The sequence below is a fragment of the Nicotiana tomentosiformis genome, chromosome 6 (assembly GCF_000390325.3).
Source record: "Nicotiana tomentosiformis chromosome 6, ASM39032v3, whole genome shotgun sequence".
Taxonomy (NCBI): Eukaryota; Viridiplantae; Streptophyta; class Magnoliopsida; order Solanales; family Solanaceae; genus Nicotiana; species Nicotiana tomentosiformis.
This window is the reverse complement of record NC_090817.1, coordinates 135576193-135646953: the sequence shown is the minus strand read 5'-3', so window position 1 is coordinate 135646953 and position 70761 is coordinate 135576193. Positions and strand designations below refer to the sequence as shown.

Sequence of the window (70761 nt, the reverse complement as noted above, 5' to 3'; positions counted from 1 at the left end):
ATTCAATCTATATTGCGTGCATTAATTGTTTGCTGACCGCCTAGCATACAAATTCAGAATAGAAAATTACACATTGAGTCGAGACATACATGTTTGTTAACGCCTACATAAGAATGATGTAGTGTGTCATGTGTTGTAGAGTGAAAAAGCAGAACACATTGTAGACTACATTACATCCCAAAGTAGACTACATATGAGTCCAGACATACATATCTGTTAACGCCTACCATTAAATCCCAAAGTAGACTATATTATATGAGTCTAGACATACATATGTATAAAACGCCTAGCATACAAATTCAGAATAGGAAATTTCAGTCTATATTCAAAGTGAGTCCAGAATACATATTTCAAAATGATTAATCCATAAGTGAGCAGACTACACATAAATGTTTGGCCTACATCTAACGCCTAACAGTGCTTGAATTTCTGCAGCTTCAAAGTTCAAACAAAAGCTTAATCCATAAGTAAGCAGATCCCTATAAAAAATATGCATACACCAAATTTCAGCATTAGGCAACGAAGTAGAGACTGATAAATACTACGGTCTTGAGGCAATAAGAAGAGTTGAAGACCACACAAACCATTTCAGAATAGAGAAAGGTGAACGTAAAAGTACCCTTTTTTCACAGTATCATTAGCATACGTTAGCATCTGAACAGAAGTCGAAGCACAAGCCACAAACCAAAACCAAACAAAAGAAGGTTCCAGTTTGCACCAACTCCAGTTATGCCCACAATTTCTAACTTAAACTCTCAACCATGCATTTCACGCTATATCATTAACCATACAAACAACACCGAGCAAAAGTCAATTACGTATAGAAATAGGGATGAATTATAAGCAGTAAACAATTTATAGGAAATGCAGATGCGCTCTTTCCCCATAACATAATTCAAGACACTACTATCGTCAATATTATGGGATAAAAGTTGTGGCACATCACTGTTGTTCTTCTATTAAACATAGACATTAGACATTAGTTTAAAAAAACAAAAGTAGAGGTGAACCATAGACAACAGCTTAAACAATCTTATTGTAGGGTGTGAGAATAAACTAAGCTAAGCCAAGCCTGGGATCCTCTGATGCATAGTACGTAAGAAAGTAAATACACACTTATATACAACAAATACTTGAATCCTTGATGAGTTAAATTCGAATTCTTACCAGATATATTAATACTACACGTCAATTACGGAAGGGTCTTTTCCATTGCTGGCTAAATCTGAAGAAAAAAATTAAAATAATGAGTCGTGCGATAAATATAAGCATATCAACAACACTTATATACAACAAATATAGTAACAATATTATTACCTTATTCAAGCTGCTCGATTTTATCAAGATCTTCCTCAACACTAACAGGTTGTTTTAATTTTTCATTTCGAAGCCAATCTTGAAGACACACTAGAGCTTGCACCAATTTAGGAGTTAATGAACTCCTAAATGAATCAAGAAGACGTCCTCCCGTACTAAACGCACATTCGGATGCCACACTTGAAATCAGAATAGCTAATACATCACGAACCATCTCCGCAAGAATATGAAATCTAGCTGAGTTCAATTTCCACCAAAGAAGAACATCAAATTCTTTAGTGTCATCCTCAGTTTCTTCACCTAAATATTTATCTAACTCTGTTCTAGTATCAACACCTCCACTCCCACTTTTATATTTTTTTATATATTGCATGAGTAATTCTAAAAGTCTTATATTTTGGGTGCTTGCTTGACTGCCAGAAAGCCCGGAAGTCGAAGTGTCCTATGAAGAACAATCTGAAGATGAAGCAAGCACGACACCTTTTGAGCTGGACTTTACATACTCACTAAATAATGAAGTCACGTACTTCGTCACTTCTGCTTATATAGTTACCCCCAGATCTACACCAAATATCTTTACAAGTGCATAGCCAACTGATTCGAGCTTGTAGCGTGGATCCAAAATACATGAGATAAAAATTATCTTGTTTATTTTCTCTGGATCACCCCAATACTTATCAAACTTTTCTTTCATATTCTTTGCTATTTCACTTAAAACTGTATCTTCATTTGCTATCAATTCTTCAAATAAACAGCAACTGCACAAATTTCAAGAAAATGAATATTCGATGTAACATAACGTGATCCAGATATCTTAAAAGTAAGAAGATAGAAGATTTCAAGAAACATTGTAATTCTTTTTACATTCTCCCAATCACTACTCAAAAGTTCACCTGCAGGAATTCCAACATCAATATAAGAATGCTCAAGATAATGTCTCAAGCCAATTTCACTAGAAGCATAATGTGAAAATGCACTTTCAAATTCAACAGCCCTGCGCAACATCAAGTAGGTGGAATTCCACCTAGTTGGAACATCTAAGCATAAAGTTTTTTTTTACAATTGAGTTGTTCATCATCAAAACATTCTTGAAACCTCTTCAATCTCGTAGGAGACTGCCTAACATATCTCATTGCATGGAACATCAATACATCTCATGTGAAGGTGAGTACCATTCATCAAATTAGTTTCCATTTTTGTTAATTGCTTAGACAATTCTTTTACTGTCATATCATTTGAGCTTGCATTATCAACTGTGATAGTGAAGATCTTATTTATCCCCCACTCACGTAAGCACCTACCAATACCATTTGCCTATCTTCGCCTTTATGATTAACAATAGGACAAAAATTAATTATTCTCTTATGCATATTCCATTCACTATCAATCCAATGGGCAGTGATACACATGTAATTGATTCTTTGTATATAAGTCCAGGTATCAGTGGTAATACATACTCTTTATTTTATTTCTATAAAAGACCTCTTCAACTTTTGTTTTTCTTCATTAAAAAGATCAAAATAATCCCTAGTTATAGTACTACGGGAAGGGATCAGAAAATAAGGTTGCGCCATTTTCATAAAGTCTCTAAAACCTTCTTTCTCAATAAAGTTAAAAGGAAGCTCATCAACTATTACCATACGACATAACGTCTTCCTACATTCTTCTTGATCAAATTTCTAAGTAACAACAGCTACGTCACCCTGACTACCCTCCGGAACAGATTGAAAGCCTAAATTTGATTGTTTTTATCAACAATAGCAGGGCATTTAGGACACTTATTCATATGAATAAGAAGTGTCGACGTACCGTCTTTGGTCTTAAAACAATGCTCAATAAAGCAATAGTCACATTTTGCTTTTGTACTCCCTTCAGAAGTAATAATTTCTGTAAAATTATCCCATACAACAGACCTTTTTTCTTTTCTTTTTTTGGTTATATTTGACTCCGTTGTTTGAGCTTGACTTATTGCATTTGAATTAGAATTCCCATTTTCACCCATCATCACCTTATCACTTTGTATATTTTCAGCCATGTATGAGTCACTGCAACAAGAAAAGAAAAGGAATGAGAATAACAAGTTGCTTAACAGATATTTATACAAGCCATGTATGAGTTGTTTAACAGATTAGTCATCTGTAACTATGATATGATGTAATTAAGGAAAAAGTAGTTCTAATGGATATGCCACTGTAACTCTTGCTATCTATAACATGGATCATACAAGGATATCAAATTTTATTGAGATAACTATGTGATTACCTAGGTTTAGATGTAAATGAACAATTTCAATAGTTTAGCTCATTAAATATAATGGTATCTAAGCTTTTATTAATTTATTCATAGCACAAACAAAGCAAAATTACAATAAACGTATGGTCCTTCCCTATGTTTCTTGTTCATTTCTCTTAGAAAGGTAACAATATATTAATAATCAACACAAAGGTTGTGCTAGAGCCATATTTACAATATGAGCTTGCTCTTCATACTAGGGCACTAAGATAGAGTGCTGGAAGCCTGAAAGTCGACGAGATAGAGCACTGCGGGTGGCTGCTAGTTGAGTTTCTACTGAAGCTGGTTGAATTATGGTCGAATCAAGAGAACCATAATTCTGCTGGTGGTTGTTGGTTGAAGTTTAGGCACGGGAATAAGTGGAAGGGTTTTTGATATTTAATATATATATATATATATATATATATATATATATATATATATATATATATATATATATATATATATATATTCTTAATGGGTTAACGGATTATCCGTTAAGAAAATTGAATAATCCGCCCCCAAACCGATAAGCCGTTAATAAAAAAATTTCAATTCATTCCCCGTCTGTTAAACCGTTAACCCGATACCAATAAGCCATTAAGCTTCGGTTTCGATTCGGTTTTCGGTTTCGGTTCGGTTTTGAACACCCCTAACATGAACCAGATAGAAGAACCAGTTCTATGTGACTGTCTTTTATTCTAGTTTCATTGTAGTAAGACTTTTGAGTTGTACCTTTCAACTTTATCTAGAAGCATTTGTATTAGGTACTCTGAGTGTAGTATTCAAGTTAGAGTTAACTTGAAGTTGTCGCAACAGCTTGAGGTGGTTGCCACAAAGGGTTAGAGGTAATTCTTAAATTTACAAGAGTTTTGTAAACGTTGTTTTTGGCTCAGTAATTTAGTGAAGTATTGGGAAAATCCTACTGGGTAGTAGGTCGTTATTTTTTCACCTTTTGAGCCAGGTATTTTCCACGTAAAAATATTTGTGTTCTTTACTTTCTGCATTTATTATTCCGCAACAGTAGTATAAGGAACACATAAATGAACCAAGTCCTTCTATAATCAGTGCAAGCGAAAAATTGGACACCACACAAATCACCTCTCTTGTGTGGTATTGAAGTATAAAACATCAAAATTGTAAAAAATTAATTGCACATGATATATACACTATAACACTAAATCTTATTAATATACTATATTAGATAAGTAGTAGTAAATTAACTTTTTGCTTACTAATAATAGCGTAGGTGAAGATACATGTCATGTTTTACATTTATTTGGAGTAAATTTCAGGAGTAGATTAATATTTTCCGACATCAAACACCTGCTTACCAAGGACATGGCTCCGAGGACATGGCGCGAGGTGATCATACAAGACATGGCGCGACTTCAGATCTCCGAGGATATGACTCTAGATAGGAAGGGGTGAAGGTCGAGCATTAGGGTTGTAGGTTAGGGTTGTTCCGGGGGCGGGGCTGGCCTGTTGTTGTTTCGTCGTGGGTTGTTAGTTGTTTATATAGTTTCCTCACTATTTTCTATGGTAGTATTATTGTTTATAGTTATTACTTTTACGTCTATTTTTCTATTTCTTACGATGCTGTTAATATTTTTTATCTTCTATTGCTGTCACTGACCTATTGTCTATTATTTATTTTTCTTCTTCTCGAGCCGAGGGTCTTTCAGAAACAGCCTCTAACCTCCACATACTTCACTTGTGGGATTATATTGAGTTGGTGTTGTCGTTGTAAACACCTGCTTACCAACTTCATAATGGCATGACCAGTGTAGAAATAAAGTGAGTGCAAAGTATAGTGGAAAAGTCAACAAAATAATATGTGCATTAGCCTAAATCTATCGCTCTCTAGAAGAAATGTTCTAAGGTGTTTGTTTTATGAACGACAAATTTGACAATATTATTACAAGTTAGTTTGTTCAATCGAGTGTTATGTTAAGTACAAGGAATCCAACTAATTGATTTGATTTCTTATAAAAGAACGAAAGAAAACCCATGTACTGGATGAAAAAGTCTTATTTACCAACTAAAGATAGGTGGATACAAAAAGCAAATAATGAGGAACAAAATTTACACTCACAATAATGCAAACTAGCAAGGCAAGACAATGTATATAGCAAAACAGGTAAATCTGGTAAATAAACTTAGAGAAGCTTATTTGCGACAATTTAATTGCATGTGCAAGCAAACTGAAAGTTGTATTAATGTAAGGATTGTTTATACTATTAATGTAAGTTAACGCGTGATAGCAAGTTAGTTAATTATTAATTTTACTAAATGGCCAATTAATGCTTATGATAGAAATATATTTATAATTACCTTACAAATGATGATTGGCCGTTAATTACTAATTTTACTAAATGGCCAATTAATCCTTCTTTTATTAAGTACTAGTGAACTTGCCGCGCTTCGCGCGATTATAAAAAATATTATTATATTGATCTTTTTAATAATTAATAGTTTTAAAAATTCAAAAAATAAGTTGTGAAGATCTAATTTTTAACGTTTTATATCTTGTATATCGTGTCTGGTTTCACAAAAAAGGAGAAATTCGTTTAATTCTTTCTTTTGCATGAATTATGCATAAATTACTTTATTAGATGTTCGATACTGTGCAAAGGCAATAAAAGAGACATATTTTCTCGTCTTTGTCTAATTTAAAAGTAATTTAAAAATTAAAGTCAGTATATTGAGTTTTCTCTTTTGTATTTCTCGTGTTTAGCTTCCCAAAGGAAAATGACGCTTTTCGCCAGTTTCATCCTTCTTCTTTTCCCCCTAAAAAAAGGTCTCAATTCATGTATCTATATGATATTTAAAAAAAGTTTAATTTAAAGCAAGCCTTGATCCCAATTACATCTCTTAATTTTAAGGTCTTAGCTTTTGGGATTAAATTAATGATTTATTAGCAGTTAGCAAATCAATTAATAACAATCAAGGATTTGTTGGCAAAAGAATAGCGTATGAATAAGTTTTTGTTACGTTACTTGTCCACTCAAAACAAATATTTTAATAAGGTTATACAGATATGTTAACAACATCTTCAGCTTTGCCAAGTTATATGCCTTGCTTAGTTTTTCAGAAATGGCAGAAATAACAATTCACAAAATTATTAATCTTATTCCATAAGTCACAATATTACCATTTGATGTATATAAATAATTCTTACCCACTCCAGGCGCAAAATATGACATTTCTCACACAAGCAAAGAATGAGATGATATCTGGTTTAGGACAACAATAGGGAGGCCCTCCGACTATCTTCTATTCTCTCTCTCTTTTCTTTTTTCTTCTTCCTTCCTTTTTTACTTTATTCTTTATTTTATTTTTCCATTCTTACGTGCCGATTTTCTAATAAAATCCAAAATCACCCCGTAAATCTGCACAATCCCTTTTCGTCTAAAAATCACGCTAAACATCTTAAAAATTCTCCATCATCTCAGAAATTTATCCTTACAAAATACAATCTCTTTAAATTTTCATATAAAATCCCCACTGGAGAATTGAAGAAAATGAAACGAAAAACTTAAAAATAGATTCAAACTAAAACGTTATCAGTTTTTTAACTAAAATGCCAAAACCCTACAACAGCATCTTTGTAGGCGTTCCATATTCCAAAGCTACGAGGAACTCTTGTCAAAATTTAATTCATTTGAATCATCAGCATCTGTGTTCCCTTGTTTCTCTGCAATGTGCATTAGCTTTATTCAAATTTGATACCGCTTTCAGATGGATCGGGATTTCTAAAGATGTGAATAAATAAATAATATGAAGTGCAAATAAGCAAATAATATGAAGTAAACTCAAACCCCACCTAAATTCCTGTATTATATGGAGTAAGAAAGAATCGATACCCTGCATGTGGTAAATTCCAGTGAGAAATACTTTTCTATTTTGTTGAAAGTTGCGAGTGATATGACTCTTGACGGAAGAAAACTGATGACTATTTGTTAAATGAACATTAGACCTAACTCGACTTCAAAAACTATCTCAAGATGTGAGGATTGTCAAAGTTCATATAAAGAGACCACACATCCCCTTCAATGTCGTTGTGAGACTCAACACCCCCTCTCATGAAAATAGGGATGGGTCCTTCTCTTATACCATGTTAAATGGACATTGAGCCTAACTTAACCCAAAAAACTAGCTCAAGAGGTGAGGATTGCGGAATCCATATAAGGAAACCACCCATTCCTCCAATTTTGTGGGACTCAACACTATTCGTATATATTAACACTATAATATAATAATAGGTCCAACATGAATATTTGTCCGTACGTTTTCGAACTGATGTGTCTCTGTACGTTAGAAAACGTTTGGGTTCCTTAAATTTTAAAGTAAACGGTTGATTTATTAGATAAAGTCTTTTAAAAATAGAAGGAAATTTGAAAAATGGAGAAAAAAGATATTCCAAGTCAAACAAGCATGCCACGTGACCTTGCCAAGTCCCAACTTTATATATATATATATATATATATATATATATATATATATATTCGTTCATTCCTATCGATCAACCATGTCTTGAGTTAGTATTTTAACATATTATTGTTGTTGCAAAATAGGGCATGTCCTCCTCGTGAACTTCCCGCAAACATGTCGGGGAATCATTTAAGGAAATCATATGATTTAAGACCTCCTGCAGTTTGTAGTTTGAGACGAATGTTTTAAAAGTGGTGGGAAGGACGGTGGTTTTAGATATGTCTTAGCGAGGCGTAAGTCCCATAAGTATTTAATTTTTAATATTTTATAAAATAATATAATTACAGTAAATATTTATAAATATGTAAAATTACATAAAATTTGAAAAAAATTATAAATATGTGAAAAATATATATATAGATGTGCTACATCCCCACAAAAAATTAGTCAAAACAATCTATTATATGCTACTTAGAAGCACGGGTAACTTGAGTCGAAAAGAATAAAGTTTTCTACACGGAGAAACAAAAAGGATGACTAAGCTGCAATTTGAACTTTGAACTCCCTGCTACGAAGGAGAATAGAATTCTCTTTGTATTTGTAAAAAAATAATAACTGAATATTCGTTACTTTTGAGAGATATTAACAGACTAACGGACAAGATAAAAAATTGGGAAAGACCATGAATTAGGGCTTCAATCAATAAAAAAAAGGTCTTGACTTTTAAATTTAATACATTTCAGTTCCTTTTTAAAACTTTTGAGTAATTACCAAGCTGAATTTTAAGAATTTGGGTATTATATGAAGGACTTATTCAACAAATTTTGTTTTAATTTGAAAAAGTCTCTGAAGCTTACGCCTCGTTAAAAAACGCGCCTCAAACGCCCGGCCGTACGCTCCGAATTACTGAGCGTACACCTCTTGAGACTTTCGCCCCACACCATCGCCTCGCGGCGTTTTTGGTGCGTCTCGCCCCGAAAATACCTTTTAAAACACTGTCTGAGACTACAAATTATATTTAAGATCTCTATAGGAGAATTGGGATTAATGTGTCGTGTTTGAACCGGGTGAATTTATAATTGGGATGCTGATTTTACAGCAAATTTGGCTCAATCTATTAAATGCTACTGAAACTAATCAATTCCTTCACCCCTCTATTACACTATTATCTAACTAATCATAACATCCGGGTGTTGTGCGCGTACCTTTGTTTCAATGAGGAATTTTTTTAAGTCACATAAATATTTTATTAAAAATTATGTTTGAGTTATAAAATAAGAGTTTAAGCACCAGAAATTGATGAATAAAATAATTGATTACAATAAGAAAAATATAACTAGAACAATTTGTTCGTATCAATGGTTTTCATAATAACAATAAAAACTCAAACAGTTATTTAAACAATTGAGAATGAAAGAGAATAAATTCTTTTAAAGGATATAATCCATGCATATAATAAAAATAATAATTATTTAAGATTACGGCATATGTATAATATATATTATATATGCTTGAAAACTTAATTATTTTGTTCCAACATTATATATGCCCGAAAACTATTTTATTCATTTATTCATTTTCTCAAGAAAAGATAAAGGTTGATAATTTAGAGGGTAAAATGGTGTTTGACCACCAAAATTGTGAGAAATCTAGTTGAATGACCTTCTAAGTGCTATTGAAATAGTTAAGTCAGGTCTCTATTACAAACAACAGAAACATGACTTTACTTGATAATTTTGAATAATTGAGTGTCCATGATCTCTGAAATGTTAGGAATGAGATTAATTTGTGTACTCACAAATATCAAAGAATGTATAAACCTCAAACAATGAATTAAAGAATGAAGTCAGCAAGACATAATAAAAAGCTTGGGGTTCAACAAAGGTCAAGTATTTGGGGTTCCACTCAGCACCAAGAGACTGTCCACTATGCAATGTCATCCACTAATTGAAAGAATGTTAGGCAGAGTCACTTCTTGGACAACCAAATTCCTATCCTATGCTGGCAGGGTACAAATAATAAAAGAGTGTGTTGTTCTCTATACAAACCTTCTGGTCACAAATTTTTGTGTTGCCCCAAAAAGTGATCAACTTGATTGAGGCTGTTTGTATGAGATTTTTATGGATTGGGGGTGCTGAAATTACAAAAAGAAGGCTTTATTAGCCTGGGATAGAGTATGCTGGCCACAAACAACTGGAGGAATGAATATTATTGATATAGCCATATGGAATAAAGCTGCTATTGGTAAACAATAGACAAACTGGCCAAGTGGGCATCACCAAAGATACTGTATGTTCTTTGTGTGATATTGAGAATGAAACCATAGCTCACATGTTCTTTCATTTGGGAAAGATTGTTACATTAGCAGGGGATAGATAGGAAAGCTGACAAATGGCCTGGAGAGCAAGTTTGGACTGAAAAGCATGCTACAGGGAAAGGGGCGGAAGCAGAAGTATATAGAATCATCTTGGCATGCTGCACTTACTTCATCTGGCAAGAGAGAAATAATAAGATATTTCAAAATAGCAAAAGAACTGAAGACCAACTAGTGAAGTTGGTGGCCCAGGAGATCCATGGTAGAGGTAGCTGTAAAGTAAAAGTGACAGGGTGCCTGAGAAGAATGAACTATTATCCATAGCTTGATTCCTTCTTCTTCCCGTACCCAGAAGATGAAAGTGGCAGAAATGAGGATGTTGAGATGGATGTGCGGGCATACTAGGCTGGATAAGATTAGGAATGTAGATATTCGGGAGAAGGTGGGCGTGGCTCTCATGGACGACAAGATGCGGGAAGCGAGGCTTAGATGGTTCGGGCACGTGTGGAGGAGAAGCATAGATGCCCCGGTTAGGAGGTGCGAGACGTTAGCATTGGCAGGTACGAGGAGAGGTAGATGACGACCTAAGAAGTATTGGGGTGAGGTGATCATGCAAGACATGACGCGACTTCAGATTTTGGAGGACATGGCTCTGGATAGAAAGGGGTGGAGGTCGAGCATTAGGGTTGTTCCGGGGGCGGGGCTGGCATATTGTTGTTTCGCTGTGGGTTGTTAGTGGTTTATGTTGTTTCCTCACTATTTTCTATGGTAGTATTGTTGTTTATATTTATTACTTTTACATCTATTTTTCTATTTCTTACGATGCTGTTAATTTTTTTATCTTCTATTGCTGTCACTGACCTATTGTCTATTATTTATTTTTCTTCTTCTCGAGCCGAGGGTCTTTCAGAAACAGCCTCTCTACCCCTCTGAGTAGGGGTAAGGTCTGCGTACACTCTACCCTCCCCAGACCCCACTTGTGAGATTATATTGGGTTGTTATTGTTGTAGCTTGGTTCCTTCTTCTCCAACCAGGAGTAGTTTAGGTGGCTGTAGTGATCTTTGGTTTTGTTCTTTACGAAAGGTCTGTTGTTTCGCAGACTCTTAGGGGTTATTTAATGAAAAATTTAATTACCAAAAAAAGAATGAAGTCAGCAAATTTTGTACATGAAACCCTCTAACTCTCTTTGCCCCTAAATGAACTCATGTCCTCAAATTTTTCTACTTCCACAAGAAACCCATTGTCAAGCTTAACCTCTTTCTTCTATTGCTTGAATTCACAGTCAATAGAAGGACTTGGGCGCTAATGTATTATCATTCTTTGCGCCGCAGGTGTGATCAATGCCATTGAGCTTCCAAAATCATAAAGGTTTCTATCAAACAGGATTCTGAGGTTTTTTTTTCTCTTTGCAGATTGAAGATACAGAGATTGGAAGTAAAACCATAAATAATATGTCAGTCTCTACATTCATAATATATTGGTCAGGGAGTATTTACAACAAGGAACAAAAGAAAGACTATGTACCCTTAAGTTCCTAATCTATTTACATTTTACACATGCTATCTTCATTCTTGGTTCCTGGCACCTTGAGAATTCTACTGATAGGCATCCTATCTTCATCCTTGGTTCAAGGTACAATGCCTAGTTTGTTTCTCAGTGGCGGATCAAATGACTAGTTCACCACGTTTGGCAGAACCGGTGCTAACTATATATGTATGTGTGAAAATAGAATGATATACATTTCAGAACCAACTCCCTTAACTCAGAACCCACAATGTCTAAATTCTGGATTCGCCTCTAATGCTTCTTAAGCTTGCTGACGTTTCTCCTTTTTCTTTCGTTGCTAGCTGTGAGCGATAATACTTATTCTTTTACTTTCATTGAACATTGGTGCAGCTACATGGCTAATTCCAAGTTCTTCACTGAACAATGTCTCGTTGAGCATGGAATCGGCTACAGTGCTAATTATCTGTTCATCGTCGAAGACTGGGTTTATGCTTGGTTCTTCACGTGTCAACGGATTAACTTCAGCTTCCATTCTTGTTTCATCATTGTACATTTGGTTAGCTACTTCAGTATCAATGTTTGTCATTGTTTTATCTGGCAATTCCTCGAAAGGGCATGATGTCTGAGGCTCTTCTTTGTTTCTGTTTGCAAGCTTAGAAGCAAATACATCTAAAGCTTCCTTCATCCATGGATGCCAACATACTTCCCTAGCTTCATTAAATTTCATCTGCAAATTTAATCAAACACCACATCAAAACACATTCTTTTATCGAAGCTTCCACCAGCACAGGTACATGATAGCTTTGTCCATCAATAAATAATCACGCTCTGCCTAAAGCTTAGTGAGCAGAGTTACTACGTATCAAAACATGCTACTTACAAAGGCAAATCGAGCATTAGGGCAATGCACCTCAAACTATATACATGCATCCAAAATTTATAAAAAATTGTAAAGATATACGTCAAGAGTATGTCACTACCCTCCCCAGACTCCACTCATGGGATTACACTGGGTTTTGTTGTTGTACATTTTGGATATGTCTGCATTATCTAACCTAAGAAATTGAGATCAAAAGGATAATAGCAAGATAGCGGAGATCCAAAATTTACAAACCCAGAAACGTCGACGGGCAGTTTTCTCAGGCCAATCATCTAATTCCTCAGTAACAAGCAAAGGCAACATGTGCCCCTCATGAAATGTGCCTTGGCTTTTGCTCTTGAAACTCCATGTACCTAAATAGTCCTGCATTCAACCAGCAATAGCAAAAGGCTTATATACACAAGAAAATCAATCAACTAATATCACATTTTTAATTAATCGGAATCAACTACATGAATCATTAGTATCCATTTCATCAGGTTCATTTCATTCCACTACTAAATTATCTGTCTTTTAATAAAAAAACTAAAGGTTTTCTAAATCTCGCGCTTAATCTTACACAGATAATTATAACTTTAAGATGCAGAGACAAACCTGAACCTCAACCTCGCCTAGAACCCCAGCTTCCTCAAAGGTCTCTCGTAAAGCTGCATCTTTTAATGACTCATCAATTTCCCAACCCCCCTGTAAATTCATTGCAAAACCAATAATGTCAATTGAGAAATAAGAAAAAGACAGTACGGTGCGCTAAGCTCATGCTATGTGCGGGGTCCGGGAAAGACCAGACCAAAAGGGTCTATTGCACGCAGCCTTACCCTGCATTTCTGCAATAGGCTATTTTCATGGCTCGAACCCGTAACCTCCTGATCACATGTCAGCAACTTTAGCTCAATTGAGGAACGATAAAACAATAATCCAATTAGCTAAATCAATAGAAAAATTTGATGGACTTGTTATAGATATATGTCTACCTTAGGGAACATTACTCTTGGACTCTTCTGTGAGCTGATCAATAAAAACTCTAAATCATCAATTCTGGCCCCATTATTGAAAGATGACTCGTTAGTTTCTCTGTATCTATAAGGAATGCATCTGCACCATATGTAATTTGAGAGAAAAATCATATCAATTTCTTAATATATATAAGAACAGGATAAAAAAATAACCCTTGTATCCAAAAACTTCCCCATTTACCTTTTATTCTTAAAACACCAATAAAAAAGGTAAGGAAATGAAAATAAAAATAAAAATAAAAATAACCACCCCACTTGAAATTTCTTGACTTTCAAAAATAACAAGAATCAAAAGAAATACGTACCCAACAACCTGACGACAACCTTCATTGTATCTTTGCAAGTCTCTTCCCATTCGGGAGGACATAGAAAATGTCTTAAACATTTAGAAATTCGAAGAACTAAATAAAATCAAACTATAATCTTCTTCTTGTTCTTCTTCCTTAAGAGAAAACGAGAGAATTCCTCATAAACAAAAAAAAATGGTTATGGACGAGAAGTCAACTATATGTAGGATTATAGTTAGACGGTTATGGAAAGAGAGAAAAAGCAATGATTTGTAAATTGTCAACTCCCTAAAAAAGGAAAAGAGTAGCTATTTTCTTGGGTTAGATCTCCTTCTTTAATATAAGAAGTCTAGAAGCTAAATCCTAAATATAAGGGATGCTCTGCTACGTTCATGTGCTTCCACTCTAATAAAAAGAATAAAAAAAGAGAATAAAAAAAGAGAGAAAAATGGTTAAGTCGTGGACACGTGGTCAATGATAACATATATTGTTTTGTATTTTCTCAGAAAGCCTCTTTGTATTTAATTTATACTATAACATGTTTTTTCACAAGATTTACAAGTAAGGACGATCCAACTCAACTGCAATGATTACGAAATTATTGAGGTTCGAATTCGTGCATTACAATATGAATTATACTTTCTTAATTAGTAAATTATTCCTTCAAATACAGCGTATTATATGAAAAATACAAGAGAAGGTTAACTTGAAGTATTGACGTCAATGCTTTATTTTTTTGGGGGGGCTTTTCACTTGGTAAGGTTGTTGCTTTAAACTCAAGCCAAAAAGTATAAGTTGCAAGATGCGAAAAGCTCCTTTTCTGATGACGAGTTTAGGATATGTAATATATTACTCCTAATTGGATAATATCTGAACAGTAGAGTAGGTATGTTTCATTATCGCGGTTTCAAAAAAAATTTAAATTTACTTGACCATGTGGTAATATATTTTTTTTTGATGTGTCGTTCTCAGGAGTTAGGATATCTGGATATGTCATATTGACAATCCAGCGACAAATAGATTAATTATGAAGGGCATATAAGAGGACTTTACAAACACATGTCGTATATAGCCAGATATTGTACTCCCATTATAAGTGATTATAGTTAAGATAAGATAATATAGATGTAATTGGTCTTAATAAAAGGAAAGGAAATAGAAAACAAGAAAAAAGGTGAGCAAAATTGTAAAACGTCTGCCAAAAAGAGAATAAATGGCGCCATATATAGTAGGAAATAAACTTGGGGTTATACTACCTCCGTCCCAATTTATGTGAAGGTGTTTGACTAGGCTCGGAGCATAAGAAATAAAGTAAAAAATTAGTTTAAAACAAATCATAGAAATTTGTGTGGCTAGAAATCATCTCATTATGGTAAAAAAATTTAAAGTTGATTGAAACAAATATAGAAAGATATTATTCTTTTTTGGACTGACTAATAAAATGTATACATGTCACATAAAATAGGACGAAAGGAGTATATGCTTATCAATGTAACGAAGGAGTGTATCGATGTTTAAGTCCATTAAAGCATAGAAGTTTAAATAAGAGAAACTTACACAAATGTCCCAAATAAGTCTCAACTTACCAATCTTTAGCCATTAGTCATAGATTTACCAAAATTAGCCAATCACATATAAAAATTGGAAAACTCAAATAAATAAGGTTTTTTCTCTCAAAAAAACACATACAAAAATCACCTTCCATATTTTTAAGCGTGATTAGCCACATTAGGTGCAAGACAGAAAGGAAATTTCATGGATGAGGTAGCAAATAAGGTGATGAAATACAAAAAAATAATATACAATATTCCAAAAATCTAAGCAAAAAAGGAACTTTTTCAATGGGTATAGTTGAAATTCATTGAAACATATAGATAAGTCAATATACAAAATTTGAGGAATATTGGAGGTGATTTGGACTGGTTTTATATCAAAATTCGTAATTAAATCGAGTTCAAAAAATTCTTTTGCAACACATGTATCAAACATGTATCACGCATGTATCTCACACACAGGTATACATGGATATACATGTGATACACAATTGATACAAATATGATACACAAATAATACACAATGTGATACATATATCATTTTTTTCATGTCAAACTACCTCAAAACTTCACCAAATCATCCCAAAACTGAGATTCAAGCTCCTTAAGATGTACCCAATCTATTCTAATAACACCCGCTCAAAAGAAAGCAAGAATTTCACTTTTTTTGCTACAATTAGCTAATTGGCTCATATTAGTAATATTTTATAAATTGACCAATTTTTGTAATGAGCTACTTATAAATTGACATATCTAATAGTTTCCCATTAAATTATCTTTTCAGTGAGGTAAGAAATGTAGCAATTTTAAACAATGTTAACTCTTTTACTTGAACTTTAAATACATAATTGAACTTTTAAAATTGTACTCTATGCTTATTTATTGCTACATTCGCATCCCTCACTACAAAATAATTGTGGATGGAGTGATACACTATATATCAGTCAGACTTAAAATTGTGAATTCATTTATGAATACACGGGCTGTCCATGATGAAGGGTAGGCTGATAACGGCGGACCAAGCAAGACTAAAACTTTATAAGGCATGACATAAGTTCAAATGGTACGTGCGTTTGAGCTAAACCCAAAGCAGACAATACGTGCCATAAGCTTGAGTCGTAACAGATCGACACTCCTGTATACGAATACCAAAGTGCACTTTGAACACACACCCAAAAAAAAAAAAGGGGGGGAGGGGGGGGGGGTGTTTACCGTCTGCTTGCATGCGAAGCACGAACTAGGAATACACAAGGCAGTTTCCCATATAGCAAGTTGAGCAGAGAAGACAATTTGACTGCATATTGGGAGGGAACAAAATCATGATCTTGAGCTTATCAAGACAGTAGCCACATAAAGCTTAAAATCAGTATTCTTTTCGCCTTTATATATGGGGACGTCCTCTTTAAGCAAGTTGTGTGTCCACTAGTACAAGAAGCTTATGCCAAGGCTTCCTTTACTCAGGGGTGGTTCAAAGGGAACTAGTATAGCCTTTTACTTTAGGCTCCAAAATTTATAGCCTTTATTATTTTTTCACTTAGATATTGGTGAAGTTTATAGATTAAAAATATAATGAAATAGTTATTAAAAAGGAAAGATTGTCTTGTTTTTAACGGAAGAAATATTTAGAATTTTAAATTATATTAATCAAATCTTCATATCAGTAAATAAAGTATTCTGCAACAATATCCAAGGTAATATATTGTAAATATATGGTTAATATCTATTAATTAACATGAATAATAATAATAATAATAATATCTGAAGTTAAAGGTTTAATGTCTCTTAATACTATTATCCTATAAACAAAACAAAAAAAGGCAACATTACATTTTGTATCAATTAAAAAATTTAAGGATTCTTATTAAATTGGGCTTTAGGCCACTAATTTTATTGGGCCTCCTTGAATATGGCACTCCCAAAATGATAAAATTCCGTTTTACCTATGATCAACTTGAATTCTTTAAGATCAATGGCGGCCTCAAATTTTAGATACGATGGGTTTGACATTGGAAATGTATATATTTTATCAATATGCTTAGTTTTTCGAATTTATACATAATGGTACGTAGTGGATTCTGCCGTACCCTAGATTTCATACTAAACTTTCATGCTAAACTGATCAATAATAAGGGCTCGTTTAGTGCGACAGATAACGGATAATTAATTTCAGGATTAACTTTGAGATGAATTTATTCCTTGTTTGGTTGGGATCCCGGTATAACTAATTCTCGGATTAGTTATTCCGTATTTTTATCTCTATGAGAGGATGGAACAATAATTTTGGGAAACCCGAAATAACTTATTTCCCCACCAAAGAAGATTCAATAATTAGACTATTTGGGTTAGTTCTTCTAAACAATGATGGAATTGTTTTTTAGTACTCTAGATGAGAATAAAGGAATTGTAAAGATAAGTCCTGAAAAAGGCTTTTGGGCTTTAAGTGTGACCACATTGAAATTTGGTTTTGGACCACAAAAAATGCTATTGTTTGGAATTCTCAATTGAAAACCTCCAAAGCCCTCAATCACATAGGGAAGGAGGTTTTTATTGGGCTGTTTTGAAAAATGGAATCTTTCTAATATTGAATATTTGGTTAATCAAAGTTGCGTGACAACTTTTAGACGCAAAAGCTTAGGACTCGACCAACTCTTTATTCTGAATTTGCGTAAGCATTATTGGGTGTGTTGGACCAATCAAACGGAGAAACAAAGTCATTTTTGACATGTCATGAGCTCCAAGTATCAATTCTTGCCGTCCACCAACAATGGATGCTTGAATTAATTATATATGGCAGAAAACCTTTAAAAATCATTAAATTTGACATGTTTTACTCGGTGCAAGAAAATTTTATTTAATACGTGCAAATAATACTTTTTAGAAAGATATATACATATATATACTATGTTGACACGGCTTGAAAGATTCAAAAAATATATTAATCTAGGATAGAAAGTAAAATCTCAAAATCAGTAGACTCAAATCCAAGCCACATGAATATCGAATTATGACAATAAACTAAAACCAATTGTGCAAAATCATGCGTATGTAGTGGTGATTCGTGCTTGTGATACATACTTGCTTTTAATTTTTAAATAGCATATAAGATTTGTACTCGGAAACAGAATAAAATGTGAAACTGAAGATCAGTTCACGTCTGTTGTCACACGCTATCAACAGACATTAAGTAGTCAAACAACCAAAAAAGTTTGCCCACTTTGACACGGGCTCTCCCTTACCAAACTTAACTGCCTAAACTTCCAGTCCATGTAGACACATTCATTGGCCAACTGCCCGCACCTAGAAACAGTAAAGGGGCCTCGATTTTTACCAAAGTGGCTTAGAATATTAAAAAGTAAAAGGGATTCAAACTAGTGCCACCAACGAAGTTAATTGGTCAAAACCACTACTATGTCAATAGAACTTTAACCGGCAGAGCTAGACTTCTCAAGGATCAAGTTTCATATTTGAACTGTTGCTAAAAGTTAGCCTGAAATCTGAATCGTGTTCTAGAAGTGAAGATTTTCCTTTTCTTGATTGTGAATGAAGAAAAATCTACTCTTCAAATAATATACCAAACTAGATGGTCAAATCATACGATCATAGAACATTTGATTTTGACCAAAGTCAACCAAACCTAAGACTCGAGTCAGTCCAAATGTTCACACGTTAGGTTGGGTTTACCCACACAGTATCCGTTATACGCATTAGAGCCCGTCTATATTCGAATTTGTGCTGTGTAAGGCCCGTTTACCCACACAGTATCCGGTACCCGCATTAGAGCCCGTCTATATCCGGATTTGCACTGCGTAAGGCCCATTTAAGAGGAAGCACTCTCTATACGCAAGACGTCTGGTTAAAGATGGAGGAATCCTATCCGTCCCACTACGACCCATTTTGGTACACATTAGGAAACTAGTATGAGTAGAAAACTATATGCTTAACTTGCAGTCATTAAAAGAATTATTATAATTTGACTGTTTTTTTCCTTAATCGTCATCTACTGCAACCGTCTTTCTTATCCAAATTGCAGACGAATTATACTTCGAAAACTCACACAAACCAAGATATTAAAAAGCATGTAATATTTTGAAATGGTAAAACCCTAGTACCCTCCTAATGCAGCGTTTTAATATGAAATAAACGATATCAAATTGATCATTAGCCATGAGAGAAGCTTAAAGAAAGGTACTAGAACAATGTAATTGTAACTTTGTAAGGATACGATATGGTTTAACTTTAACGCATTGATAATGGAAAAACATTTACACTATAAAATTATTTAACAAACAGTTAGAACTCATATGTACTTTTTACTATTAATAAAATTAAGTACTCTTTCCGTTCACTTTTACTTGGGGTATACTAAAAATATATTTTTATTTTTATTTGTTACTTTACGCATATCAAGAGAAGATAAAAAAAAAATCCTGTTATACACACAGTATTTATTACTCATTTCAAATTATTTTCTCAAATCCAATAAAATATGCATCAATTAATAGTAAATTATGCACTTTATTTATTATTTTTTAAGTGACATAAAAAATCAAAACGTGTCAAGTAAAAGTAAACAGAGAGAGTACTTTTTATAGTAAGTGTAAGTTAGTAATATAGAAAAAACAAATATACTGTAACTAAGTTGCTACAACTGATTAAATTATAGTGATAGATAAAAGATTTACCGCTTATGGATTTTCAAACGTGATAATGTTTTGATCACGTTTTACTACTTATCCAAAACATGATAATGATGAAGCAAATTTTGACCAGTACACGTGGGGTCTATTAGCTTAATCGTCGGTCAAATAATCCTGTACATGGTCTTAAACTGGCGTGTTCACTCTGAATTTTCCATTTAATTCGCATTAAATTAAGCACGTTCCACATTCTGATTCGCAAGACCAAGTTTCTTCCCACCTGGGGTTGGTCGTGAGTTAGGGGTTGGAGGCCAAACCCAATAAATATATATATTTATATATATATATTACTCCTAAGTCCTAATAAACAACACATCAAAGTCCTTTATCATAGAAAATAGACTCTGCTTATTTGGTCAGTTCATATGGAGGAGATGATGAAGAAGAGCAACATGGCAAAGAAAGAAGACAGATTCTTGGAACAAAACTATGAGAGTGATCATCTTGTCCACAACCAAGTGAAGAAGATTAAGCAGGAAGAGTCTAAACACCATGTCATTGACTGGTCCCTAAGACAACCAGAGATGAAAATGGTTCTAGCAAGGGAGGTTGTCATGACCAGGCAACATTCGAGATCACGCCTTGGACTGAACTCCGGCCAACCCATCTTCGTCGGCGACAACTAGAAGTAGACAGTTCATAAAAGATGGTTGCTAGTTTTTTTAAGGCTGCTAGCTTAGTAGTACAGGTCATCCAATAGGGTCTATGGTTTAGATTTTGTTTCCCATATAAATATGATTTTTGTAAATATTTCGATGGTCATGATCCTCTAATTTTATCTTTTATAGCAGTTTCTTTTCACTTCTTTGCTTCCTCGTTAATTCGGACTCTCAGTTTGCTTCGTCCAACCACTCTTCCAATGGGGAACTTCAAGCTGACAAATTAACTCTGGCTGAAAGCAGAGAAAAACTCTCTTTATTTCCTAATGATTGTTACTTTTCTTTCTTTTCTTGTGTTTTGACCTGAAAAAATAACTTCTTTTGCATCTTTAAGTAAAAAGATGGAATCATGGTAACAGCTGAAAACAGCACAGAATTGAAAATAAAATGTATCTTGTGCATCAGCTTAACTTCAGAAGCTCACAATATTCTTTAAGAATTTTATCATGAACGTGTTGTATGGTTACCGAGTTACCATTCTTGGTACACAGATACTTCAGGTGACAGCCACGATCTTACTTGTTGCCTGAAGCAAACTTTTCTTTCTTTCTGCTTTTTTTCTTCTTCTTTGGACAAGGAAGGAAATGGGAAAAGGTCCAAATTTGCTGCTGAACTATCACACATTCACGCTTAACTTTGTCCTTCATTAGAAGTTGCCAACAAACATACCTTCACTGTTTCCTTTTTGTATCATATATTCATATTTTCCCTTACTCACTAACGGTCCTTTACTTGGACCTGATAAACACTGAAACGTATGATTAATCAATATAAATTTTTGGTATTCATTTCCCGAAAACCTGTTCCTTAACATAAAAGCCATGATGGAACAATTGGAAGATTTCATTTTCACGCAGCAATTCTAGAAATACGTGGAGAGAGGAAAGAATTATATGGAGTATAAGAATAAACAACTTACGTGGCTGCATATATGGCATAAGACATCAGATTGGTGACAAGATTGGAAAAAAGCATTTCAACTATATATTGCATCAAAGAGTTCCTCACACAAACTGCAATATTACGTGTAATATTTTGAAGTAGAAACTTAAAGGCTATATGTGATGCTTTGCATTTATATCCAGCATCATGATGAACCAGCACCAAGTTCTTTAGGTTGTATCTTTATCACATGGTAAACTAAGTAAGCAGCTTTTCATCAAAGATGTTCCTTTAAGGTACTCTTATGCTCCTGCAGAACATGGAAAACGTTTTTGACTTTTTGTTACCATTTCCTGAGAACTTAGGTGCACTATGAATGCAGAAAATGTCAATTACCCAGCAAACTATGGACAACTTACCTCTTGAAAAGTTACATTCAACTACGGCATAAGCTCAGGATTCACCATGTACATTCTGAAGTAGATATTTAGCATTTAGCAACAGAGCATCAGCCTCCTCATTTGCTGTGTCAAGCAAGCGCAGTTCCTTAATCTCTTCTTGCCACTTTTCCATCTGTTCCTTGTGTATTCTGCAAACAATATGGTTCAGCAAATAGGCAATTCATGTCTAACTACTTGCTTAACTTTCACTTACTGAATCAATCGTTCTTCAAATTCATTACTCAGCTCCTTAAGCATGGACTTCCCTGATTCCAGCAGTTCAGATACCTTCTCAAATTGATAACAAAAAGGACGTCAACGATATAGACATGTGAAAATATAGCAAATCAATATATTCACAGGCATGTTTGCAAACTTAAATGCTCAACGCTGCTTTGAATACACCAAAATTCCATCATACACTGAATTGGGCACGGCTATCAACTACTTCTTCCTATATTTTGACATATTACCACTTCCAGCTATATGAGGTATAACAGATAGTACATATACATGCTGGGTAAAATGGTTCATCTTTTCAAGAATATTGGCAATCTCCGCCTCCATTTGTTCAGAAGCCATAGGGACAGGGATCAATGCATGTTCTTCTTCGGCATCCTTCGCTAGTTCGATATCATTCTCTGTTGTTTCACTATCTGCCACCTAGTAGCACATTACCATCTGTCAGGCAAAATATCATAGTATTCAAAAAACGTAAGGTGGATAGAGGGCATACAGAAGGTTTCATGCGCTTATTCGTGAGATCGGCAACTTCTATTTCCATTCGTGATCTGTAATTGCAGAAACTGGACAAATATGACGCGTATAAAAAGTTGTCAATAAACAAGGGAACAAATAAGATTAACTATGTGAAACTTAACAGTGGCGGACCCAGGATTTTGTGCAAGCGGGTTCAATCTTAGAAGTACATAACTTTAGTCGTAAAATAGTAGTTGCCAAGTGGGTTCAAATAAAATATTTATACAAAATTTATGCACCTTTAACCCGCTTTCCACCATGTCCGTCCGCCACTGAAACCTAATTTGTGATATATCTCACATGCTTGTGCATTTATATGATATAGGCTGATACTTGACTAAACAAATTAAATATTTAGTGACTAACTCCTCTCCCAAAAAGGAAAAAAATAAAAAAATTCACAAATTATAGTGGGAGGTCAGTTATATGGCCCGTTACAAGTGCTGAATAAGCTGTATGGCCATCTTCATTGGAGATCAGTAAAATATAACATAGTAGATCTTTGTTGGGTCATTTTCTTCTATTCAAATTGTAAATAGATAACGGAAATCACTTCGTCCAAATTATATAATGACATCCAACTAGCAAAAAGATATATATTTGATAAGTTATGCAAACTAGTTAATATGCCAATGAAACAAACAAACACAATTATATCAGATATTGTATAAACATTCAAAGTTTAGCTCTGAATTTAGCTGTGAAGCTAAAAATAGAAAACACCAAATTATGTATCAATCTGTCATAAAAGAATTAACACTTTGTTTACCCGAAAAATGGATAGAGTTGAATTTATACGCAGTTCCGAGGATATGTGGCGTAACTTAACACAAAATGTATGGATCAATAGAAATATAAACACAGATTGTAGAGAATGCGAAATAGATAAGGTTGTCAGGAACAATGAATCTTAGGATTGAACAAATAGAATCAATGTAAGAAATCTGAAAGAATAATTCTTTCCTGTAGAAGAATGTAGCACTTTTATTACAATGTAAGTCTCTCTGGGACTTGTCCTACAGAAATAGTACCCAAGCCCTTTTATAGTGGAGGGATTTGGCTCTAAGCATAATAAAATAAACATTCAGTGGGAGACCCATAATAAGTCAGTTTTCCCATAGTTTCTGCCAAGATTCTCTCTAGTGGGATTGTAACGGCTTTTGTCTGCGAGCTCGATCTTGCTTAGAACCCTCGATTTGGTTTGAGCTCGATTTCGGCTCGAACTCGTGATCTTGGTTCGAGCCCGATCCTGGCTCGAGCCCTCGAATTGATTCGAGGTCAATGTTGGTTGGTCTCTGGATTATCAGCATGATGGATCTACTCTGCATCATGGTTCGATTTTGATTCGAACTCGATAATGATATCGACTCGACACGGATCGGCCTCCCCAGGTTCGAGGTTAGTTTGTTCCACCTTCGGGATATTACTTCGATAAATCATCGCTCGAACTCGATCGAACGTGTTAAGGCCGAAATCTATTTCGACCGTATACAGATAGTCCCCTCGTTTCCCTGAAAGAATGTGGCGAGAAACGATATGATTTTTTAACAGCTCGATCGGATTATATCCTGTCGTTTCCATCGGGTTCGATTATGACGCTTCTGGTAGCTGTCCCGTCGGTTTAGCCTTTCAAGGCATTTAATGCATGTCAGGCGGTGGTCGGCCACTGTTGATACTGAACCGTCATCGCTTGAACCTATAAATAACCCTTTCTTTTATCTTTTACCATTTTTACACCTTCTATCTTCCAAATTTCCCAAGCTCTTCTTCGTACCGTCTAACTTACCAGTAAATCTGTGATTTCTTTCCGCAAAATCCCTCTTTAATTCTACCAAATCTTTGTCACTTTCTTCTGCTCCTCACCTTTGAATTCGAAAATGGCGAAAACATCGCAAACCATTCCTCAGAAAGAGAAGGCTTCACCTTCACAGTGTGCCGCTGATGAGACACCGGCAGAACCACGGCCTGAGGAGTGTGTTCCCGGGGCGTGTGTCCTTACTTCAGATTTTAAGGTCGATAAAGGTTCATCGGTCCCTGGCCGGTGTGAGCCGGTATCGAGGTACATGTGTTCGATAACCGAGAAGCACCTCGAACAGCTAAAGAAGGATTGCAATTGGGGTGAGAAAGAAATAATAATTCCTACGCCCGACGAAGATATCACTTCTTACGTGAAATGGTTTTTGAATGTGTATACTTACCCTTTCACTTTGGGTCCCCTCGATTCCGTTTTTATTGACTTTTGTCGACAATACCAGGTAACCCTAGGCCAGGTCAATCCTTCTTTGTGGCGGATCGTTATCCTGATCCGATATTTTGTGAGCAAGATCGAGGGGAGGTCGTTCACCCTCGATCATCTCATCTGTTTGTACCGTCCTCGACTTTTTCGAGGAGGATTAATAAAACTCCAGCGTCGGGCTACCAAGGCTCTGTTCTCGAGTATTGACGAGGACAGGGACCGGGGTTGGATGGGCAGGTTCGTTCGAGTAAGGACTTCGGACCTGATTCCAACCGAAAAGATGCCCTTTCCCGAGGAGTGGAATATGAAACGTAAGTGTGATCTTGCTGTTATTTCTATTTTCTTCTTTTATTCTCTCATTGACACTCCTCTTTTTTTTGTAGCGGTTTCCTGGATGCCCGGAGCAATTCCCGATCTCAGGAACTGGGTACGAGCCTTTGTTTCGACCTCCACATACGCCGAGCGCTCATGGCGTGATTTGTCAAAGGGTCGGTGGGAGGCCAAAAATCACGGTAAGCTCATTTCTCGGACTCTTAGATGATCCGAACGAGGTGGTTTTCAAAATATTTTATTAAGGTTTTCCATATGCAGGTTTGGGTAAAGACGCGGTTTTGAGGCCCTTGTCCAATGAGGAGGAAATTTCGGCCTCTGTCCCAAAGCCGGTGAAGAAAAATAAAAGGAAAAGAGCCTCGGTTCCCGAAGATCTAAAACCGAAGAAGAGGACGGCTCGTAAGCCGAATAAGAATGTCATTCCTTTGACCGTGAAATCCGTTCAGCGTCTAAGGGATGGAGATGAAGAAGAAGAAGAAGAAGAGAACAATGAGTCCGCGCTGGCGGTCCGAACGAAGAGAACCACCGATGCCTCATCGCTGGCTGGATCGATGATGCTCCATGAGGCTCTGCCTCGAACTGAAGATATACTGGAGAAAGATTCGGGTAGAGTCATTGAACTCTCGGATATCGAAGACGCATCTCATCGGAGTCAACCGGTAGGGGATATGACCGAAGAGGCCCTCGAACCGCGGAGAACGCTCCAGGCGATTCATCTGGGCAGCAGCAATCGAGGATTCGCCTACCTTTCACGCTTTTTCCGCAGGGGTGATTCGGGAAGCTCAAACTCTGGGAGCCCTCGATCTAGACAGGCCTCACGATGAAGGAGATCCCTTTCGCGGCCTGTTTACCGGTATTGAGGACGTTGCCGGTGCTGGTGATGAATCGGATCTTTTTCACGGGTTGCGGCAGGCTTTGAATCAGGTGAGCTTTTAAAAATATTTTGTCGGTACTATCTTTTTGTTCGTTTTTCGTTAACTCCACTTCTTGTTTCTTTGTAGGCAGCGGCAGTTCATCGAGAACAATGTTCTCGATCCCAGAATGAGCTGCATCGATACGCGGCCGACCTACAACGGGCTACTAACGAGGGGAACTCCCTCAGACTTTCCCTAGGGCAGAGAGAAGAGGAAATAAAAGACCTCCGAACTGAGCTGGCCAAGGCTTAACGAGACCAGACCGATTTGTCTGAGCAGATAATAATGCTTTTGAAAGCCTATGGGCTTGATACCGGAACGATAACTAACATTTCGGTCTCGCAGCTGCAGCAAAAAATCGAGATGATCGGGAAGCTTCGTGAGGAGGTTGACGTGATAAGAACGGAGTCTTTGCGATGGAAAGAAGGTATGGACCGCTTTGCTGCGGAAAAAGAGACTGCTCGAGCCCAGTTATCATCGTCCGAAACCCATCTTCAGAAAATGAAGGAAAAAGGCCTGGTTCAAGCAAGAAGAATTGAGGAGCTTGAGGCTCGGTTGGCCTTTGTACTTTCCAAGGCTCGTGGCCGTTTATCGGGCCGATGCTGAAGCTGCCCAAGTTCAGGCAAGAGAGTCAGCCGAGTCCGCCGATATTCGAGCGCATTGGGTCGCCGAACTTGCTAAGTGTCGATCCAGAAGGGAAACTCTCGAGGAGATCCATGCTCGCGGCTTCGATCTCGCTGAAGAGATAAAAAGGGCCAAAGAACTCGAAGCCGATGCTGAAGCTCTGGTTTCTGATGGCGATGACGATGACGATGGGAGCAAGAGAGGATCCGAAAACGGGGGTGGAGGCCGATAAAGAAGAGACCGCTCCTGACCGAGAAGTTTAGTTCTTAGTTTTTACGTTGTAATCATCCATGCAGATAAATCTGTATATAGACATATCTCCCTTTTTGCCGACTTGCTTCTGTTTTTGTTTCCTGTCTTGTGAGGACTTTATTCACGCTTTATGAATGTTTTCACAATGATTTAAACAACTTGATCAAATTTGGACTTCGTAGCCTCTGTAACCGAGCGAGCGCTTACTCGAACTTGGAACGATGTAGCCCTTAGGCTTATTAGTTGTCAATGGTTCGATCTTGAAGAAATGTAGCCCGTAGGCGTAATGGTCGAGTGAGTGTTTGCTCGAACTCGAAATAAAAATAGCCCGTAGGCGTAATGGTGGAGTGTTTGCTCGAACTCGAAATAAAAATAGCCCGTAGGCTTAGTCGAGTGAATGATTCAAACTCGAAGTAGTGTAGCCCGTAGGCGTAATGGTCGAGTGAGTGTTTGCTCGAACTCGAAATAAAAATAGCCCGTAGGCGTAATGGTCGAGTGAGTGTTTGCTCAAACTCGAAATAAAAATAGCCCGTAGGCTTAGTCGAGTGAATGATTCAAACTCGAAGTAGTATAGCCCGTAGGCGTAATGGTCGAGTGAGTGTTTGCTCGAACTCGAAATAAAAATAGCCCGTAGGCGTAATGGTCGAGTGAGTGTTTGCTCGAACTCGAAATAAAAATAGCCCGTAGGCGTAATGGTCGAGTGAGTGTTTGCTCGAACTCGAAATAAAAATAGCCCATAGGCGTAATGGTCGAGTGAGTGTTTGCTCGAACTCGAAATAAAAGTAGCCCATAGGCTTAGTGGTCGAGTGAGTGTTTGCTCGAACTCGAAATAAAAATAGCCCGTAGGCATAATGGTCGAGTGAGTGTCTGCTCGAACTCGAAATAAAAGTAGCCCGTAGGCTTAGTGGCCGAGTTTATCTTAATTCAGATTGCATAATAAATCCCAAAATAGAAGAATTTTCCTTGGATATAAGAAGCTGATAAAGAAGAGAACTTTCTTCGCACGCTATTACGCGCCTGGGTTCGGGCCTATCTATATGATCATGGTTCGCTTCGACCATTTGGCTCTTACAATTTTTCCTATTGGAACCCTGTTGTTGTGAAATAACTTTCTTGCGGCATCGGAGTTTGTTGTAAATGTTGCACGATTAATGGTTGCCTCATTAAAAACCTTGCCGAAAAACCCATTTGGGATAAAACTGGTCTAAGGGAAAAAGAGTGCAACACGTGCTTTCAAGCGAGAGAGCCATCTTAGCCTTGTTCGGACTTCTGCAGGGGTCAGTTTTGAGATATAAACGAATATGGAAAGGCTGTACCTTAGCAATAGTACCGTTTTAGACGTGATACATTCCAGCTGTTTGATAACTGTTTGCCGTTTATAATGTCGAGCCTGTACGATCCCTTTCCGATGTTCTCGAGCACCTGATATGGTCCTTCCCAATTCAGTCCTAGTTTTCCTTCGTTCGGATTTCGGGTATTGAAGGTAATTTTTCTTAACACTAAGTCCCAGGGCTTGAAATGGCGGAGCTTGGTTCTTCGGTTATAATATCTTTCGATTCGCTGCTTTTGTGCGGCCAATTGGACGAGAGCAGCTTCTCGTCTTTCGTCCGATAGTTCGAGGCTGGTATTCATGGCCTCGTTATTTGATTCTTCCATCGTGAATCGAAATCTGGACTGGGTTCACCAACTTCGACTGGTATCAATGCTTCGGACCCATATACTAAGGAGAATGGGGTTGCCCCCGTACTAGATTTCGACGGCGTCCGATATACCCAAAGGACTTCGGGCAGGATTTCTCTCAATTTCCCTTTAGCGTCGTTCAACCTCTTCTTTAAGCTTTGAATGACAGTTTTGTTCGTTGATTCGGCATGTCCATTCCCACTGGGGTGGTATGGCGTTGATAGTATCCTTTTTATCTTGTGGTTTTCGAGGAATCTTGTTACTTTGATGCCAACGAATTGTTTTCCATTGTCACACACTATTTCGGCGGGTATGCCGAATCGGCATATGATATGATCCCAAATAAAGTCTATAACTTCTTTCTCTCTTATTTTTTCGAACGCCTGCGCTTCAACCCATTTAGAAAAATAGTCAGTCATAAATAAAATGAATTTGGCATTACCTGGGGTCGATGGCAGAGGGTCGGCGATATCCATTCCCCACTTCATGAATGGCCATGGGGATAGGACTGAGTGGAGTTGCTCTCCGGGTTGGTGGATCATCGGTGCAAACCTTTGACATTTGTCACATGTACGAACAAATTCCTTCGCATCTTTGCCCATATCGATCCAATAATACCCTGCTCTGATTATTTTTTGAACTAGTGTATCGGCTCCAGAGTGATTCCCGCAAGCACCCTCGTGCACTTCCCGTAGGATGTAAACGGTATCTCCCGGACCCAAGCATACTGCCAACGGTCCATCGAACGTTCTTCGGTACAGAGTTCCGTCCGAAGGCAACGTGAATCGAGTTGCTTTAGTCCGTAAGGTTCCGGAATCTTTACGGTCCGATGGGAGTTTTTCGCTTTTCAAGTATTCAATATACTTGTTTCTCCAATCTCAGGTTAAGCTTGTAGAATTTATTTCGGCGTGACCTTCTTCGACTACCAATCTCGAAAGTTGAACAACATTCCCCGGGCCTGAATCATCTACCTCGACCGACGACCCCAAATTCGCGAGCGTGTCGGCCTCATTATTCTGCTCCCTTGGTATATGTTGTAAAGTCCACTGTTTGAAATGGTGTAAAGTGACAAGCAGTTTATCTAAATACCTTTGCATTCTACCTTCTCGAACTTCGAAGGTTTTGTTTACTTGACTCATCACCAGCAAGGAGTCGCAATTGGCTTCAATGACTTCTGCTCCCAAGTTTCTAGCTAGCTCGAGACCTGCAATCATGACTTCATACTCGGCCTCATTGTTAGTCAACCTGATAGTTTTAATAGATTGCCTAATAGTGCTACCCGTGGGTGGTCTCAAGACTATGCCCAGCCCGGACCCTTTTACGTTCGAAGCCCCGTCCGTAAAAAGGATCCATACCCCCGATGATGTACCTGATTTCAACAGTTCTTTTTCAACTTCGGGTACGAGGGTTGGCGTGAAATCGGCCAGGAAGTCTGCTAAAATTTGAGACTTGATGGCCGTGTGGGGTTGATATTCGATATCGTACCCACTGAGTTTGATGGCCCATTTGACCAGTCGGCCTGATAACTCGGGTTTGTGCAAAATATTACGAAGCGGGTAAGTGGTTAACACACATATGGGATGACATTGAAAGTACGGCCTTTACCTTCTTGAGGCGCTTATCAGTGCAAGTGCCAATTTTTCTAGGAGCGGATATCTAGTTTCCTCTTCTCCTAAGGTTCGACTCGTATAATAGACGGGGAATTGCGTACCTTGCTCTTCTCGAACTAGGACACCGCTTACGGCGACTTCCGATACTGCCAAGTACAAATAAAGTTTTCGTCTGTTTTTGGAGTGTGAAGTAGTGGTGGGCTTGATAGATATCGCTTTAGTTCCCCTAATGCTTGTTGGCACTCCGGGGTCCAAGCAAAATCGCTCTTCTTTTTTAGTAGAGAGAAAAATTTGCGACTTCGGTCAGATGATCTTGAGATGAACCGGCTTAAGGCTGCAATCCGACCCGTTAGCCTTTGTACGGCCTTCACGCTGTCCACAACGACGATGTCTTCGATGGCCTTGATTTTATCGGGGTTAATCTCTATTCGCCGATGTGACACCATGAAGCCGAGAAACTTGCCCGATCCGACCCCGAAAGCACATTTCTCGGGGTTGAGATTCATGTTGTATTTCCTCAAAATCTCGAACGTTTTCCTGCAAATGAGTCAAATGGTCCTCTGCGCGCAGGGACTTAACTAACATGTCATCAATATAAACTTCCATTGATTCTCCTATTTGTTCTTCAAACATTTTATTTACTAGGCGTTGGTAAGTAGCCCCTGCGTTTTTTAGCCCGAAAGGCATCACATTATAACAATACGTTCCATATTTGGTGATGAATGAAGTCTTTTCCTGGTCCTCCGGGTTCATCTGGATTTGATTATAACCGGAATAGGCATCGAGAAAAGTGAGGATCTCGTGGCCGGTCGTGGCATCGATCATGCGATCGATGTTGGGCAGCGGAAAGGAATCTTTGGGGACTGCTTTGTTCAAATCCTTATAGTCCACACACATTCTAAGTTTGTTCCCTTTTTTAGGGACTACAACTACGTTGGCCAGCCATTCGGGATATTTCACCTCCCGAATGGACCCTACTTTGAGAAGCTTGGTTACCTCGCCCTTTATGAATGCATGCTTTCTCCCGGACTGGGTCTTCTCTTTTGCTTCACCGGTCTGAACCTGGGGTCCAGACTTAGCTGATGCGTCGTTATGTTCGGCGGGATCCCTGTTATATCTAAATGGGACCAGGAAAAACAATCGATGTTATCGATAAGAAATTAAACGAGTTTCTTCCTGAGTTCGGGGCTCAACCCCGTTCCCAAGTATACCTTTCGCTCGGGCCAGTGCTCGATCAATATGACTTGCTCTAGCTCCTCGATTGTTGATTTGGTGGCTTCGGAGTCATCGGGAATCACGAAAGATCGAGGGACCCTTTGATCATCATCCTCTTCGATTTTCTGGTTGTCTGGCTGGGTCGAAGCCGATGTCTGTGATTGCTATTTGGTGTCACGTTCTCCTTCCGGGCCCGATCCTTTTATCGGCGAAAGTGAGGACATTGGTTTAGCTTCGTCGACGGCAAACATTTCCTTTGTGGCTGGCTGTTCTCCGTACACCGTTTTGACACCTCCCGATGTCGGAAATTTGAGGGCCTGGTGTAGGGTCGAAGGCACAGCTCTCATGTTGTGGATCCATGGCCTTCCGAAAAGGGCGTTATATCTCATATCGCCTTCGATCACGTGAAACTTCGTTTCCTGGATGGTTCCGGCCACATTTATTGGTAGGATTATCTCACCCTTGTGGTTTCGCATGCCATATTGAACCCGTTTAGGACCAGAGTTGCGGATACGATCCGTTCCTGTAGGCCGAGCTGTTCTACCACCTTCAATCGGATGATGTTGGCCGAGCTACCTGGATCGATTAACACACGCTTAATTTTACTTTTATTCATGAGCACGGATATTACCAGTGCGTCGTTATGAGGTTGGATGACCCCCTCTGCATCTTCATCATCAAAGGACAAAGTCCCCATGGGTGCGTAATCTTGAGTCCGAGATCGCTTTTCCCTCACCATCGATGTTTTACTGCGTTTAAGTACTGGTCCGTGAGGGGTATCGATGTCGCCGATGATCATGTGGATGACGTGTTGCGGTTCTTCTTGCTCGTTTTGCTTGCTGAAATCCCTGCTTTTAAAATGGTTCTTCGCCCTATCACTCAGAAACTCCTGAAGGTTTCCTTTGTTAAACAAGCGAGCTATTTCCTCTCTTAGTTGCTTGCAATCTTCCATTCTGTGGCCATGGGTACCATGATATTCGCACGTTTGGTTGGGATTTCTTCGGGCAGGATCGGTCTACATGGGTCGAGGCCATTTAGTGTCTTTGATGCGCCCAATGGCTGACACGAGAGTGGATGCGCCAACGCTGAAGTTATATTCTGATAATCGAGGTGCTTCTATAGGATTGGCGTATTTATCGAAGCCGCTCTTACTCATAAGCCCCCGAGAATTTTGTCCTCGAGCAATCCTTCGATTATTCCGAACTGCATTGTGTGCTGAACTATTGTTCACCCGATCTGCGACGTACGGTCGATATCGGTCTCTGTTCGACCTTTGTTCTCTGTCGATCTCCTTTTGGTTTTTAGTAACCGTCTTGTTCTGATGAACGGGTCCGTACGGAGCTCCCAACTGATCGTCCTCGACCCTAATTTTCGATTGGTATCGGTTGTGCACATCCGCCCAAGTCATCGCCGGATACTCGATCAAATCTTGTTTCAGCCTATGTGATGCTGTCGAACTTAGCTCGTTCAACCCTTGGGTGAAAGCTTGTACGGCCCAATCGTCTGTGACCGGGGGTAATTCCATACGTTCCATTTGAAATCGGGATACGAATTCCCTCAGCATTTCATCCTCCATTTGCTTTACTTTGAAGAGGTCAGATTTCCTTGTTGCAACCTTTATGGCACCAGCATGTGCCTTTACGAATGAATCTGCTAACATAGCAAAAGAATCGATGGAATTCGGCGGTAAATTGTGGTACCCGATCATCGCTCCCTTTGAGAGGGTCTCCCCGAACTTTTTCAACAACACAGATTCGATCTCATCGTCTTCCAAATTGTTGCCTTTTATGGCACATGTGTAAGAGGTGGCATATTCGTTAGGATCGGTCGTACCGTTATATTTGGGAATTTCGGGCATACGGAATTTTTTGGGGATTGGCTTCGGTGCCGCACTCGACGGAAAAGGCTTTTGTATTAATTTTTTCGAATCAAGCCCCTTTTATCATTGGTGGAGCCCCCGGGATTTGATCGACCCTGGCATTGTACGTTTCCACCCTCTTGTCGTTGGCTTCGACTCGTTTTGTGAGTTCCTTGAGCAATTTAGTAATTCCGGGAGTAGTCCCCGATTCTTGCTCGTTAGATTTCACTATGGCGGGCTTTGTTCTGGGGTGACTTCTCGAAGTGGATTGGTATCCAGTCTGCTTTGTGCTCGAGTCTGGCTCTGTAGCTGAGCTATCGCTACTTGTTGGGCTTGTAGCATCTCGAAGATCATACGTAAGCTGGCCCCGATTTCTCCCGCGTTTTGGGTGTCTTGGGCTACGGATCGAGTACCGCTCTGAATGCTTCTTTCCGGTTCGGAGCGCTGATTCACCTCCAAAGCTATTTGTGAATTGGCATCCAATGGTATTTCGGCTCGAATTTTGGGTACTTCGATTCGAGCCTCGGTGCCATCGTTAATTGGCCTTCCGGCCCCGGGTGCCAAGTTGTTGGTTTCATCTTGAAGGCCGACTTCGTAATCGATCGGCGAAGCCATTTGATTGGTGGTTATTCGTAGCTGATCCGAAATTCAAAATGTTTTCGAAAATAAGTGCAAAGCACAATGGAGTGTCTTTTCAGATTTGTATCAAAATAACCACTATTATCCTCGGCCCCACGGTGGGCGCCAAACTGTTTACCCGAAAAATGGATAGAGTTGAATTTATACGCAGTTCCGAGGATATGTGGCGTAACTTAACACAAAATGTATGGATCAATAGAAATATAAACATAGATTGTAGAGAATGCGAAATAGATAAGGTTGTCAGGAACAATGAATCTTAGGATTGAACAAATAGAATCAATGTAAGAAATCTGAAAGAACAATTCTTTCCTGTAGAAAAATGTAGCACTTTTATTACAATGTAAGTCTCTCTGGGACTTGTCCTACAGAAATAGTACCCAAGCCCTTTTATAGTGGAGGGATTTGGCTCTAAGCATAATAAAATAAGCATTCAGTGGGAGACTCATGATAAGTCAATTTTCCCATAGTTTCTACCAAGATTCTCTCTAGTGGGATTGTAATGGCTTTTGTCTGCGAGCTCGATCTTGCTTAGAACCATCGATTTGGTTTGAGCTTGATTTCGGCTCGAACTCGTGATCTTGGTTCGAGCTCGAGCCCTCGAATTGATTCGAGGTCAATGTTGGTTGGTCTCTGGATTATCAGCATGATGGATCTACTCTGCATCATGGTTCGATTTTGATTCGAGCTCGATAATGATATCGACTCGACGCGGATCGGCCTCCCCAGGTTCAAGGTTAGTTTGTTCCACCTTCGGGATATTACTTCGATAAATCATCGCTCGAACTCGATCGGACGTGCTAAGGCCGAAATCTATTTCAACCGTATACACACTTTCATCAGAACAAGCTATGGATCAATGTAGAGACAAAAATATGGCCAAAATCGTTAGAAAAATTACAGAAATTGCAATTCTGACCGCCTAAGAAAAAGAATAGGATTACTCTTAATCGGAACTACACAAAATGGAAACAGCAGTACATTCCAAGGCTGAAGAAAATAGAAATTCATGTACGCTCAAACTTTTAGATTCAGAAAAATAAAATCATTTCTCATACTTGTGAGTTAAAGAGAACCGAGTAAATTCGCTTCAAAATTTTCTCTACGATTCTTCATTGCAAAAAAAAAAAAAAAAAAAAAAGGTAGTTAACATCGAGAAATAAGATCGGATAATTGATGGAATTAGTAGTCATGAAATTAACAATTAACTTAAATTCCATAATTTTGCCAATTCACTTCTTCGTTAACAAGCAAAATCAAATCATTTCTAAAAATGGACTAGGGTGTTTATCTCTAGAGGAATACTGAAGAGGAAATTAGCTGAAGGAATTGAAAGAAAAAATCTAGCTGAAGGTAGAGAGAGAAAAAAAGAAGGGAACTTACGTCGACTTCGCCGGAGAAACGAGTTCGCAGCTAATTTGAAAATGGGAAGTTTAGCTGAATAAGAAGATCGCGCGTAAATTAAAGATGGGCCGTTATGGTTTTGGGCTAGTGAGTTTGAATGATAAGGCCCAATTCGTTTATCCACATTCGGCCCAAATCATTTTATTTTGAAATATTTATCACCAGATAATTATTTGAAATTGTTACACCAAAAATCCAGGTGTTTTCTTGCATATGTTTTAATTTTATTCTTTAAATAGATGTAAGTTGTTAAAATTTGTAATAAACAAATTTAAAAAATTGCATACTGGAGTGATTTTGGATTAGAATAAGTTTGAAATTAGAAGTGCGGTGGATAGTTTATTTTTTAATTTTGTTCTACTTTTCTCAGGTTATACATATTTGTTTTAAGAAAATAAGGCCGTAAATAAAGAATAAAGATTTTTTTGGGGGTTGGAAATTTAAGTCTCCATCACCATGGTGAGGTTAGAGGTGCAATTACTCCCACGCAACTCTACTAATGGTTTGTGAATAGAGATAATAGCGTATTTGGTCTCTCTATTGATAAATTTAAATTTTGATTCTTTGATACTCCCTCCGTTTCAATTTATGTGAACTCATTTGACTGGGCGCGAAATTTAAGAAAAGAGAGAAGACTTTTGAACTTGTGGTGTAAAATGAGGCACGTATGTTTTGTGTTGCTATAAATCATTGCATAAAGGTAAGTTGTTTTCAAATAAGGAAAGGGGTCATTCTTTTTGGCACGGACTAAAAAGAAAATAGATTCACATAAATTGAAACGGAGGGAGTATATGATTAAGTACATTTAATGTTTAATTAATTAAAATATGTATTTTTTCTCCGGAAAATTTTGAAGTATTTTAAGACCATTAAAAAGATTGGTGGGTGCTAATTATATTAATTCGGGTATGAAAATGACTAATAATATGAATGATATCAATTGATCATGATAATATATGTATGATGTACATTAAGACAATGTAACGTAACCTTTCACAAAGGGTTTGCAAACTTGATTGGGTATGTCACCAAGCAAGATAAGAAACCCCACGTATGGGGAGAATTTTCAAAGGAAGAAATCTTACAGATCTGAAGATTTCAACAAATGATTTAGGTTCATGAGCAGATTGAACTGAGATGGGGTAAGCTCGATCTTTTGGGAAAAAACGATCCATAAGCCTTCAACATGATAAGAAACTTGAGAGGATCGACGAAGTTGAGAGATTCAATTGCAGTAACCCTAGAGGATTCGACCTATTTTGCTTAAAGAGAGAGAGAGAGAGAGAGAGAGAGAGAGAGAGAGAGAGAGAGAGAGAATAGTGTGTTAATTGAAAGAAAGAGAGAGGAAAAACATAAATAGCGTATTTCATGCATCAATGGTAGTATATACCATAAATACATATTTTGCTATAAAATATAAAAGGTAGCTACAGAAAATAATATTTTAAAATAATTTTGGTTTATAATAAATAAGGTATATACCTTTGCTATAGGAGTTAATTCCTTATATATAATTTTGGAATGTAGGCCTAGGAAAATTAGGAGAAAAGCGAGTTGGCCCTTTAACATGGTAAAAATAGCACGGGCTAGCCAGTTTTCGGACTGGTAATTCAAAAATAGTCATCGTTTGCAAAGTCATTGAAAAATAGCCACTATTTTGCTGCAACACGGACCGGTCCAACATAATATACTGGAGATTGGTGCACCTGTGTATGAACTTCCAGCATAATATACTTGAGATTGGAGCACCTGTGTATGAACTTCCAGCATATTATGCTAGACCGGTATATTATACTGGAACTTCAGTATATTATGCTAGAATATTTCCGAATTTGGAACAGTGTTTTAGTTCAAATTTATTCTTACATGAAAGTGGCTAAATTTTGATTACTTTTGAAATTGTGGCTATTTTTCAATTACCACTTATAAAATGTGGATATTTTTTAATTTCTCTCTTTAACATGGTCAAATCAAAGCAGCAGCTAAGCAGACATTTCTCATTTGTCACAAATACTTGATGGATTGGATTAAACGACAATTAAGTTAACATATCAGCCCGCTAAGCCCCAATCTCACCCCATGGAGTTATATCCATTAATTTCGTCTTATTTAGATTCATTTCATTCCAAAATACTAATTATATTAGTCATTTACCATTCATTCAGTGAAGATATAGAGTGTTTACGTCAAATCAATAAATACAAAATATGTGTTTGTATATACATTTTTTCTTATTTAATCAAAATTAGTTAATATATATATTCCCACTTCATTAGATTATTTAATCATAATAAGTTCATGTAATTTGGTATAAAAATACCCTTGCGATAAGTTTTTACGAGAAAATAGAACAAAACAAAAGAGTACTGTAAATTGTATGAATACAAATAGAAAAGCTAATCTTGTCGACGGCGTGAGCGGCGTGGTTATAGGCGCTAAAGACTAGTTTCATTGGTCGTTTCCTATATATTTAATTGGTTAGTTAGACTTTTAATTTGTCGCACGATTAGGTGACTTATTTTCAAGGTTAGTTTAGCGAAGGTTAAAGCTAGCAGAAATAGAAAACTCAATGTCTCTTTGACTTTGTGTTAACAGCTTGTAGTAATTGAAGGTGTACTACTAAAGTTGTAAGATTGTGTGAAAGTAATTATGTTCCATTTTTTTTCAACAATGCATTGTGTTCATAACTCACATAATTTATAGTTAATGCGATTCATTAACTCTCACATCTTGCCAATCTTTTAAATACAAAATTTAAGACAGAATAAACAAGTTTAATATTCTAGTGCAACACACGAATACCAGTAACAACACATGAAGACGCAAATAGTAAGCTACCTTAACATACTTCTCCCTAGAAATTGAGTTAATGTAATGTAATTCAATGTTACGCTTTGATTCCAATCAAAAGGTCTACAAAGGTAAGTCTTGCCAATTGTTTTGGGGGGAAGAGGTAGGACATTAGGCTTTCATTGTTTTTCTTTGGGTAGTTGAGCAAGTGGGAAAAAGGAAATTTGAAAAAATGCAACTTTTGTAAAGGTTCCTTCTGTTAATTTCAGAGAAAAGGGGGGGGGGGGAGGGAAGAACCTGTTTAGAAGCTATAATGGGGTTTTTCTGAGTGCGTGAAAAGCATTGTGAAAAATCATGATGGTTTTGGATACCTCATTATTATAACACACCCTTTTCGAACAAAGTTAAAAGACTATAATTAGCCCTTCAACCTAATAAGTACATAAAGATAATGTTTAGTCTCTGATCTTTTAGATTTGGGAGTATATGGCATGATCCACCTTTTCTATTAATTTAACTAGATCATTTCTCAATTTCCAATGTTCAACTAATGCCCTGTAAAGTACAAAATATTTTTTTCACGTCTTATTTGTCGAGACATTGTTGCTTCTATTGTTAAACAGTTATAGATTTAAGATAACATATTATAATAAATTAAATTTCACTAATAGTATCATTTTTTTTACATCATTAACTTTATTGATAATATATATAGGTAGAATTCTAATTAAAAAGAAAGACTTTTCATATCCAAGCCATTAAAGAAACTCCAATACTTGTTTCAAGTGACCTGATGATTTTGTAGTATTGTGTTTTCCATATTATTATTATTATTATCGTATTATCTTAGCCTTCAATTTTTATTACTATATGTTATTTCCCTTATGTTTTCTTATTGTTTCGTTTTTTTGTTGTTGTTATTGTTCTTGCATTCATTGTTTTCATATGATTTTTTCACTACTTTTTTTTTTCAAACCTGATGTGAATTGCTTTTTTTAAACCGATGATTCATCGAAAACAACATCTCTAGCTCGAGAAGGTACAAGTAAGATCTGTATACACACAAACTCTTTTCAGACCTCGCACTGTAAGAATATATTGTGTATATTGTTATTGTTATGATTCTGTAATGGAGTATAATTTTTCCTTCAAGATGAAGTTAAAAAAGATTCTTCTGTTTCACTGGACATAACAATTATTCTGGTCATTTTCTCACATTTACTGAGACATTGATAGTAATACTGTAAAGCTACTCTGGAGAAAGAAACATACCTTTACCTAAAAAGTGACAGAGTATATACTGGTTTTTCATTTTACATGTATTCATTTATTGGGAAACTAAACTTAGAACAAGGTCTAAATTCAAAAGCAAATACCTGCGGTCTCCATTGTCCCCACCCTCTACTTTCACATTTCTTGTAGAAAACAACCCCTCTTTGCTTCGGTGAGTGCTAAATCTGCTGACAAAACCAATCTAGACAATATGGGGACCAGCTAATTATCAAGAATTTCTACAATTTATCTCTCTGGTCATTTTGGTCTCTAGTACATGTCCCTCTCTGCTCAACATTTTCATGCTTACAGACAAGAAAATATGACATTTTGATTATAATACTAGTAAATTGTATTAGGCATGCTATTTATTTAATACCCTCCACTTATTAAGTCCATGACTTTCTGTTTCTGTCCTCCACTAAGCCACAGTATATAGCTCAACTCTATTAGCTCACACCATATTCACTCAATTAGCTCCTTTTCTTGTTTCCAACATTAACTTGCAAAATTCAAAAGCAATGACATTGTCTATCTTCTTCTTTCTTCTTTGTGCTTTTGTGGGAATTGCGAATGGATTTCCTCAACCAGACAAAATCATTCTTTTGCCTGGACAACCACAAGTGGGATTTCAACAATTTTCAGGCTATGTTACTGTTGATGATAAGAAACAAAGAGCTCTCTTTTATTACTTTGTTGAAGCAGAAATAAATCCAGCTTCTAAGCCTTTGGTTTTGTGGTTGAATGGGGGTATATCAGAATTTTTGCCATTTGGTTTCTTGATAAAGTTTCAAACTTGAGTATTTGTATTTGTTTTTGTAGGACCTGGTTGTTCTTCTTTAGGTGTAGGTGCATTCTCTGAGAATGGTCCTTTTAGACCAAATGGACAAGTTCTTGTTAAGAATGAGTACAGCTGGAACAAAGGTGAATCTTGTTGTATTCAATGAATTTTGTCATTATTTTTTTTTCCTCGTTGATTTTGGTCGAGGGGAGCCTTAGCAGTAATGGTAAAGTTACTTTTACGTGACCAGGAGTTCACGGTTCGAGCTGTGAAAACAATCGCAGAAATGCATGCAGAAATGCATGTAGGGTAAGGCTGTGTAGAATACACTATCATTCCCCGGATCCCACGCATAGCGGGGCCTTAGTGCACCCTTTTTAAAATGATTTTGGTATTGAAGAGGATCTACCAGAAACAGCCTCCCATATCCCACTACCCTCCCAGCTCCCACTCGTGTGATTATTCTGAATTTGTTGTTACTGAGTTTGTTGTTGTTGTGAATTTGTTGTTGTTGTTGTAAATGATTTTGGTATCTTCAGTCTAAGCAGCAGAAATGATTCTTTTCTTGAAATATTGCAGAGGCAAATATGTTGTATTTGGAGTCTCCAATTGGGGTTGGCTTCTCTTATTCAACTAATACATCTTCATATGAGACAGTTAATGATGTGACAACAGGTAGTTAGCTACTTAAAACTATAGTTTCATTCTGTTTATTTGCATTAAACATGGATTGCACGTTAAGATTTTCTTATTTTAACTTAAAAAGTTGATCTCCAAAAGCTTGCTCTTTTTGTTGTTTCTTTTAATCTTTTCTATAATGAGCATGTGATGCCCATCACCATTCGTTTTGTGCTGATTAGAGTAGTTAAATAGCTTTTCTTTTTGGTGTAAAGGAAAAGCAAAGCAGCTTTAACTTTGATAAGGATACTGGAATGCTACTGATTTTTACTTGTTAATTGCTCTATATTTTTCTACATATCCTAAAGCTGCTACACTTTTGTTTCTTTATGTTTTTAAGCTAGGGACAATGTTGTGTTCTTACAACGCTGGTTCAACAAATTCCCACAATATAGAAACAGCAATTTATTCTTAACTGGGGAGAGTTATGCAGGTAACCATTTCTTGGACACATTAATTAACATGAAATTCCTAAGTACCGAAGCGGGCTGACATATTTTAATTTCATTCTTTTTCTTGGTTATTCATATTTTTGGTATGTTGATTACAGGCCATTATGTACCTCAACTTGCCAAACTCATGATTGAGCTTAACCAGATGAAAAAGTTGTTCAATCTGAAAGGAGTTGCAGTGAGTATCACCTAATGGATTCATTTATTAATTCACATTTGCAATCCAAAATTGTAGGATTAAGTTAACAATGAGTTTCATTTGATGAAATGCATGATGTTTGTAGTACTTGGGCAGCCCAGTGCACAAAGCATAGGTTCCGGGGAAGGGTCGCACCCCGAGGGGTGTGACGTAGACAGCCTAACTTAATGCAAACATTACTAGCTGCTTCCACGGCTCAAACCCGTAACCTATGGGTCCGAGATCAAAAAATTAGTTCTTGTTTAATCCTATTCTTTTTCTCTCTTGTCATGGCAGTTGGGGAATCCGGTTCTGGAATTCGCTACTGACTTCAACTCGAGGGCTGAATATTTCTGGTCTCATGGCCTAATATCAGATTCCACATACAGAATGTTCACTTCTTTTTGCAATTATTCTCGTTACGTGAGTGAGTACTACAGGGACAATGTATCGCCAATGTGTTCAAGAGTCATGAGCCTAGTAAGTAGAGAAACCAGTAAATTCGTTGATAAATATGACGTTACCCTGGATGTCTGTCTCTCATCAGTGTTCTCTCAATCCAAAATTATATGTCCCCAAGTAAGTCATTGCTTAAACTGTGTTCATATCTCAATACTTTCTCAGTTTTATTTTGTTAGGCTTCTCCAATGTCTTATTGAACTATATTGACTATGTTTTACTGATACTAATTACTAGGAAAACGCTGATGCTGAGAAGATAGATGTCTGCATCGATGATAAAACTGTCAATTACTTAAACCGAGAAGATGTTAGAAGGGCTCTTCATGCCAAGCTTGTTGGAGTTCGCAGATGGGATGTTTGCAGCAAGTCAGTATTTCTTGCTATGCTAAAAGGGACTAATAGCATAATACAGTGTCAATTAAAAAACTTGATCTTATTAAAAAAATCTTAGCATATTGTAGTCTCATAAGTTCCCTAAATAGAGCACAAGAGAATCTGCTTTTTGCGACATTATCTAAAGAACAGATAATGCCTTCAAATAGATTAGCTAAATAAATGAAATATGTTTCTTCATAGCTCTAGAATGCTAGACATGCAAGTCCGCATCGAACCACTTGCTACAATTAAACTCAGAAGGAATTTGTATCAAAACTTTAAGTTCTGTAGTTGCACCTTTAAAGGTCTACCTATTTTTTCAGGATTCACTAATATTTTCCTTCTGCTGCCGCAGCATTCTGGATTATCAATTACTTGACATAGAGATACCAACAATCTCTATAGTAGGATTGCTTGTCAAGGAGAGAATTCCAGTCTTAATTTACAGGTATGTATACACTACAACCCGATATTATAAGAGTTCTATCTAATGCCAATGTTAGTAAATAGATCTATCATTTCTTGAAATATCTCTTATGATTCAAGATCGTAGTGTAATGTGTTATTCTTGACAACAGTGGGGATCAAGATTCTGTTGTTCCATTGACTGGAAGCCGCACCGTCATACATCAACTAGCAAAACGGATGGGGCTTAACACAACTGTACCCTATAGAGTTTGGTTTGCAGGGCAGCAGGTAAAGTTTAGTTTGATATATTCTGTAAAATGACATAAATAATTTTAATGTTACTTTCATCAAAAAGTTCATTTTCTTCTCTTTTTTCCTCATTTTAGGTTGGTGGATGGACTGTAGTGTATGATAATATTCTTTCATTTGCCACCGTTAGAGGGGCTTCTCATGAAGTTCCTTTCTCTCAACCAGAGAGATCACTTGTTCTGTTCAAGTCATTTCTTGAAGGCAGGGCACTTCCTGAAGTATTCTGAGATCCTAAATTGGTGATCGACAACCACCACAGCAAATAGGTCTTTCTTGTACATACATTTTCACAACTAAATGTAAAAGGGTCTTTTTTTTGCTTTTTGTTCCTTAATTTCGGCTTTGAAAGATTCAAAGGAGAAGACTAGAAGAGGCTGAAAAGTTGTGCTAGGAAGAAAACAGTATGATCTTAGGGCCTCCATATGTGAAAAATTAGTTTTGTTTTTCCTTTTTCATATTTTGGCTGGCATGCAAATGAGTGCAGGAAGAGCATTTATGCTTCATATGTTGGGTTAGCAGATATCAAGGTTGCTCAGTTAGTGCGGTTTATGATATGATAAATTTGAAAACATGCTCAAATTGAGCTTTTTACCTCTCTGCAGTTGGTATAGTGTTTCAGCTCTACTTATCTAGGAGCCTTAGTTAAGTTTGTTTTGTGATGACTCTGAATAATGAGTTATGCTCATATATATATGTTGGTGCTGAAACAGTTTGTGAATCTACAAAGATGCATTTGGTTTTCCTTTATGGGACTCTGGTTTTCCTAGAATGTCTCATATTTTTCCTTCCTTTTGTTTTTTGGGGTAACAACCCTCTTCTATAATTTTAAGGCTGACAATTGAGCTAAAGTACTAACCGTACCTGACCTGGCCAAGAGTGCGGGTTGTGGACCGGCCTTGTCCAGTTCAAGCTCTTAAGGGGCTAGTTCGGGTAGAAATGACACCATGTAGCCGTTTTGAGCACCCCTATTTCGTTCAAAGTTTAGTCGGTTTTGACAAATTTCAAATTGTTCATGCTGCTTCTTCTTGGAGTCAACTTCACATGCACAGATGCACTAAATCTCACTTGATACATACACAGATGACAGATGCACTAAAACAATAACTGCTATGACATGTTTTCTACATGAAGTTTATGAGTTAACTATGATTAATCAATATGACTTCTTCAATTTATTACTTAACTTTGACAAACAACATAACTTGGTGTACGAACATGATGTTCTTTTTTTCATCTTATATATATAATTTTTTTATTTGCAGTAATGAGTGTGTGTTAAACTGGCATTTGGACATGGTAGCATATCATAATTTTGGTAATTCACAACCAATTGTTTGTTTTCAAGTTACTGTCTTTGTTGGTTTCTTTTTACCTTTTGGTTGACACCAGCGCAGCCTACTCCTTTTCCAAATTTATGGGCATCCAAGAGTTTCAATTAGCATTGTCCAAGACACTAGAGGTCATTCATTCATAACAAAAAGCTGTCACCTTTAGTTATAAGATGCACTCCAACCCTGTTAATTATTATTGCCAAAACTTATTCTTGCTGAGGCACTAATTGATCATTGAATTGCCTAGTAATGTAAAACAACTGATGACATCATGTTGGAACTTGGAAGGCTTGATCCAAATAATAGCATTCGATTTCAAAGATTGGATCAAGGTTTCTCCGAAAGAAAACACAAAACAATGGCTGCTGGATAAATATAGAAAGTACAAAAGGAACAGAAAATAGTCTGAGAATGACAACTAGATAGAGTCTGAAGTTGAAAATGGTGGCTAGATTGTCTTCCTTGTCGACCATAGAAGCTTATATCATCCCATGGCTGCCGGCTGAATCCAGCAATACTGCTTTGATTTGATCAGGATGAAAGTCTTGACCTTCTTTGCATTGCTGATATTACATAAAACAAAAATGACCATCAGAACAAGAATTCAGTTCCAGGACAAGTTTAAACTGGGCAAGGATAAGAAACCAATTATATGTCAAATCATGTACAGATCGTGCTATATTCTTTTTCTTGACTTGGTATTGGGAAAAAAAGGAGAAAACATGATTCCTGGATAGAGACGCTAACAGAGGTACACTCAATCAAGAAGGGCAGAGGACAGAATTCGCGGCATATATCCTGATCGTGGTGGAGCTCATTTCAGTGGCGACATAACATACCATGAGTAACTTGGAGTCTTGGACTGCTTTGTAAAAGGTTATATCTCAGTAGTTAGTTGATAATCAAATCGTATATCTGGAGTTATTGTTCAATAGAAATAAGTAAAATATGTTATCCTCTTTCTTATCCTCGTTGTTCCCATTTTAAAGGCTTAATATGGTTTTAGGTTCTACTCATTCCAGAAGGATATTCTTTTGTGCAGGGACTGATGGGTTCTTCAATTTTCTAGATACAAACTTTCGCTCACGTAAAGCATTTCCTAATACATGAGTCCCAACATTGTAAATTGAACAAAAATTGATTACCTCAGCTCTGAAGATATCTAAGGCGAATCCATTAAAGCAGCTGATAACAGCTTGTTGGATGTCCAGTCCAAGGTTGTCCAGAACTCTCATTGTTGAGAGTAAGAGGCCTGGTCTGCGGCTGCAGAACATATGGATATTCACGGCTCTTCCTTCTCTTGCTCTTACTTCAACCTAAAAGTACAACAAACTCCACATTACATCACCTTAAACCATACATGATGACTTAAGACTTCACCAGATATTGGCTAATGCCTTTTTTACCCTTGCAGGTTGTCCAGTTGGGCTAGACAGTGGGCTTGCGAATGAACTCGGGCAGAGTTCTTCTTTGATGTGGCCTGGAAAAGCTGGTGTAGTTGGTGTTAAAGGATAGTAGCTTGTTGTTTGGCTCAATGAAGAGCTAGAGGGAGTGGACTCCAGTTCATTATGCAGGTCATTGATTTTCTGCAAAAGCTCCTTTAGGTACTCGATTGCATCCCCTAAGATTGAAGCCCTGTCCATCTGTCAACATGCAAAATCACAATTCAATTCATGGAAATTCACCTTGCACTGGCACGTCATTAGCACAAATTGCAGCGAAGAAGAAGCTTTTGATATTCTGTAAGGTTAAAGTCAAGTCCAATGGTTCTCTGGAATTAAATCTCAATTTAGAAGCAAATGTTACTGGCAGGAAGTTAACTTTCAGCTCTAACCACCACTAGTTATGCATAATATACTTCACTTCATTTAGAATTTGCATGAGCATTCAAGGTATTTTACTTACTTCCTATATCTTGGCCCTACAGAAGATAACTTCCTATGTCTTGGTTTCTTATATTAAATTCAAGTATCATGTTGTTGCCAAACCAGAAATTTTGACACCCTAAAGCATGTATTTATGACCATTTACAGTAATACAAGTTCTTTGAGGTCACGGGTTGTCTACATCACACTACCTTGGGGTGCGGCTCTTCCCCGGACCCCGCGTGCACGCGAGATGCTTTGTACACCGGACTGCCCTTTTTTCAAGTACTTTGAGGAGTGGTGGGGTGGCAAACAGACTCCTCTCCCCCCCCCCCCCCCCCCGGCAAACCCCCACAACGGGGGAGGGGGATGAAGAAACAAATTAAAGCAGATATATAAAAGAGAGAGAGAGAGAAAAGACAATTTCATGTTACAGCAAGTTAGTAATGTCTATTCTCTCATGTGGTCCAAAACAGAAGATCCTTTTGAAAATCATTTCATATAGTTCATGTGAGTGAACTTAATGCAACTATCAAATAGCTTTAATTCAGAAGCCTTTTTGAACTATGCATAGCACAAAGTTACATACCTTAAGAAGAGTAAATGAAGAACACTCAAATTAGAAAAGAAGAATAACCGCGTATTGTTCAATTTCCCCTTTTCCTTTTTTGATTTCTTGGGAAAAGGAAGCTAAAGTCTGATGATTGTGAATAGCTAAAACATGTTAAAATCAAATAAGAATTCACGAGAAATTGATGCAAAAGAATTACTTACCTTACTAATCCTTGGTACAACAGACCTCAGCATGTAAAGCCTATCGTTTAGCTTCTTCCTACGTCGACGTTCAGCCATCAAATTCTTGGCTGGTGGTCCCTTTTTCTTCCCTTTCTGATCTCCACCAGTTACAGTGCTAGTTGCATTTGAGCTATTTCCACCATTTTTAACACTATCCTCCACCTTATTACTACAATTTTCTACAAACTCATCTGAATCATAATTCAATGTAAAACCATCAATGCTAACATCTTCAAGTTCATCCCCATTATCCCACTTCCTCTTCTTTCCATTCATTTCACCCTCTTCCTTCTCACCAATTTCACCTCCCAAATCCCCCAAACTGCCACTATTATTAGCTAAGTTCTTCCTAAGAGCAGCCCTTTTTTGGAAAAGAGTTGGTTGTGATCCAATTGAAGTAAAATTATCAAGTGGTTTTAACAACTTGGACCTATTGAGAAACAGAGAATTCTCATTAACAGAACCATCACTAAACCCCAGTGGACTAAACCCAGTGTTACTATTTTGGGGCAATTGTAGCAAATGGAATGATGGGAATTGCGTACAAGAACTCAAATTGGGGTTGCCCATTTGGTTTAAGGAGCTCAAATCTTGAAACCCACCAGTAAAAATCCCACCTTTACTCAAACCACCCAAAGCTTGACTATCAAGAAATCCATTTTCACAACCCAAATTGAAACCACTGTCCAAAGGGTTGTTAGATAAAGCAGTTAGCATTGGAGATATGGCTTTTTGGGCTAAGAAATAATGTACCTGAGAAGGGTCAAGATTGTTGAAAACATGAGAAGCTGAAGATGAAGATGAGGAATCTACTGGCTGTAGAAGCAAGTTACTGTTTTCAGCTTCAGTGAAATCTTGGGTAGTGAAAGAAATATTAGTATTGTTTTGCATGTTGCTGTGATTGTTACTGGACATAAACCAGTCTACATCTGCTACACCATCTAGCATTGATTTAAATGTAGAAAGTGCACTCATTTCCATATCATCTTTGTTTTGAGTCCAAGAAGCAGTTCCTCCTTCTTCTTCTTCTTTGCCTTCCATATTCCAAACCATACTGTTTACTCTTGAGAGCATTTTTTGGTTAGCTTCAGTGGACAGTCTTAAAAATAAAAAAAAAACTGAGCTGAATTAGAAGAAAGTGGGGTGGGTGGGCTGGGGGGTGGGGTGGGCTGGATTAAAGAATCAAAGATTGTGAGGGAGTTAAAGGGATGCAGAAACTAAGGGAGGCAAAGGAGAAGAAAAACGTAGGCAGCAGAGGTGAAAGGGAAATGGCTTTTTCGGAGTTGTCTTTATTTGAGGCAACTGACAGTTATAGCTTCGAGTTACATTTTCTCACACACACACACACACACATATATATATATATATATATATATATATATATATATATATATATATATATATATTCACTTGGTATCACTTATTTTGTATTGGGACCGACTAAATTAAGATTCAAAAATCTCATATTGAGGATTAACGTGTTCCTTAACAAAAATAAATTCATATTCACAGCTCGAATGGAGATTTGTGGTTAAAGATGAAAGAGAATTTACTATTCTACCACAATTCTTGTTGGCAAAGGCCGTAATAAATACTATTTGTGATTTGTGGCCTAGAATTAAAAAGAGGTTGCTGTTTTTAATTGGTTTTGGCATAATTTGACTAGAACAATTTTTAAAAAAAAAGTTTTTAAGATTATATATCTTGATATTTGTGTGATTAATATTTTTGAAACTTGTAATTTTTCTAAATATATTATAAAAACTTCTCATTTGTGATTTTAAACATGCTATAAAAGCTACAACTTGTATTGTTTTTTTTAAAACGAACTAGTCAGAAATAATGTCAAATAAATTTAAATAGAGTAGGTATCTTATTACAAATTTTTTTGTATATAATCAGAAATCTTTAGCTGTTGAAATTATTTTATTTGGTTAATTACATAACGCAAAAATAAGAAATTTGTTACGACCAATTTAACTTGATAGTGTGTATAAATTTTATCACGATTAATTTATTATTTTATTAGTAACAATTATCATGACATTAGAAATTAAGGTGGTGGTTTTGTCTTAATGATGGAATCAGCACAGCGATTATGTAAAAGAGATTTTCCTGTTTTTTCTGTTTTCTTGTAATCTGTGATCATTGATCAGTACACAAACTAATCATTAACAAACTGCCAAATCTCTTCAATGTGGAAATGGACTCAAAACTTGATAAATACTCCATCCGTTCACTTTTACTTAGCACATTTTGACTTTTCACGCTTCTTAAGAAATAATAAATGAAGTGTATAATTTACCATGATACTCATATTAATGCATATTTTGTTGGATTTGAGAAAATGATTTGAAATGAGTAATAAATACTGTGGGTATAACATAATTTTTTGTTTGGTCATTCTCTTGATATGCGTAAAGTGACAAGTAAAAATAAAAATTTATTTTTAGTATACATGCCAAGTAAAAGTGAACGGAGGGAGTATAACAAAAAAAATAAATGCATAGGAGTATGTGTTTATACCATTCAAGATAGGGAAAAACTAAACAAGAAGAATGCTGAGATGATTAGACACTTGAAGTTAAAGGAGTCTTTCTGTAGGCAAAAATCTGGTTTGAGATGGGCTGCCGAGGGTTTCAACACCAAGTTTTTTCATTCCTCTGTCAATAGGAGGAGGAGGAAACTTCTGCTACACAGAATTCAAAAAGGTGATGGATCTTGGGCAATTGGGGAGGAGGAAATTGCTACAAAAGCCACAGAATTCTATCAAAACCTTTTCAAGAAGGCCGATCAGAATATAAACCAAACATTATTCAATACTATCCCTAAATTGATTGAAGAGTCGGATAACAAGGCCCTGATTGCTTTACCTACTGAGGAGGAAATTAAAGAAGTGATTTTTTCTATGTATGTTGATTCATCTCCAGGACCTGATGGCTTCTCTGCTAAGTTCTACCAAACATGTTGGGGTATTATCAAAGGGGACCTTGTTAGGATGATTAGAGATTTTTTCTCTGGGGATTCCATTCCTAAATCTATCACCCATGCAGGTCTTGTTCTCCTTCCTAAGATTGATAATCCCAAAACTATGTCTGATCTTAGGCCTATTAGTTTAGGAAATGTGTCTTGTAAGATTATTTCTAAGCTTCTAAATAGCAGACTTTCTCCGTTGCTGCCTAAGCTCATCTCTTCTAATCAGTTTGGTTTTATAAAGGGTAGGTCTATTAGTGAAAATATTATGTTAGCTCAGAAGCTTGTTCATAATATCTCCAAATCTAATCTGGAGGGGGGGAGGGGGGAATGCGGTCTTTAAATTAGATATGTCGAAAGCTTATGATAGGGTGTCATGGGAATTTTTATGTCTTTCTCTTAGAGCTATGGGATTCGGGGAGGGGTGGATAGATATGATATGGATATTGGTATCAAATATCTGGTACTCAATCAACATAAACGGAACTAGGTCAGATTTTTTTAACTCATCTAGAGGGCTTAGACAGGGTGACCCCCTGTGTCCCTCTTTGTTTGTTATTTGTGCCGAGCGTTTGTCAAGATTGATGAATAAGTTACTTGAAAATGCTGATTTCAGGCCTTATACTGTTGACAAGCATAGTCCAATGATAACACACCTCTCATATGCTGATGATACCATTCTCTTCACATCTAGAAATTTGGAATCTATTAGATTGATGATGCTCAACTTGAAGATTTATGAGGAGACATCTGGACAACTCATAAATAAGGAGAAATCTTCTTTTCTGGTTGCTCCAAAGGCATCACAAAATTTCATAGAGGAGATTAAGATGATGACAGGTTTTCAATATAAATAGTTTCCTATGACATATTTGGGGGAACCAATTTATGTAGGAAGGAATAAAGTGTGTTACTTCAATAATATGATTACCAAAGTGACCAATAGAGTGCATGGATGGAACAATAAACTTATATCTGCTGGAGAAAAAGCTATTTTGGTCAAATCAGTATTGTATTCTCTCTCTATGCACATCATGGTTGCAGTAGACCCTCCTAAGACCACACTCAATCACATTGAAAAGGTGATTAGTAACTTTTTCTGGGGAGAGTTTGAAGGCAGACCAAAGCACCATTGGTTTTCATGGAAGTCATTATGCTACTCACAAGAAGAAGGTGGTGCTGGATTTAGATCTATACATGACATTTGTCTCACTTTTGCTGCTAAAAATTGGTGGGGATTGAGAACACAACAATCTTTGTGGAGAGAGTATATTGAGGCAAAGTACTGTAAAAAGATACATCCCGTGGCTAAGAAGTAGAGGCACGGGCAGTCTCACATATGAAGGAGACTTATGGAGATTAAACATGTGGTGGAACCCCTTATCCTTTGGAAGCCCAATGCAGCAGAATACTCTTTTTGGAGGGATGATTGGTCTGGACTGGGACCACTAGCTAATTTTGTGGTTCAAGGACCCAAGCCAGGTAAAATGCAGTTAAAACAGGTCTATGATGGTGAGACATGGAACTTTCAGGAGGTTCGACAAGTTCTACCAAATCACATTTTGGAGCAGACTAAGAAAGTCCCAATTGGTGGAGATAACAAACTATATAGGCCTATTTGGAAACTATCCAATGATGATAAATTCTCTTGTAAAACTACTTTTTATGCGTTGAGACAAACTGGAATCTCTTCCATGTCCTCACAAAGAATATGGCATAAAAAACTCCCCTTTAAGGTATCCTTCTTCATGATGAGGCTTCTGAGAGGGAGATTACCAACTGATGAAGTAATAAGAAGATCCGGCATTCAAGGACCTTCTAAATGCTATTGTTGTAGAGATGCACAAGAAGACTATATTGCTCAAATCTTTTTATCAAGCTGTAAAGCTCAATATGTATGGAAATATTTCAGTCAGAGCGTAGGTATCACTATCTCAAGCAACTTAAAACAGACATTGATGAAATGGTGGTTCATTAAGCCTTTGAATGAGGTGCACAGTTTTGTTCTCTAATGTGTTCCTTCAATTATCTGTTGGGAGTTATGAAAATAAAGGTGTGCAGCTAAATATGAAGGTTCATATGCTTCTGTACAAAGCTTGCTAGATCAAGTGCAATCACTGATAATCATGTTTCTTAAAGTTCACTACAAGGGAATCAAATGGCAAGACGACTGGGCTGGAATTTGCAGGTTCCTCGAATGTTTTAAACCTCCAATGAAAGCTCTCAAGGTGATGTGGTCACTTCCTCCTTCAGGTAGACTAAAGCTTAATACGGATGTGAGTAGTAATGTTATGAAAAGAGTGGCCGGTATTGCAGATATTGTTAGGGATAGCAGTGGAAAGCTTGTCATGGCATATGCCAAGGCTCTTCACTTCTGCACTAACAATACGACTGAAACACAAGCTGCACTTTTTGGGATTGCTTTCAATAGGATTCACAATGTAATTCTAGAAATTGACTCTTTATTGATTGTTAATATGCTTAATGGATCTTCTTCAACTTTTTGGGAGATTCATGATGATATTTTAAAGATGAAAAAGATTATTCAGAGTCATCGAATTGAAGTCCAACATTGCTATAGAGAAGGAAATTCAGTGGCAGACACACTATCAAACTATGGTGCTACATTGGATATTCTACCTATTGCTACTATCTTCCTCAATGTCCAAGATCTACCTAGGGAGACTGTTGGGGTATATCAAATGGATAGGAGGCAAATGCCTTCCTTTAGATTCAAGAGATCAAAAGTAAAAATCATAAAAGCTACTAACATGAAAATAAACTACTAACATAAACAAAATAAAAGTAAACAAATAAAGAATCTAATGAAAGTAATAACTACTAAAGATAGATAAAATGAAACAGAATCATCCAATTATTATATTCCAAAGTATCCAAATGTATCCAATGTATCAAATAAGCTTTACCCCTCCCGCTAGATGGAGTAGGATATAATCGTATATATGTTGTGTTTTCATAGCAACACATGTATATGGAAGACTCACTTCCTGCAATCATAGTAGTACTACCTTTTTTGGCGTTAACTTATATTGGATTGGGCATGTCCAATCCTTTCTTTCTAATTCACTGAGGAACATAGGCATTTGGTTCCATTTGTTGTATGTTTCTCATTTTGATTTATTAATCTACAGGTAGGGGTCTGCCGAACCCCCACCAAAATGGTGGTCTTTTAATAAATAAAAAAACAAAACAGTTCATTAATATATTATTCTCATATTATTTGATCATTTAACCAATAATAAATTGATATAGTTTAAGGTAAATGTGGTAAAGTTTTGACCCTGCACCTTAACTTCTTTAAATAATCTCCTTTTTAGTCCTCCCTTTCCCCAATATTGCTTACTCTCCTTTTAGTAGTTTTTCAAATTGTTCGAAAACTTTAATTTTTCAAATTCTTTTGAAAGAAAGGTTATTTCCCCCCAAAAGCTGTCAAACAAACACAACTTCAAAACTTGAGAGAACTTTGGTCAAAAAAATTCTCGCCTTATTTTAAGCTTCCCTTTGGCCATAGATTTTGGCTTCATTGTTTCAAAAAAAATTGAAAATATTATTTCTTTATGAAATATGATCATGTTTTGAGAAAAAAAACTTCAAAAAATTTTCAAGTTCCCAAAAATTAGTTTATGACAGTTTTTGGGTGAAAGTTTTTCTTCCACTCACAAAACTTCAAATAAAATGCATGTCCAAATACAATTTTAATTTTCAAAAATTATTTTTCAACACAACTTCAAAAATTCTTTTTTCAAGTTTCATTCAGATCTATGTCCAATCACTAGCTAAATATTTTTTTTTTTAAAACATATCAACCGATGCATCAATGCAACAGTGCCAAAACTGCAGAGTCTGAAGTTAGGCTTTGCCAAATCATAAATTTGGATTTGAAGGTCTGAATCTTGAAACTTTAGATCAGCAATTTCAACTTTAGGCCTGGCAGTTCGATGTTGATTCTAAGACGATTAAACTTTAAAAATATTCCGTCCAACCGTTGATATCAAGATAAATATTTTGCATTTATTAGTTTGGTGTTTAAAAATGCGGATAGAATTTTTCATACTATATTTAAGGGGTCTTTTTTTTAATTTATTATTTCCTCCGTTCACTTTTACTTGTCACGTTTTGACTTATCACGCCTCTTAAGAAATAATAAATGAAGTATATAATTTACCATGATACTCATATCAATTGATGCATATTTTTAATGGTTTTGAGAAAATGATTTGAAATGAGTAGTTAATGTTGTGGGTATAACAGGAAAAAGAAAATTGTTTCTCTTGATATATTAAAAGTGACAAGTAAAAGTGAAAATTTATTTTTAGAATACTAAACAAGTAAAAGTGAACGGAGGGAAGTACTTACCTATCCGTCATGGAAATCGAATAATTTATAGGACAAGAAACAACAATTAATTGAAAAATATCGCAATTCACGAGGAAAGGGAAGAAATTGTAAAGACTGCTACTCTATGATCCTTCTACATAAATTATAAATAGCAGGAATTTCTGAATTCTGAAATGCAGCTCTTATTAATTGCCCCTCAAATTTCACTCTCTTCCCTATTATATGTATGGTTGTTTGAATTTTGTTTTGAAGAATTCATAAGTTTTGGTTATAAGTCAATTCCCTCCACAATAAGGTATAGTCCATTAAAATGAAAAACCAAAAGGCCAATTGTCATTGAACTATTTCTTTAAAAACTTACCCAAAAGTCACATTTCATTTGGAAACATGTAGTTTTGTAGTTTGTGTACTAATTTTATTTGTCGTTTGATTTAAATATTAAATGAATTATAATCCTAATCATCCTTTAAATATTAGGTCATTTTTTACTCGATCCTTTTATTTGACATTCAACGTACCAATCTTCTGTATGAGTCGATATTGTTCTATTCGAAATCCTTATCGATACCTCCCAAATCTCATAATGTTAAGAGTAAATTTAATTTATGACAAAAACACACACATAGAAAGAGTGTAGAAATAGGGCACGCTATCTACTTCACATATAAATGCGTAATGTTTTGTACACCGAATTCTCGTTTTTGCCCTAAAACCAAAGGTGACAAAATAAAAAAGTGGTGAGGAAGTGAAAGTGGACAAGTGTAAGTTGAGAGAGTGAAACAGTTGAGCAACCAAATCCAGAGAATAAAAAGGTGATAAATGAGCGTAGCTGGACTCAAATAGATTTTTGGGGACCCATCAGAATTTAAGTCTATAATTGAGAATTGGGTGCGGTAAAATTTATATGCCTCACGAGATTCTTGGCTCCTTTTAATTTTCCAAATGCCTAACTATGTTTTCTTCTTTTAATATATAGATAAAATAGGTTGGGTGGTGATATGAGTATGCTTAATAACTACATCATCAACTCTTATTTTAGACGAATTTACTTTGTATAAAATATTTTAGTACAAAAATAATAATTAATAGTAATATTTTCAGTAAGCAGTTTAGATTTAAATTGTTGAATCATGGATATAGGAACTCACATTTAATTCGATTCTAGTTTATATTAACTCTCAAAGTAGATATCTATTTTTGTAAAACAATTTTAACGTATTAAATTTACCTATTGAGCTAGATTTACCCGTCGTTTTCACTCAAGCTGATTTCCCCTGCTTTCTTATAATTTGAAATAAATTAATCTTCTTCGGGAATTTGATGCTGAAATTTTGATAGTTAAAAAATTAGCAGTAAATTTGACGGTATTAAATCACTATATATTTGTTACTTCCAAGTTCCACCAACATAAATACCGAATAACTCTGTTCATAAAAGTTATTGGATCATTTGTTCCATTCACATTCACTTCACACAATATCAAAGCAAGTCAAGCACCTTTTGTTCTTATTCGAACCAAATATTTCCCATATTCCTTTTTTTCCCTAAGACAAGACAATCACATATACTGACTGCCACCTAAAAGTTCGGTCTCTATTTGTTCTCATACAGATATTTTTCTGCAATTATGTCACATATTCTCATTGCCAAAATGTTTGCACGAGTTTACGTAATTAATCACGTATCACTAATTCACTACTCACAGAGGTAATATTTGAATTCGAATTTTGAAGTTATATAATAAACTACTACCAACAAATTTATTGCATGATTAGTACAATGATTCCATGATAATTACTGGAGCATTATATACTTATTAGATATTTATTACATTTTCTCTAATGTTTTTTATGCAGATCGTTTTTAACTATTACTCCATGATTTATAGTTGTACTTTAATATAATTATCAAATATGTATATTTTATTTTAAGAAAAATTGAAAAATCTTTATTTCACACAAAAAATTTAGTACTTTGACACTCATACTCCAAAAGCAGTGAAGTTTTCGGAGCATTTTTTTTATTTTGTTTTAATCCACTATTTTATTTACATCCTAACGAGCCAGCTGAAGGAAGGTCGCGTTGGTGCTGATTTCTATATCCTGCTTGTGGCGTCGGAAAGGAATAGCCGGAATAGAATTTGAATCCTGGGCTCCCACAATTTTCACCAACTATAGTCTATATTGACTAAAATTGTAGTTTTTGGAACGTTATTAACATGTAGATAATAAATATAGCTCTACGAATTAACATGCTCAAGTGCTTTTTGCATTTTTCTTCACCAGGCCAACATACCAAGGGTGGATCGCACCAATAAAATTGGGGTATTATCAATTTGGGCTCGCGCCAGAAACTAATTATATCTGGTAGCCGAAAAAGTATATAAAAATTGTATAATTTTTGTATATAACATATAGAATGTATATATATACAAAAAATATACAAATTTTATACATTTTTTCGGTTATTATTTTTATAGCGACTATACAACGTCATTTTTCCAATAAAATTTGGCATGCTAAGACATGAAATCGTTCTCTTCAACACTATTTTTATTATTCTGCCAAAGAGTTTTTTATTCCATTACAAAAAGGAAAACACATCTTATGACGAGACTCAATGCTGCATCCTCAAGGATCAACATAGGCAAATAGGTTTCAAAGTTGGTTCACACCCTTTTGGTGTCTTGCCTTTTCTATTGACTGTTGTAGCGGACTGCTATTATAGTGACATATGTGATTTCCAACTGCAAACAATGCAAACAAAATCAGATTATGATGAAATTGAAACAATAAAGCCATTTAATACAAATGTTTCACATAGGGAACAATCAAACAGCTCAAGATTCTTACACTTCTGAAGCTGACAAACTCTGGCTGAGATCGATAACAAAGGTACGGATTTCCATTGGGGCAAGCTCTACCACCAGCTTTGTAGGATCAACGGGCTTCCCTCTTGGCACGAGTGGCGAATCATTAGGAGCCTCTGCTTTCCACTTTAATCTTTTCTTCTCCATTTCCTCTCTTCCTTGGTTGGCAGATAAACTCATCTCTTTAATCTTGTTTATCTGGAACAAATTGTTTTAAGGAATATTAGTAGAATCAATTGAAACTTGTTTTCCTAATTACAGCCAAGAGCTAGGCTGTGGAGGCATGCCTACTGTTTTACCTTTTTCTTTGGGAACAATCTTTTCAATTCTACACTTGCAGTGGTGGATAGATCCTTATCTTCATCAACCTAGTAAAACATAGTAATAGTTTAAGATTCGGATTGGAAGCTTGGACTTGGAGCTATTAAGACAGAGAAAAATCAAACTACAATTTTGTAACAGCGAATGTCAATTGCCCAAGAAATGAATGGGGAAGAATCCCAAACTTAGGCACGTAAAGTCTGTGTGTGTGTGTGTGTGTGTGTGTGTGGGGGGGGGGGGGGGGGTTGTTTTTGGGGGGGAAGGGGAAGAGGAAGAGGTTTCCATATCGTCACAAGAAGAAATCCATGAACCTCGTATAAATGAACCAATCTGAGGAGGACTGTGTGATCTTGAAGCTCCTACATTTACCAAAGAAAAAGATAAATTGGTAGATAACAAATAAGAGTGCTACACACAGAAATTGCTTCCAAGGTAGCACTAAATAACACTTCAGATTGCCGTTAACTACCTGAAGGGTGATTATTGCAACATTATCAGGCAGACTGTAAGATGGATCTATCCCTGTAAAGGTTGGAACTTGTAATTTTGTAAATTTATCCCCATCCTGTAATTATGAAACATCAAATGAGATTACAGAGGAAGCTCATTGGCAACGACAAAATACTGGACTTTCCATAACCTGCTCACTAAAAGCTAAAAGCAATGGAGAATATATCTCCTGCCCAAATGACCTCCGCCACTTAGCTCCCTCCCCAACAGGATCAACCCTGATATAGTACTTGCCTTGGACCTGGGGAAATATGTTAACATGCTTAATGAGTCAACTGCAAATTTGATTTAACATACATAAAACTAAACATTAATTACAAAAGGGTTTCAGAGAACGAACTTATGGGGAAACATAGGATGGGGAGCATTCGAATTACTACCTACCCATGCTCCAAAAGACAAAAAAGAAGATAAAAGTCGGGGCTACCGACCCACGTCATAAAACAAACTTACTTTTTAGGAAAAAAGTAAAACAACTTAAAATGAGTAGCCACGTATAAAAAACGGATAGAAATTAGCAAACAATATGGTAATGGTATTGTATCAGAAAATGAAGCTAAAATTATATATATATATATATAATATGGTAATGGTATTGTATCAGAAAATGAAGCTAAAATTATATATATATATATATATATATATATATATATATATATATAGACACACACATATTTGAGAGTATAAAATCAAAGCAATAACATATATGAAGCCAAATTGAAATCTACAATATTCCAGGAGAGTTATTGCATTTTCCTTTACTCTCATACGGAGAAACTAGAAATTTAGTAGATATTTTGAAGACGTCTTTGAAAGTTTATTAGCTACTTATGCTAACATACAAAAGTTTACATCAATCCTCAATCTCTTAAACTTCATGCGCAGAAAATTGCATGCACCGTATAATAACTAAAGCAAATTGAGTTAATATCAATCCTCAATCTCTTAAACTTCATGCGCAGAAAATTGCATGCACCGTATAATAACTAAAGCAAATTAAAGCCACAAGCAAACTGGAGTATATTGTGATGGTAGACAGTGCTCACAGTCAAGCCCATGCATTTTCCAAGAGCACAAACGGTTTCATTCAGTGCTTCAGCAACACCTCTTCCATCATCATGGAGTAACCTCCTATAAAGAAGGAATGGACAAATAATTTACATTGAGATTCTGCTATTGGTAACTTCAAATACTGACGAGTTAACAGAAGAAAGATGCAAAGAGAAGAAGAGATAAACAAAGGTCGAAAAAATGAATAGAGCAAACCGGTGAAGCATTAGCTCCAATTGACCATCAACAAGGCTGGATCCACCTACAGATCTATCAACTAAAACTGAGAACTCGTTGCTGTTGTCTTTCAGGAACATTCCAAGATTGATCTGTAAGAGATAACCCAAAATAACATAATTAACATCACCAGTAGGTATTCTAGCACAGGTTATCCGATAAACAGGCTGCTTTACAATAAAGATTTGAGTTCTCTGAAAGAACTTTTTTGCAAAATAAAGAAATACATGTACATATAAGAAGTTCACAAAATTAGGAGGTGCAAAATTCCCAAGCAGCATTGTGGAACAAGGACAAAGTAGAACATATGGAAAGTCAAATGAATACGCACCCCGGCCCCACCTTCAACCAAAGAAAGAGGAACTTCTGCACTACTTCAGATTTCGAAATGGTTTGCCACAAATATTTTTTAAAATTTTCCATAGGCAAGTTTAGCTCATTATCTGGATTAAATAAATAGTAGATTCAAATTTTGACATGATACTTTAATATCATAAACAAATGCAATCATAGATCAATTTTTCAAGGAAAAGAACATTTAGAAAATTTTGAAGTCTACTAACATACAGGATAATAATTTCCAGCAGCAGGCTGGTTCACTTGAAGATCCCAATCAGCTCTATAATCTCGAATCTGCAGATATAAATGGAAGCAAAAATGTCATTTTCTAGTGACGACTATTATGCTAGAGGGAGAAAATTCAACTCACCCTTTTGAGGAAATCACGTCCATTAGAATCAGTATAAAATGTTTTGTTGCTTTTGATGTCAGTTTGAATATGAGTCACCAGCTCTTTCCCAATTCCATTGTCAATAGGTATGGGGCCAACCTGAATTCAGGAATGCTTAATCACTGGAGCTTTGAAAGCTTTGCAATTCCAAGAATTTTAGATATCTTATCCCGACCAGTAACAGAGATGATGCAGGTGAAGCAAAAATAAGATTTAACTTACAGTGAACTCAACTTCAACGTGCTCCTTTTCCTTGTACACTCTAGTGATCTGCTCATTTACATGTTAAATCTGTGTGAGCAACATGATTAAGTTGTTCTCAAATGGTTTGACTATCATGAAAATATATATATTGTTCACTTGACCAGATAAATTTCATATTTTCCAAGTAGAATATCCAGAGACGGGCACAGATAGAGATAGGAAATATTGTCACCCAATGCTCCTAGACATTCAATGGGATCGCATCCAGAATACATTTGTATTAGTTTCTACCATTCGTATAATATAGTTACTTCATGTATACTTTTAAAGGGCTCAATGCATCACTGGTCGTCGTTGTTCTTACATTGTAATTTTGCTGTGAATAGGACACAGAGAACAATATAGTGATAAGTTTGTAAAAATTCTTCGATATTAATTAATGTAATAACCTGATATATCCATGAACTAATATTTTGATGAACTTCATCAAGCAGTGGACCTTGTAGAATGGTAACTGGAACCTGATCAAGCATAAACAGCTTTTAGTTAATTTTATATTGCGCATTCGATGCTTTAAAGGGCCCTGCTTACCTTTTTTTCAGAGTTGATGGGGAATGAACCATTTGGGCGAAATACATATGCTCCAGAAGCCTTGAAAATTCAGAATAAACGTTTTAGTATATGTGCGCGTCAAATGAGAAAATAAGAACAGTACTGAATCATCAGATTCTACAACCTGAAGGTCTTTCCAAGCATCCTTGCTTCCATCATCTGCGGAATAATAACTGAATGATTGCTCCAGAGAGCTTCTAACCTTCATTCACAATATAAAAAAATAAGTGAAATATAGATATTCCAATCAGCTGCTCACAACTAGAAGCCAGAAGCCCGCAGCTAACAAAGCTATATAATTCTACTGACATCAAAAGTTTTATCGTGTGAATGTCCAGATCTACATTGCTGGTTATTATAGAGAAACGGAAGAAGTTTAAAACAAACAGATAACGGCCATTTGAAATAGGACAAGCATATAGTGGTTGGCGAACTGAATTACCTGGTTTCTCTGGTTAAAATATTGAGTGAACTTCCCTCCATTTGCAGAATATAACACTTTCAAGTTCCCCGGCCCCACTTCTACAGCATCACTTTGACTTCCATCAGTTCTGTGGAACGTCTGCGGTATTGAAGCAGCGACTGCATGTGTAATGTGTACAAGAAGAGATTTATTTGTCAAGCCTCTGAACAATTGGAGACAATTACAATCATCCGTTTGCATGTAATTTTTGTGATATGCCAATCAGATGCTGAAGAACTGGAAGCTATTAAGACACCAGCTTGCATTTTAACTTTCATGATACACCAATCAGATGTCTAACCTGCTCGTTTACCACTTGTTACAACATAGGAGTTAAAGCCCAAAGGTGGAACGGTAGCTCTAAACGCAAGCCAATATTTGGGGCTTGAAGTAGGGGATTCACCAGCATATGCTGTAGCATAATAGTTCCTTATTGCTATTGAAGCTTTGACTATTGGCATAAGCTGTGATTCAATTTCTTTTCCAGTGGAATCCTGAACGATGACATTTTCATTGACAACCTGGTCCAATAGTTTAGGTAAAGGATGAGCAGAGATGTCAGTGATAAATGATAAGTTATCCATTGTATGCATAAATGTTGCCAAAAGTGGCAAATAACTAGGACTATCATCTATACACACCTGCACCCAAAAAGAGGAGAGGGTAATTCTGTGCCTAAATAGTTGTATCAATTTTTTCTTTCTAGTTTACTACTTGTACTTCAAATATATTTTTCTTATAAATTCTTCTTTTCATTTGGAAAAACAAGAAAAATTTCATATCACTGAAGCAAGAAACCAGGAGAAATGAAGTGCTGGGCTTAGCCTGATTATTCTTCTAAGATTTTCACCATTCATTTTTAAAAAAATCTACTCTTTTGGTACAACATGACTTCATAAGAATCTACAAATAAGCCCCTTTGGAGTTTTGCTTTGGCCCCTTTAAAAGATTAATCCCCAAGTTTACACTAGTCTCAACTCCGACACCTTTTTTGGGGCTAATTTCATCTCAGTCAACATGTTACTAAACATCATTCTAGGAGATTGATGAGTCTATGCCACAAACTGATGCCATTTTCCACATATGTATTGATAACCCTGATACTTAACATATATATATATACTTGTTGCATCATTTGGTCAGATGGGTAAACTGACGCTGATTAAGTATATGCTTTTGTGCATGAGTTGAGAGTGCATGGTGAACGATTGCGATCTAAAGAACTCTTAAATACTGCCATATACCTACTGCTGCTGCTCAATAGTTAAATGAGAGGATATATTTTTGTGCAGAAAGACTGAGAATCAAAGCAGCAGATAAATTGTTTAAAATGCATAACCTGGGAAAGAAAAAGATCAAATTACTCACAGGGATTCTGATAACATCTGTTCTTTTCCACCCAAGAGCATTGTACACGACAACCACCTACATAAGTGAAAATTGATGATTTGAAAAACTGCCCTTTACTAATGTAGGGCTTTAGGTAGTGTTCCTCACTTCCCACCACACAGAAATTTATGTGAAAATTTTCAAAACTCGAAAGTATGAAAAGCTATAGGAAATCAACTACTCACTAATTTTTTGCCAGGAGCAAGATCAGCTTCTGATGGGGGGCAATAACTTATATTCAGCAGTGGGCACTGGAAGAATAGAAGCAACAAAAAGAGTTAATTATGATATAATAAATATTAAAACACCAAAACTGCTTGCTTTAGTATCAGTTCTGCAGCATATGCATAGTATCTCGGAGCCAATCCAGGACACCAACTTGCATGTACATGAATGAATTCCAACATCAGATGCGATAATGTATTCAACTGTAGTTGGATAGGATTACTAGGGGGAAAACATGTGGGTATAGCTTCATTATATTTTTCATGAATTTGACTAGTAAAACCCTTAGCCAACCCCGAGGTAAAAGGCAACATAGAATAGATTTTGACTAGTTAGATCTCCTATTTATTGTTGATGTAAAGGAAAAATTGTTTTACTAGGTGCACTCAATGCCCAGGAAGTAAAAAAACAGAAAGCACCATATGTTTATGTAGCAACGCATATCCTACTGGAAAATGACTTTCAGACAAGCTTATTCACTGCTACAGTAACATTCATACATATATAATTAGGTATATGTCTCTTGAATATTGGCCAAATATTTTAAATAGTCGAATTTGTGGAAGCTCAAACAACTGAAAAAACCGAAAGAGTACTCCCCATCCATTTCCATTTACCGACTTTAACCTGAATGGAGATTACGGGTAAAATGTTTTGACAAATTACTATATTGAGAATATTAGAAGATTTTTAAAATTACTACTTTCAGGGGGGAAAAAGAAGAAGATAAAATTTGGTTTTATAGATGTCAAATCAAATTTGAGGTAATATAAATTAGTATTCGTTTATATTAGTTTGATTCGTCAGGAGAAACTTTTGCCCTTTTAGGGAAGTGGTTAACTTCTTGAACAGATTAAAATGGAGAGTAACGAAAATGGGACAGAGGGCATTGCAGAAAATCCTATAAAGACATGCACTATGAAGAATCAAGCAAGCCTATACTAAAGAAAGGGCTCCAAATGTTTGCCTGCTTGAAGTTTATGCTAGGATTCTTGCATCCAGATGCTGAAGCTGACTCCACCATACAAGCAAGTGAATTAGACACTAATTCCTCAGCCTGCGAGTAGTTTTGGGCAATTTTAATCATTTGAAATAGAATTTGAAGGAATACATAGCAAGCACAAGGTTTTCTTAGTAGTTTGGAGCAACCTCACCTGCTTATAACCTATGAATAGTCGTTTTGCATAATCATCAGCAACATGTTGCTTTGAAGTGCCACTGACAGCATCATGATGTTGAGCAATTGCTAGGGCATCAGCCAACAAATCAGTTGTTGGTCCTGTCTCACTTCTTCCTTTAAAGAGTTCCAATTGCCGTGCTGCCTATTACACAGCAGAACCAAGTAAGAATTACATATTCAAAATTCTTCAGATGGTGCAGCATCTTAATTTCAAGGAATAAGCAGAATGGCCTACCAAATAATATCCACTCATCATTCTAACATAAAGTTTCAGAGCAGGCCTACTTGTAAAGTATCCAGTCCAATAAGCATTAATACGGTCTGCATACCTGATAAAAAATACGCATCAAGCGCCCAAATACTGAGATTAAAATGACAATAAGTACAATGCTTATATAAAAAGACACTCACGGAAAATAGTCATCCGTCTTGAGAGGCCATGACTTATCCAAAGCATGTTTCGCATCAGTATAAATTGAAGGGGTAGAATATAAGGCATTGACACGACCATCCTGTGAGCATGTGCTAGTTGTCAGTTTGACCGAACAGTTAAGAGATATAGTACTTATATAAAAAAAAATTATCTCATAAACCTAGCATCACCAGAAATGTATGCCTTTCTTTTTCAGGCTATCTTACTGATTTCAGTCCTATGAGATATGCATATACAAGAAATGCCATGTTCCCCTACTGATAGTGTCTTCGTGTTTTGCTAACAAACATGCCAATTCTTGAATCTCAATCCTTAAAGAAACAATATGTTGGGCTAAACCAGCCCAAACATATTCTAACATGGTGTGATACTGTCCGCTTTGGGCCAAGCCCGAACAGTTTTTTCCAAAAGGTCTCGCACCATTAAGAGTAACCCTACACCTTATAAGCAACTTCCCAATCTTTTCAGCTACCAATGTGGGACTTTGGTCGCACACCCAACACAGTAGTTCTAGGATGTTCAACCAAAATGGTAGGAAAATACAGCGTACATAGTTGTATGTGATTTTTTGAATTCTGAATTACAGCAATGACAGTGGAAAACTAACTTGGTTCACGTAGTGAATGAGCTTGTCCATATTCCGGAACCATGTATGAGCATATTGGTACTTGAAATCAGTTCCCATGGTCCACATTATATGATTTGTGCGAGTAATATTAGCCTGCAAGGAAACAAGAAAAATATAAGTGTGTGGGATCTCCTTCGAGAGAGTCTAGAAACGAGGTTGGCATCAACAGTAATATTGCAATCTCCTTAAGTCTTTACTATGAACTTTTTCATTTGACAAATCTTTATTGAGATAGGAAGTCTGACACATATTCCATGTACAGTGCAACGAAAAATAATAAAAAGATAATAGACTCAAAACAGCCGATTACAAGTCAAGAAGCAATGTGGCTTGTATTTATGGTGGGTCTGAAATACCATAAGATGCATTAAGCATGTCATGGCATACAAAAACAACAGTATGGCATGTTTAACATCTCCCAGTCTTTAACTTCAATTCCCATTCCTACCCTCAACTTGGTTATTATCACAAAAGATAAAAGCAGACTGTTCACTAAAAGCAATTTGACACTCACGTGAGCTGAGAGTGGAACTTACTTGTGACAAAGCAGCAGCAACAAAATCATTAACCCGCTCTTGGACATTGTAGTCAAACAGGTTGACATCATCCTTCAGTAAATAAAGAAACTCATCATGTTGCATGTCCTCATGCAAAAGTTTAAAAGCCTACTGCCTTGCTCCTTCAAATTTACCTGAACAGGGGGCGAATCATCATTGACTTCAAAGTAAAATCTGCTGGGAGGTTCATAATTCTCAGGGAATGCACCAGCAAATATCTGATAGGAAATAAAGGTAACATCTTTATCGGAAAGGCAAAACAAAAGGTAACACTGATTAGCAAAACAAAATTTAGCGTGCAAGACATAAAAATGAGGGAATAACTATAAACATATATCACCACTCTTATAGACAAATTGGAAAAAGAAACCATACTTGTGTGGATGAACCAAGGCTTTTAGAACCACGCCAGATGACCTCAAGGCTCTTCTCAATTTTCCTCTTCGCTCTGTCTTGGTAGTCTATGCGTCCAAAGAAAAGAGAGTCGAATCCAACCTAAATCAGTAAAAAACACGAGATCAACATAATTGTTTAACTGTGATTGGATTTTAGTTACACCTTCTCGGCAGAATGTTGGATGATTTCTTATACTTCAAAGGCCAGCTCATTTTCAATGAACCAAGCAGGAAAAGTTACAACTAATCAAGCTTTCAATGGAAAACAGTAATGCAGATTGGCACCTCAGTTCCCAGAAGGTATGCCTGAACAGCGGAATGTCCAAAAGGGTCAATTTGCCAGCCAATTCTAGGAGTAACATTGAACTGTTCTTTGATGTATTTGTGCCCTAGAGTTGTCTGATCTATCATGTCAATGTAATGTGTCGCTGCCTCATCATGCATGCACCAACCCCCATTTCTGCATAAATAATAAAAAGACTATGATATGTAGATGCACTCCAATACAGAAAAAATAATCTACCGACTTTTCACACAAGACATCAAGATCATCTGGAGCACTAAGCAGCTTTAATCCATTGTAATATGATATATCTGGTTGATGTTTGCTTTAAAATATGTGCTTTAGCTTTTGTTATTATATACATGAACTCAAGTTGACCCGAGTTGACAAGCTGTCTGACTGTGCTCTGCATTCCAGGGCTCTGGTTCCTCCACCAACGCTGGAAAAAAGCCTACATTCCGATCCCAAGGAGTAAAAAAAAACAGTATCATCAGTATGTCCCAGATACAAACACACACACACACACACACACATTGAGAAGAAGGTGATAGTCAGGGCTTGCCTGTTCGACATAAATGAACTTCCGGTTTTTATCAGCCAATAATGCTGGAATCAATGAATCCAACACATTCTCAACACAAGCTCCCTGCAATATTATAACTCAAAACTCTTATAACCATAATAATCTTAAAACCAACGCGCACTCAAACTGTTGATTGTATCCATTGAAAATGATACATTTTTACACTATCAGTGCAATTTATCAGTTACTTACCATATTCTCAACTTACTAACTCACACCGCCTATTGAGGTAACCAATAATTGGCATTTAAATAACATGATAATAATGTAAACTTTATCAGCATATAAAAATATTATATATCACTAGAACGAAAAAAGAGGTACCTGAATTGAATTGTTGGAACCAACATAGTACTGATCGACAGTTTTCAACCAGCCAACATCATCATGAGTATGAGGAACTAAATGAACATTAAGTTTCCCTGGAACAATGTCCTGTGATGTATTGTAAACCATATACTTCGCTTCCACTGCCCACAACCCACAAACCATTAAAATCAAGAACCAACTTTCAAACTTTGCCATATTTTTCATTTCACAGCTGCTGAGAACAAAACGCCCAAGTCTTTATAAATAGCCTAAATTTGTCTGCAAACCAAATTGTGCTAAGATTAATTGGAAAAATAAAATAAAGGGTAGTTTTCAAGATTTTGTAAATTCTTCAGGAAGTCATGTTTTTTTTGCTAATGATTGTGGATTTGCATATGATGATGTTTCTTTGCTTAGGATTGACTTGGGTACGGACAAAGCTAAGTGTTAATAATGGATAGTGAAGGACCAACTCATTCAGTTTCAGTGTTTATCCATTCTAGTACTACGTCGTATTTGACATTAAGTTCTTTTTTCCTTTAAACTTTATTTCTCTTTTTGCAATTTTTATGGACAAAGAGAAAAGGCTAGGTCTTTCGTGCTGGATGCCATTGGAGCTGGTAAATGTAGATATCTTTCTTCTTTTAAAATTGATGTGATTTCAAAATTGTTAAACACAAGGTACCTGATTTTTGGTGAAAGATCTCTGCTTTATTTAAGAGTACTCCTTTATCTCGTAAAAAATAAAGCATTTATTTATTCTATCGGGTCCTTTTTTATTTGGTAAAAATTCTGACACATCCATTATAAGAGTTATTCATAACATTAATTCTTCTTATTTCTTTCTTAAATAAGTAATTAATGATTATATATTTTCTTGGACTGGCAAATATGGCGTTGAAAAAAAAATGCCTTCTTGATTTTTTAAAGTAACAAGTAATGAAGTAATTAATATAGAGGAAACTACATAAGCTACCTATTAAAATTAAAGTATTTACCCGTCTTTACCCAATGTTAAATATATTATGATATATATCTTTCTAACTAAAACTAATTACTAGTCTACCCATCCCCAATTTTGTTTGACCATCCAATAATCTTTTCTTCCCATTTTAAAGATCCACAATCATGTAAATACCAATATAAACCTCCATCGACGTTGCCAAGAGCACTACACCGTGATAATCTTCTTCTCAACTGATTATTAGTCATTATCACATAAATAATGGATGTAATTTCAAATATGAAAAAAAAATTAAAACTCTATATGAATGAGTTCAAAATGCCATATATGATTTTTCATAGTGTTTTACTGTTGAAATTCGTTAGTTATTGTTCTTTGATGTGTAATTTTTACCTTTGATACTGATTTTCGGAGATTTATTGTAAAAAAATAAAAATAAATCCACCATTAAAGGATCTTGAAGCTTGAAATTCATAACTTGGTTTGTTTGAATTTTTTATTATTTTGATCTGATCCGGTAGGGGGGTGTTTGAAAAGTTGATCGGAGGTTGTAGCTAAAGTTTAAATCAATTTGGTGGAGATTTTGCAATAGATTTTAGAAATTTGGGTTGAAATATAGTTGAACTAGTGAAGAAGACAAATTTGTATTGTATACCCAAATAGTATACAAATATACCATTTTGGTATACAATTCATTCCAACATATACCATTACAATATACAATATAATATAATAGTATAGTATATTGTTATAATTTAGTCCTTTTTAAAATTTCCCATTGGGTCTTTTTTTTTAATTTTTCAACGGATTTCTCATGGTTTTTCAATTTTTTTCTTAAGCCAAAACATTTAGTTTGAATATTGATTGGAGGTTTGGTTGAAGTTTGAGACAGTTTGGTAAAAAGAATTTAGAGATTTTTGAAATTTAGGTCAAAATTGAGTTGAGCTAACGAAGAAGACAATTTTGTATTGTATACCAAAATGGTATAAAATTATACTATTTTGGTATACAGTTCATTTCAACAATATAATGTAATAGCATATTGTTTTAATTTGTTCCTTTTAAATTTTTTTGAAAATTTTCTTTGGGTCCTCTTTTAACTTTTTAACAGAGTTCTCATATTTTTTTAAAAAAAATTCTTAAGCCAGGAGAGATAAGATTAAGAATAAAATTATCCGAGACAAAGTGGGAGTAGTCTCCGTGGAGGACAGTATGCGGGAGTCGAGGTTGAGATGGTTCGGACATGTTAAGAGAAGAAGCATTGATACCCCTGTTAGAAAATGTGAGAGGTTGGCCATGGCGAGTTTAAGGAGAGGTCGAGGTAGGCCTAAGAAGTACTGGGGAGAGGTGATTAGACAGGATATGGCGCTGCTCCAGCTTACTGAGGACATGACTCTTAATAGAAGGGTGTGGAGGTCGAGGATTAAAGTAGAAGGTTAGTGGGTAGTTTTTAATTGCTCACCGATAGTCTTAGTAGTACGCATGTCCCTTCATATTCTTAGATTTTTATTACGTTATGTGGTTTTGTTCGCTTCAGGTATTGTATCCCCTGTTGCTAGTATTTGGTACTAATTATCCTTTATATCTCCCTTTTTCTTTTCTCTTCTCTCTTTCTTCCTTTCTTGCTATCCACTTCTTATTATTACCTTCCTCAGCCGAGGGTCTATTGGAAACAGCCTCTCTACCTTTTAGGTATGGGGTAAGGTCTGCGTATAGACTACCCTCCCCAAACCCCACCTGGTGGGAACATACTGGGTTTGTTGTTGTCGTTGTTGTTGTTGTTGTTTTCCTTAAGCCAAACTATTTAGTTTTAATATTGATCGGAGGTTTTGGCTAAAGTTTGAGTCAATTTGGTGAAAACTCTGGAGTAGATTTTTAAAATTAGGTTGAAATTGAGTTGAACTATCGAAGAATACTAATTTGTACTATATACCAAAATAACATACTATATACCATTTGAACTGGCGAAAAGGAATTTGTACAATATACTAAAATGATATACTATATACCATTTTGGT

The 70761-nt window shown here is 36.2% G+C and overlaps 6 protein-coding genes across 9 annotated transcripts; 2 read left to right on the top strand and 4 right to left on the bottom strand.

Annotated features, from left to right (window-relative positions):
- Positions 1-11764: 11764 nt before the first annotated feature.
- On the bottom strand, positions 11765-14364 carry LOC104092783 (nudix hydrolase 17, mitochondrial-like). Of its 2 annotated transcripts, XM_009598452.4 has the most exons (6): positions 14041-14364; positions 13694-13814; positions 13538-13585; positions 13317-13406; positions 12957-13085; positions 11765-12569 (listed from the first exon to the last, which is right to left on the bottom strand). In XM_009598452.4, the coding sequence occupies exons 1-6, from the start codon at positions 14118-14120 to the stop codon at positions 12180-12182; spliced, it is 858 nt and encodes a 285-aa protein (XP_009596747.1). In that variant the 5' UTR covers positions 14121-14364; the 3' UTR covers positions 11765-12179. The 2 variants fall into 2 exon arrangements, with proteins under 2 accessions (XP_009596747.1, XP_009596753.1); XM_009598458.4 differs by lacking the exon at positions 13538-13585 and having other exon boundaries at positions 14041-14361.
- Positions 14365-21892: 7528 nt separating this feature from the next.
- Positions 21893-35879, bottom strand: LOC104092772 (uncharacterized). 3 transcript variants are annotated; one of them, XM_070177862.1, is made up of 6 exons: positions 35754-35879; positions 22990-23059; positions 22761-22916; positions 22468-22541; positions 22233-22402; positions 21893-22123 (listed from the first exon to the last, which is right to left on the bottom strand). In XM_070177862.1, the coding sequence occupies exons 2-5, from the start codon at positions 23035-23037 to the stop codon at positions 22267-22269; spliced, it is 414 nt and encodes a 137-aa protein (XP_070033963.1). In that variant the 5' UTR covers positions 23038-23059; positions 35754-35879; the 3' UTR covers positions 21893-22123; positions 22233-22266. The 3 variants fall into 3 exon arrangements, with proteins under 3 accessions (XP_070033963.1, XP_070033964.1, XP_070033965.1); XM_070177863.1 differs by having other exon boundaries at positions 22767-22916; positions 35754-35869; XM_070177864.1 differs by having other exon boundaries at positions 22767-22916; positions 22990-23044; positions 35754-35794.
- A 4344-nt stretch (positions 35880-40223) lies between these two features.
- LOC104094828 (serine carboxypeptidase-like 45) lies at positions 40224-43709 on the top strand. The gene is made up of 10 exons (XM_009600823.4): positions 40224-40586; positions 40659-40760; positions 41197-41292; positions 41636-41728; positions 41846-41925; positions 42223-42504; positions 42622-42752; positions 43117-43209; positions 43340-43457; positions 43556-43709. The coding sequence occupies exons 1-10, from the start codon at positions 40358-40360 to the stop codon at positions 43703-43705; spliced, it is 1374 nt and encodes a 457-aa protein (XP_009599118.1). The 5' UTR covers positions 40224-40357; the 3' UTR covers positions 43706-43709.
- Positions 43710-45083: 1374 nt separating this feature from the next.
- On the bottom strand, positions 45084-48804 carry LOC104094829 (transcription factor ICE1-like). Its single transcript, XM_009600824.4, has 4 exons — positions 47449-48804; positions 46216-46452; positions 45955-46125; positions 45084-45372 (listed from the first exon to the last, which is right to left on the bottom strand). Exons 1-4 carry the CDS (start codon positions 48541-48543, stop codon positions 45289-45291), a joined length of 1587 nt encoding a protein of 528 aa, XP_009599119.1. The 5' UTR covers positions 48544-48804; the 3' UTR covers positions 45084-45288.
- Positions 48805-51794: 2990 nt separating this feature from the next.
- LOC108943784 (putative ribonuclease H protein At1g65750) lies at positions 51795-53231 on the top strand. The gene is made up of 2 exons (XM_018768191.1): positions 51795-52408; positions 52496-53231. The coding sequence occupies exons 1-2, from the start codon at positions 51795-51797 to the stop codon at positions 53229-53231; spliced, it is 1350 nt and encodes a 449-aa protein (XP_018623707.1).
- Positions 53232-57335: 4104 nt separating this feature from the next.
- On the bottom strand, positions 57336-68242 carry LOC104088447 (probable alpha-mannosidase At5g13980). Its single transcript, XM_009593121.4, has 30 exons — positions 67795-68242; positions 67450-67533; positions 67250-67338; positions 66890-67064; positions 66585-66704; positions 66344-66427; positions 66189-66260; positions 65632-65745; positions 65003-65103; positions 64827-64920; positions 64566-64733; positions 64379-64468; positions 63372-63437; positions 63166-63222; positions 62099-62318; positions 61777-61916; positions 61459-61536; positions 61314-61373; positions 61172-61243; positions 60741-60788; positions 60498-60617; positions 60356-60421; positions 59768-59880; positions 59548-59632; positions 58632-58742; positions 58461-58556; positions 58303-58350; positions 57970-58038; positions 57654-57868; positions 57336-57547 (listed from the first exon to the last, which is right to left on the bottom strand). Exons 1-30 carry the CDS (start codon positions 68002-68004, stop codon positions 57523-57525), a joined length of 3090 nt encoding a protein of 1029 aa, XP_009591416.1. The 5' UTR covers positions 68005-68242; the 3' UTR covers positions 57336-57522.
- Positions 68243-70761: the final 2519 nt, after the last annotated feature.

Bases quoted from the DNA above. Each gene is read 5' to 3' on its own strand.
- LOC104092783 (XM_009598452.4), bottom strand. From the start codon at position 14,120: ATGTTTAAGACATTTTCTATGTCCTCCCGAATGGGAAGAGACTTGCAA. The intron at 13,815-14,040 runs GTACGTATTTCT...CATATGGTGCAG, and splicing joins GGTTGTCGTCAGGTTGTTGG to ATGCATTCCTTATAGATACA. The intron at 13,586-13,693 runs GTAGACATATAT...ACATGTGATCAG, and splicing joins CAAGAGTAATGTTCCCTAAG to GAGGTTACGGGTTCGAGCCA.
- LOC104092772 (XM_070177862.1), bottom strand. From the start codon at position 23,037: ATGGAAATAGAAGTTGCCGATCTCACGAATAAGCGCATGAAACCTTCT. The intron at 22,542-22,760 runs GTACTATCTGTT...CAATTTGAGAAG, and splicing joins ATTTTACCCAGCATGTATAT to GTATCTGAACTGCTGGAATC. The intron at 22,403-22,467 runs GTAAGTGAAAGT...TATTGTTTGCAG, and splicing joins TTTGAAGAACGATTGATTCA to AATACACAAGGAACAGATGG.
- LOC104094828 (XM_009600823.4), top strand. From the start codon at position 40,358: ATGACATTGTCTATCTTCTTCTTTCTTCTTTGTGCTTTTGTGGGAATT. The intron at 41,293-41,635 runs GTAGTTAGCTAC...TATGTTTTTAAG, and splicing joins AGTTAATGATGTGACAACAG to CTAGGGACAATGTTGTGTTC. The intron at 41,926-42,222 runs GTGAGTATCACC...TTGTCATGGCAG, and splicing joins TCAATCTGAAAGGAGTTGCA to TTGGGGAATCCGGTTCTGGA.
- LOC104094829 (XM_009600824.4), bottom strand. From the start codon at position 48,543: ATGCTCTCAAGAGTAAACAGTATGGTTTGGAATATGGAAGGCAAAGAA. The intron at 46,126-46,215 runs GTAAAAAAGGCA...TTGTACTTTTAG, and splicing joins CAACTGGACAACCTGCAAGG to GTTGAAGTAAGAGCAAGAGA. The intron at 45,373-45,954 runs GTAATCAATTTT...ATGTAATATCAG, and splicing joins TAGATATCTTCAGAGCTGAG to CAATGCAAAGAAGGTCAAGA.
- LOC108943784 (XM_018768191.1), top strand. From the start codon at position 51,795: ATGGAGATTAAACATGTGGTGGAACCCCTTATCCTTTGGAAGCCCAAT. The intron at 52,409-52,495 runs GTGGTTCATTAA...ATGAAAATAAAG, and splicing joins AAACAGACATTGATGAAATG to GTGTGCAGCTAAATATGAAG.
- LOC104088447 (XM_009593121.4), bottom strand. From the start codon at position 68,004: ATGAAAAATATGGCAAAGTTTGAAAGTTGGTTCTTGATTTTAATGGTT. The intron at 66,261-66,343 runs GTAAATTTGAAG...TATTTACTGAAG, and splicing joins ATGATTCGCCCCCTGTTCAG to GATGATGTCAACCTGTTTGA. The intron at 58,039-58,302 runs GTTCATGGATTT...ATGTTTTACTAG, and splicing joins GATTGGTTCATTTATACGAG to GTTGATGAAGATAAGGATCT.